The sequence below is a fragment of the Salvia miltiorrhiza genome, chromosome 2, assembly GCF_028751815.1.
Source record: "Salvia miltiorrhiza cultivar Shanhuang (shh) chromosome 2, IMPLAD_Smil_shh, whole genome shotgun sequence".
NCBI classification, from domain to species: Eukaryota; Viridiplantae; Streptophyta; class Magnoliopsida; order Lamiales; family Lamiaceae; genus Salvia; species Salvia miltiorrhiza.
Window position 1 is genome coordinate 6,979,389 of NC_080388.1, and position 72,089 is coordinate 7,051,477.

Genomic DNA, 72,089 nt, shown 5'->3' on the forward strand with positions numbered 1-72,089 from the left:
GACGGAGAGAGTATAATTTACTATATATTACATGAATGCATACAAGTATGCGAATATAAAGTACGATATACCAACTGAATTTTTTCGATTTTGATAATACCGATTATTTTGGTATACCGTTAAAGTGCGGTATACCGTGAAAGTACGGTATACCGAAATTCGGTAAGGTATACCGAAATAAAGGTACGGTAAAGGTTTTGTATATTCTCCATATCGTACTTAAGGTATACCGAACTAAGGTATACCGTAGGTAAAGGTAAGGTAAAGGTATGAATTTTCTCCATACCGGAGGTAAAGGTAAGGTATAAGGTATGATCGATTTAATAAGGTATACCGTACCGTGCCACCCCTAAGTTGGGGTGAGATTTGAATCATATATCTTACTAGTTTACATACTAAAGTCCGCACTTTTGCATACACTAAAAAAAGTGTTACAAAAATTTTCGTTGTAATTTAAAAAAATTTGTCATTAAATTATTTCTTGACGGATTAATGATGAGAAATAGATGTCACCATATTAATTGTGGGAAAAAAGATTAACGACCGATTTATTTGAATGATAGAGTTCACGATAATGTGAATATGAACACGTGGTATAAGATTTTTGGAAAGTAATCTGATTTTATTTTGAGGGAAGAAAAGAAAAGCAGATATTTTAAAATTGACTCTGTTATTTTCAAAAAAAAAATAAAAAATAAAATTAACTCTCTATTAATAATAGGTAAGGTTGATAGTGTTTGAAATGATTAATTACGGCGATCTTGAACCATTAATTAAGGTTGATAGTGCTTGAAATTATTAATCTTGACTGGCTGTATTTTCTTGACGGTTTTGTAGTTTTGTTAAATCTTGTTTTCGCTTCCTTGCTAAAGAATGTGAGAGATTTGAGTTCATTAAAATGAAAGAGGTTTCAGAATATGGACTACTGGTTTGTATGATTTATTTTATTTTATTATTATTAACCAATAAAATGAAGGGTTTATGTTTGTATGTATATTCATGCAAGGGAAAACTGTGATTTTAACGTCATTTTGAAAAGCTTATAATTAAATATACAATATATTTGCAATTAGAACTTGATGGTGAGTTTGACATGTAGGGGCGTGGCCTTTCTGCTACTGACTTCTCATTTTTAAATAAGAGGAGGAAAATAATTGTCGAACTTCGTCGCTCCTTCTGCAGAAAAAAGAAGAGGCTTTTGACATGCTGGTGAATTCGAAGACATATGATTGTGTTTTAAAAAAAAAATTCTTGTCAAAATAGAATATGATTAATGCAATTAATTTATGGATTTTGATATTCTTGACAAAAACAAAAGCATCCCGCGAACTTGAGCAGTATTTCTTTTTGAATTGTTTCGCTAAACTTGAGCACTTTCCTTATACAGCAACTTTTTTTTCTTTATTCACTTTTTCACATGCCACACTTAATACATAAAATATTAACTCCTTAAAATTCGTGCAAAAAAAAAAGTGCTCAAACTTCGCGGGACAGAGGATGTACGATTTTATTGATTTTGATTGAATGATGGAAAATATCATAAGAGAATATGATTTTATAGTTTCAATGAGAACTAACTCAAGTAGCAAAAACTGAGGCATCCAAAAACTCTTATTTATAAGATGTCTTGGGTTCAATCCCGCCTGTGTGCAATGTACTATTTTTTCACGTTTGTGTGGTTAGTGGTCCCGCTTGCATGCGATTATTTTTTCACCTTCGTGTAAATGTAGCTTTCTCATTTTTGTGTGGGTAGTGGTCCCACCTACGTGCGGTTATTTTTCCCCCTTTATGTGGACCTGAGCTTTTAAAATAATTTATTTAATTATTTAACTAAATAATGGGCTTTAAAATCAGTGAACTTTGGCTAAACAATAAAATGTCCTTTCAATTATTTAATTATTTTAATTTTCAATTTTCTTAATTACTTTAATTTTAATAATTTAAATTAATTACTCTACTACCAACTTCATCCACATTTTATTAAAACTCGTGCCGAGAGTAAAGTGACATATCTTTGGTGGACGAAGTGAGTATTATTAAATTACGGTTTTATAAAAAAAAAGAAAATCTAAGAATCCTTGAAAGCACAAAAAAACATACTAAAGGCCGAGTCTCATTAAAACCTCTTTAACGAAAACTCCACGAGCAAAACCTTAAAGAGGAAAAAGAGTACTCATCTAAAGACGATAAATAAACCGAAAAAGGAAGAGAGCGGAAGTGAGACTACTTCCAGAGCTTCGACCTAACCATCGCCCTGAAATAGCCCCGGCTCTAATCCCCAAACAAACAATCCAACAAGAACAATGATCGAAAAAATATGGAAAAAAAGAACAAGCTAAAAATAAACACATAAAAACGAAAAAACCGTCAAAGCCAAAGGAAAACCACGGCGACAATCCCTCTGTCCCAACATAAATGTCCCATAATTTTTAGGCACGGAGATTAAAAATGTGTAGAAAGTAGTTAAAGTGAGTTGGTGGAAATTATTTAAATATTATGTATAGAGAGATAATATATTGCCCAAGAAGAAATGAAACATTTATATTTGGGACGTCTCATTATGAAAAGTGAGACATTTATATTGGGACGGAGGGAGTAATAGGTATAGATATATATCTACTTATATTTTTTAAAATTATAAATTACAAAAAAATCTCAATATTTGGGAGCCCCCTTCCCAGTGGCGGATCCAATGTGGTGCATGGGGGTGCAACTGCATCCCCCCCAAAATAAAAATTAATAGTATTAATATTCATATATAAATTATTTTAAATTTAAGGTTTGCACCCCCAAATAAAAGTTTTAACCCAAAGTAAAACAGAAATCCAATTTTTAAAATCCTAAATTCCATTGGCCTAACTTAAAAGAGAGCCCATCATCTCTTTCTTTTTCATTCTTTTGATCGAGCCCATCATTTAATCAATCCATTGCCTCAATTTTTAATTAAACAAAAAAATTGCAAGTACACATTTGCATTTGGAATGCAAGTTATTACTATTACATTTGTATTTTAGTAAAAAAAAATGTCTAAAATGTATTGAAGACTAAAAAAAAAAAAATCCGAACCCCATAGAAGTTCAACCTCCTCCAAAATTTTTCTGGCTCCACCAGTATTTATGAGATTATTTTTTGCACTCCAATTTAAAAATTCTGGATCCACCACTGCTCGCTCCATAACTCCGTCCTTGGATATGAATTAGTTGGATGAGCCACTCTACTATGTGACATTGACTCATACCTGATTTCATCTGTGAATGAACTTTCAATTGATTCAATGAATATGGATGTTGTTACAAAAATTAAATAGCACGTCTTCGCTACAAAGACAAGTAGTGGAGCTTAAATTAAATGAAACTACGTACTAAATAGAGATAACTATGTATTTAATCGAGATGGTCCACAAAAAATACATATAAAAGTTTAACTAATACTGTAATAAACTAATTTTTAAGTATGCATATCTATTTAATTTGCTCAGTCCAATGTTTGCTCAAGCTAAGATAAATAAAGAACAAATAAATAGTTACTAGTCAAATTCAACTAGATTGATAATTATCAAATTAACAAGTCTACCTATAAATTTTAATTTATAGCTTCCTAAACTTAACTTCTCGTATTAAATAAATTAGTTGAAAGTCACGCTCATGTCCATACTAACATATAGATCAGTCGAATCTCAAATCTACTTATTAAAAAAAAAAAAGTATTTATAGATCAGTCGAATCTCAAATCTACTAATTAAAAAAAAAGTATTTTCCCATTATATTATATTTCATGGCTTTTAAAAAAAAAAAAAAAACACCCCAAGGAGGTTAGGGGTTAGACAGACCCCCATCCTATAAAATAAACAACAACCAAAATCTCATACATGACGCTGCCAAAAAGTGATAATGTCCAACAGAGACCAAAGACGAAAGCAAGAACCAAACAAAACAGAATCATACATAGATGTAGCCCAAGTGACTACACCCAGAAGACAAAATCAAATGGGAACAAAGCAAAAAAAGACTAACTATCAACATGATATCTGAATCTGAAATTAGGATAACCAAGCTGGTCCATCCTAACTAGAGCAAGAAAATAGCGAGGAGCAGACTCTGAATCGAACGTAGTCAATGTCGGGGCCTGATGTTCATGCTTAGCCATAAAATCCGCAGGTCGATTTCCCTCTCGGTGGATGTGAGTGAAACGAACCTGTCGGTGTCGAATAAGCTATCGAATCCAGGCAACAGAATGTCGAATACTAGTATGACCATGGTGCCCAGCAGACATGAGCAATACGACGTCGCAGCATCCAGCTCAACCCATATATAAGCAGGGAACGTGACAACAAGCTTAAGTCCCTCAAGCAACTCAACAAGCTCAGCCTCAAAACTAGAGGAAGCTACACACGGAGTGCAGAAAGAAGCAGAAGAGTGCCACTGTGATCACGGACCACTCCTCCACCCGCACCTATTTAACTTTTTTTGTATGTTCTTCGTTTTATTTAGGATGAGGATTTCTCAATTTTTTTTATGAATTGTATATTCCTTTTGTCTCAATTATTTTGAGACATTTTTCTTTTTGAGCATCTCATCTATATTGAGACATTTCTTTATTTGGTAAAAGTTTTACTTTTTATTTATTTTTTTATTTTTTTCACCTATATATAAAATACTATTTTTCATAATTTTCGTGCTAAAAAAAAGTCTCAAAATGATCGGGACGGAGAGAGTACATAATCAGACTGAAAAATTAAGTAGTATTTAGAAATTCGTCGGCTTAGGCTAGCAATTAGTGATGAAATTGGAGAGAGCTGACCTCAATAGCACGCACGCCTAAACTTTGATTGTCAACTATTTCAATGTTAATAAAATATTGAGAAATAATTTGTACCACGAATTATTTATAGAGTAGTGATTTTCGGACACTGCAGTGTCCGGACACTGCATGAAAAACCGGTTTTTTTAAGGTTTTTTGATTGAGCCGGTTTTTTGCTAATTTATGGTTTTACTAAAATATCCTTTCCTTAAATTTCTCAACTATCTTTAATCTTTTCCTAAATATATTTTATTTACATTTTTATTTTCTGTAAATTTCATTTTTTTTTGCCAGTTTTTTTTTCGAAAAATATTTTTTATTTTTAAATTGTTTTTTTTATTTTTTTATTGTTTTTTATTTTTCTTTTAAAATATTCTTTCCTTAAATTTCTCAACTACTTTTAATCTTTTCCTAAATATATTTTATTTACATTTTTATTTTCTGTAAATTTCGTTTTTTTTTGCCAGTTTTTTTTTCGAAAAATATTTTTTATTTTTAAATTGTTTTTTTAGTTTTTTTATCATTTTTTTATTTTTCTTTTAAAATATTCTTTCCTTAAATTTCTCAACTACTTTTAATCTTTTCCTAAATATATTTTATTTACATTTTTATTCTCTGTAAATTTCGTTTTTTTTTGCCAGTTTTTTTTTTCGAATTTTTTTTTATTTTTAAATTGTTTTTTTATTTTTTTATCGTTTTTTTATTTTTCTTTTAAAATATTCTTTCCTTAAATTTCTCAACTACTTTTAATCTTTTCCTAAATATATTTTATTTACATTTTTATTTTACCTAAATTTTGTATTTTTTTGCCATTTTTTTTCGAAAAATATATTTTATTTTTAAATTGTTTTTTTTTATCGTTTTATTATTTTTCTTTTAAAATATTCTTCCTTAAATTTCTCAACTACTTTTAATCTTTTCCTAAATATATTTTATTTACATTTTTATTTTACCTAAATTTTGTTTTTTTTTTTGCCATTTTTTTCGAAAAATATATTTTATTTTTAAATTGTTTTTTTATTTTTTTATCGTTTTATTATTTTTCTTTTAAAATATTATTTCCTTAAATTTCTCAACTACTTTTAAAATTTATATTTTTTTCGAAATTAATATTTTAGTTGTTTTAAGAGTAAATTTTTATTTTTTTCCAAAATTATGTTTTATTAATTTGTTTCCAGATACTTATTCGCGGACCCGCCCGTGCGAATAATACGAGTAAATAGCTGAAAATTTTCAGCCTTTAGATTGTGATTTGCGGCTCGCATGTTCTTGTACAGAGTTTCGTACGGATCATCACCAATAACAATGACATTGGGGGAAGATTTCATTGACGGGGATGGTGTGGTTGGAAATAGATTTTTCGAAGAACCGGTTTTTGGAAGTTTTGGGCTATGGTTGGTGTGTTTCGGTGACTTCCCTTTCGATGATTTCTTCTTCTGTTTTTCCAGCGTTTGCTTTTTTTCGATGGCCATGATACTACAAGTAAAAAACGAGAGGAATTATAATGGAAAATAGGAAGAAAGATGAATAGCAAATAAGCAATGAGAAGAATGCGTATAACATGTTAATCAACACAAACAAAGGAGTATATATAGTGAGGAAACCCTATCATGAGGAAGTAATCCAAAATAAAAGGCCACTCTGATTTGTTTAGGAAGATATCAATATTTCCTATAAAAACTAGGGTTTGTTAGTAGAAATAATGAAATATAAAATCCCACGCTGATTTGTTTAGGCTAAAATAAAGGGAAAAAAAATCAAAAGGCTGATTTGTTTAGCCATAAAAAAAAATCGCCCCCTCTAAGGGACAAGGGGGAATCGCTCTAAGGGACAAGGGGGAATCGAGCCTTTGACCTTCGTCTAATGTACATGATACTTTGCCACCTTGCCCAGCGATGGCAGCCACAATAAGTCATGGTTGGAAATTAACTTACCTTCTAATGTCGTGTACTTATGTTTATTTTAGCTCAGTTTAGCTTTTTCATACATTCAATTTAATTCTTATGTTGATTATAAAAATATTGGAGTAGTTGTTAATATAATTTAACTATATTATTGATTAGTGTTTTAAGTGTGTAATTAATAAAGTATAAAATTGATAAAATAAGAGAGAAAATGTAATAAAAGTGATAAAGTAGGAGAGAGAATGCAATAGTTATTACCCAAAAAGGAAACGTGTCAAGATTCGTGAGACAGCCCAAAAAGAAAAACGTGTCAAAATTCGTGGGACGGAGGGAGTATATGTTAAATGGTCTTGCAAGCGAAATCCAATCGTATAATTTTTTTTATTTTTTCCAAATTCAATAATTAATTTCAATACATTGCAAAATGACATCGTATAATGCATTCTTTCTCATCCAAAAATATGTTAAATAGTGTCGCGGCCGAAATCCAATTGTATGAATCATTTCACTTTATTTCATTTATTTATATATTATATTCACAAATTTAACTTAAATTAATTAATAAGTCATAATTTTATAACAAATAGTTATATCGACTTCGTTAAACCATAGTATAGCAGTTCATTGTTTTATTGGCATATCACATTTAATTGTTTTCAATAAAGCATTGTATTTCCCTCAAGTATATGTTAAATAGTTTTATATGTTAATTTTATTTCCAAATTCACTAATTAATTTTAAATAATTTATTAACTTTATTTCATTGAATATAATCTTTTCGACTTCACAAGGTATATGGTACATAGTTTTCCAAACAAAATCCATTCGTTTGATTCATTTATTTTAATTTTCTTATCGTCACTCACACAGTAGTAGTTCATTTTCTTATTATTACATCACCTTTAATAAAGTATATGTTATTTATTTTTTCGATCTATTTCCCATCATATGATTCATTTTATTTTTAAAAATGTAACTAATTTAGTTTAATCAATTACTTCAACTTTATTTCATTGAGTATAATTATTTCGGCATCATTATTTAAACTATAGTAGTTCATTTTCTTATTATCAAATTGACATCAATACTATATTATGATACATTTTTTTCAAGTATATGTTATATAGTTTCCCGAGCATATATATTATATATGTCTTCATTTAATTGGCCAACATATATATATTCTTTCATTTTTAATAAAATTTCCTTCATTACATATATATCTTATACAATTCAATTTATTTCATTTTTTTCTTATCATCCATGCAAATAATTCAACTTTATTTCATTGAATACACTTATTTCGACTTCATTAATCACACAATAGTGATTTATTTAGTTATTGTCATATCTATTACAATACTTTATTATAATATAATCAAATAAAGTATATGTTATATACTTTTCCGATCAAAATCCCATCGTATGATTAATTGTTTTATTTTTTATTTTTATCAACTTCACTAATTTATTTGAATTAATAAATTCAAATTGATGAACGTTGAGTATAATTATTTCTTATAATTATATCGCGTTTAATAGTAAAATATAATACATTGTCTTCATATATATGTCATATAGTTATTGACTTCACTAATTTAATTCAATCAATTAGTTCAACATTATTTCATTTAGTATAATTATTTCGACATCATTATTTACACTATAGTAGTTCATTATGTTATTATCAAATCGACATCAATACTATATTACAATGCATTATCTTCAATGATATGTACTTTTCCGACCAATATCCCAACGTATTCACAATTTCTTTTTTTCAAGTTCATTAATTTATTTCAATTAATTAAGTAAACTTTATTCGTATTATTCCAACTATTATAATATATTTAATCTAAGTATATATTATTTAATTTTTCAATCGATGCCCCATAGTATGATTCATTTTATGTTTATTTCTAACGCATAACTAATGCGTTTGTCACTACCGGACAAAGTGACAAAGTATTACTCACATATTATTGAGGTCTCAGGTTAAAATCCCGCAAACACACCTTTTTCTTTTTATTTCGGTTTTTTTTTAAAAAAAAAATCTTCTTCCAAATGTTTCTTCTTCCAAATGTTCTTTTTTTATTATTATATTTCATTTTTTTAAAAAAATAATCTTCCATATGTTCTTTTTTAAAAAAAAATTCGAAAACAATATATAAATGAAAACAAATATAGGATTATTTTGAAGGGAGTCTTTAAAATTAGTAATAATAAAAATAATTAACATAAATTTCGTAACTTTTGCTTTTATTTCATTTTTTTTAAAAAAAACTTCTTCCAATTTTATTTTTTTTTGTTATTGTATTTCGTTTTTTTTAAAAAAATCATCTTCAATATGTTATTTTTTTTAAAAATATCCGAATAAAATATATAAATGAAAACAAATCTAGAATTATTTTGAAAGGAATATCTAAATTAGTAAAAATAAAAAAATTAACATAACATTCGCAAAATAAATTATATGTGGAAATAAATCTAGGATTATTTTAGGAGAATATCTAAATTACTAGAATCAAATATAGGATTAATCTTTGGAGAATGAAAATCTCTAAATTAGTGGAATCAAATCTAGGATTATTTTAGTATAATCTCTAAATATGTGGAAACAAATTAATAAAACATAATTTTGGAAAAAAAAAACAATTTACTCTTAACACAACTAAAATATTAATTTCAAAAAAAAAAATCGAAAAAAAATGTAATTTCGAAAAATAAATAATAATAATAATAAAAATATCTGGAAACAAATCTATGATTATTTTTAAGAGAATCCCTAAATATCTGGAAATAAATTAATAAAACATAATTTTGGAAAAAAAATAATTTACTCTTAAAACAACTAAAATACTAAATTCCCAAAAAAATAAATTTTGAAAAAAATATTTAATTTCGAAAAAATAATAATAATAATAATAATAAATCTGGAAACAAATTAATAAAACATAATTTTGGAAAAAAATAAAAATTTACTCTTAAAACAACTAAAATATTAATTTCGAAAAAAATATAAATTTTAAAAGTAGTTGAGAAATTTAAGGAAATAATATTTTAAAAGAAAAATAATAAAACGATAAAAAAATAAAAAAACAATTTAAAAATAAAATATATTTTTCGAAAAAAAATGGCAAAAAAAAAACAAAATTTAGGTAAAATAAAAATGTAAATAAAATATATTTAGGAAAAGATTAAAAGTAGTTGAGAAATTTAAGGAAAGAATATTTTAAAAGAAAAATAAAAAAAATGATAAAAAAAATAAAAAAACAATTTAAAAATAAAAAATATTTTTCGAAAAAAAAACTGGCAAAAAAAAAACGAAATTTACAGAAAATAAAAATGTAAATAAAATATATTTAGGAAAACATTAAAAGTAGTTGAGAAATTTAAGGAAAGAATATTTTAAAAGAAAAATAAAAAAACGATAAAAAAATAAAAAAAACAATTTAAAAATAAAAAATATTTTTCGAAAAAAAAACTGGCAAAAAAAAAACGAAATTTACAGAGAATAAAAATGTAAATAAAATATATTTAGGAAAAGATTAAAAGTAGTTGAGAAATTTAAGGAAAGAATATTTTAAAAGAAAAATAAAAAAACGATAAAAAAATAAAAAAACAAATTAAAAATAAAAAATATTTTTCGAAAAAAAAACTGGCAAAAAAAAAAACGAAATTTACAGAAAATAAAAATGTAAATAAAATATATTTAGGAAAAGATTAAAAGTAGTTGAGAAATTTAAGAAAAGAATATTTTAAAAGAAAAATAAAAAAAACGATAAAAAAATTAAAAAACAATTTAAAAATAAAAAATATTTTTCAAAAAAAAAAACTGGCAAAAAAAAACGAAATTTACAGAAAATAAAAATGTAAATAAAATATATTTAGGAAAAGATTAAAAATAGTTGAGAAATTTAAGGAAAGGATATTTTAGTAAAACCATAAATTAGCAAAAAACCGGCTCAATCAAAAAACCTTAAAAAACTGGTTTTTCATGCAGTGTCCGGACACTGCAGTGTCCGAAAATCTTTATTGTTATTTATAATACTCCATATTTTAGTACCATAGAACAAAGTTTTACTTGGCCCAAACGTTAATGCAAAGGCCACGGTTTGTTTATAATTCTTTTAAATTTACCTTTTTATTAAATCTACTTAAGAAAAATTGACAGGACGAAGCATTCGTTCAAATCTTTATATAATTAATTATTCAGTTCATGTTGACTCGATTAAAATTTCGAACATCATTTTTGTTTCTCATTGAACATTCCTGTAAATAATGGGCTTAAATAACATGAATACTAAAAAAATAATGAAATTAAATAGTATAAATTCATGCTTTGGTCCATCAGAACTTCAAAATTAAATAAAATCATCAATACAAGGCTATGTTTTGCTTGAATTAGACTTCCTCAAATCTGAAGACTAGGAATATATATTAATTATGAAAATAATGTCGTGTGGTTAAGCTATTCATTTGAGGAGGAGCACCAGCAAATAGTCCCCCTATTATATAATTTTTAAATATATTTATCTTTTCATCTTTTAATTTTGGGCTATTATATAACCCTTTAATATATTTATCTTTTCATCATTTAATTTTGAGCTGCTAGTCCCTCAAAATCTGATATGGAGTGCAAAATCTCCCTTATTCTTAATTCTGTTAAATTATATTTTTCATTTTTTAAAATTATTTTCAAAATTTTAAAGTAGATCCCACTCTATTTTTTAATGTATTAGAAAGAACAAACTTTCTTTATTTGATATTTTTAATGAATTTTCAATTTTTTATATAATCTCAAAAATATTGTCTCAAGCTTTGTAGAAGCAGACAAGTTTCGTGCCGCCGTTTTTTTATTGCTTCATTTAGTTCTATTTTTTTTCATTGAGTTTCATTGAATTTTGTTATGTTTGAAGAAGAATTTTTATTTTTATTTTCTTTTCTTTAATTTATTTTTTGTGTTTGATTAATATGGATGCTAAAAATTGAGCAATTGATATTTTCAAGATTGAAGTGTGTTATTTTTGTAGGTTCAATCATGAGTTATGAAATGTTTGCTTATATAATGACTGTCAGTAAGAATATAATCCATCAATTGAAATTTTAAGAACTAGGGATCTTATGTGTATGTTGCTCTTCGTTTCCCCAATTGATAATTTATATCCATAGAATGGAACCCAATTAAGAAATTAAAAATTAAAAATTAAAAATATTGAACGGAGTTAAGTGTCGATAAAAAATAGGGAGAATTTTGCAGTTCTTATGAGATGTTGAGGGGCTAAAAGCCTAAAATAAAAAAATAAAGAGATAAATATGTTAGGGAGTTACTATGATAGGGGCGATTTGCTACTTGTCCCTTTGCAAAAATATTCATTTATATTTTGCTGCATCGAACTTTTATTCTAATTGTTTTAATTGGAGTTTCTTCTTCATTAGGTTTGGTCCCGTGCTATGTATTGCAATAATAATAACTTTTATAGTTATTATAAAATAAATAAGTATAAAATACTACTCCCTCCGTCCACGAAATAAACTCCCAGTTGGGGTTCGGCACGGAGACTAAGAAAGCTGAAAAAGGTGGTGTAAAGGTGGTGTAAAAGACTAAAAGGGTAGTGTTTATGTATTTGATTACTTTTACTAATCTTTAACTAGCAATTTAATAATAATAATAATAATAATAATAATAATAATAATAATAATAATAATAATAATAATAACAACAACAACAATAACAATAAAAAAAAAAATAATAATAATAATAATAATAATAATAACAACAACAATAACAATAACAATAACAATAACAATAACAATAACAATAATAATAATAACAATAATAACAACAATAACAATAAAAACAATAATAATAATAATAACGGTAATAATAATAATAATAATAATAATAATAATAATAATAATAATAATAATAATAACGGTAATAATAATAATAATAAGAATAATAAGGATAATAATAATAATAAGGATAATAATAATAATAATAATAAGGATAATAATAATAATAATAATAATATGAATAAGAATAATAACGATAATAACAATAATAATAATAATAATAATAATAATAATAATAATAATAATAACAATAATGATAATAATAATAATAATAATAATAATAATAATAATAATAATAATAATAATAATAATAATAATAATAATAATAATGATAATAATAATAATAAGTAATGGTGGAATAAAGTGGGCCCAATAGATAAAAGTGTAGTAAATTTAAAAGCAATAGAGGGTATAATTGTCTAAAAAGCAGAGTAGGAGTTTATTTCGTGGACAAATATTTAAGGGCAAGTAGGAGTTTATTTCGTGGACGGAGGGAGCACAAATTTGTGAGAGCTATGAACTTTCTAACAAGTTGCCAGTTGATTAATTAAAGTGAATTTATCATTCTCATATTAAATTCGACTGCGACCGTAAAGTCAATTTATAATTTTATAAGTAGAGAATCTAATGCAATTGGTGCTACCAGACATACATATATAATTAAGTACTAATTTTAGGTATATATAAATATTATTTCATCATCAGCTTTTTGCAAATTCATAACCTTATCGAAAAATCTATCTCCATAGATTTTACTATATTATCTTTGGCTGCTTGCTTTAGTTTCTCCTTCGCCAATAATTATATTATTATTTTTTACGAACAATAATTACAGTATTATTTAATAAGTTCATTCCGTCAATCAATATGTACAGTATTATTTATGGAAAACAGTGCGTGGACCAATCATTGACTGTTATAATAAAAAAAATGTATATTTGGCGATTGTAAATTGAATTTCTTGTAATTGACATAATGACCTGAAATTTTTGAAAGCTCAATAATAGTGACACATTTTGTGATTTATTTAATATATAATCTCAAAAAATGAGATAGCTGAAATAGAGCTTTATTTATTTATTTATTTATTTTTTTGAGGAAAAAAGAGAGATACTCTTATTGAACACAAGAACATGTGATGTGGAGATAACCCGCCACAGAAATCAGGGGTTCATTCCAAACATGATGTGTTAAAATATCTCGCGCAGTCTTCGCTAAAACATGAGCGACGACGTTTCGTTCACGCCTAACATAATGAACACAAAAATCTGGTAACTGCAGCAGCTCTCTTCGGCAAAAGGAGGCAATGATGCCCAACTTTGACATATTTCTCTCGTTCGAACGCATTGCATCACAAGCTCTTTTACTATCAGTTTCCACCACACCTTTCATGTAGCCAAGGCCTTTGATTCAAGAAAGCGCTTCCTTAATCCCAAACAACTCACCCTCCTCCACACTAGGACAACCCGACATCTTGATAGACTTTCCAATCACATAAGCACCATCGTGGCTGCGAATAACAATGCCAATACCCATCGAGTGATCCGCTTCAAAGAAGGCCGCATCAACATTGCATTTAATCGAGCCATTAGGAATAGAGTGCCAACCAGTGCAAACCGCAGCAGATGGCGCTCGAGGGGGCCAAGCCTTAGAAACAGAACGCGCAGCTCTCCAGTCCGACTACACTGTAGCTGCTGCCACCACCGAATGAGTCGAAATCGGGGAACAATCTTTCTAGACAACCGCGTTCCGATCTTTCCAGATTTGCCAAAGAAGCATGCACACCTTTGCCTTAACAACCCCAATTTGCACTATCACCAATCTAGAAAAGAGCATGCTCAAACGACTCACTTGTAGCTGCAATACGGTTGATGAAGTCACAGTTATAGCTAAGTCTCCAGCAGTATTCCGCGAAAGGGCAATGAATGAAAATGTGCCACAAGTTCTCAAACCCTCTCTTACACGTAGGACACTCTCCACCCACCGCAACACCACGAGACAATAACTTCTCTTTAGAGGGGAGATTATTACGAGCCGCCCTCCAAAGAAAATTCTTAGCTTTCGACGGAATATCCATCTTCCAAAGGCTGCTCCAATTTCCCTCAACATTATGAGTAACATCAAGCGTAAGAGAGCTAGTGAGCTTATATGCGGACTTGACATAATACCGGCCATTAGGAGAGAAATGCCATATCGGTCTATCAGGGCCTGGATTAGGAAAAATTGGAATGCTAATGATCTTACGGAACTCATCCACACTAACCAAATTCTGGAGCAAATCCGTATCCCAAGTGTGAGTCTTCGGATGTAAGAATTCGTGTACCGTAATGTCCAAAAGCTCAGGTGGACAGTGGCTCGATGACACTCGAAAAGTATCACTCGGACGCAGCCAAGGATCATCAAAGAACTGGACTTGTGAACCATCCCCTATCCGCCATCGAGTGCCTCTTCAGACCAGGTCCTGCGCCGAAATAATACTCCGCCAGGCAAAGCTCGGATTGTGACCAACTTTAGCTGTCAGAAAATCACCATTTGGAAAATATTTTGCTTTAAGAACCCTACAAACCAAAGCTTCCGGCTCATCAATGAGTCACCATCCAGTTTTCCCAAGTAAAGCAATATTTAGTAATTGGAGACTATGAAAACCAAACCGCCGAGTTTTTTTATCAACGCATAGTTTCTCCCACTTAATCCAATTAATACCCTTTCCCGAAGCACCCTTATTACCTCACCAAAACGAATTAAGCATACGCTCCATCTCATTAGTCAAACCCACAAGTAAAGAGAAAATAGCCATGCAATAAGAAAGGATAGCCTGAGCCACACCTTTAATAAGAATCTCCTTCCCGGCTTTAGAAAGCTTCTTATCGTTCCACCCTTGAATTCGATTCCACGTATGTTCAGATACTTGAAAATATCCTTCTTTTTTCGACCCACTAACGAAGGGAGACCAAGGTAGCAGCCTATATTCAGAGGGAGCGAGACACCCATAAGAGTAGAGATATCACCATGAGCTTGTTCACTCACATTTGAACTGAAAAAAATCCCAGATTTTTAAAGATTAATTGCCTGACCCGATGCGGTTTCATAAACCCCTAGCACCCTCTTAAGCACGGCACATTCATCCGCCGCCGCCGCACGACTGAAAAACATGCAGTCATCGGCGAACATGAGATGGGAGATAGCCGGCCCTCCTCTACCAAGTTGGATACCATGAAGAGATCCTCTGTCATTGTCATGGTTAATCAAAGCAGATAACCCTTCGGCACATATAATAAACAGATACGGGGACAGCGGGTCTCACACCCCGGGTTGATAGGCCCTACAGCAACCCTATTCACCAAGACATCATATGTAACAGTTTGTACACATAGACACATCCAATCACGCCATTTATCACAAAAACCAAGACGTCGAAGCACCGCATTAAGATAACTCCAATTGACTCGATCATAAGCTTTACTTATGTCGATTTTGAAAGCAACCGAACCATATTTACCACGTGTTTTCCTCTTCAAGGAGTGAATAGCTTCAAAAGCTATAAGAATATTGCACATTGAGCGCGGTCGGTAAGGCCCAACAGCACATGTTTTAGCCTATTACAGAAAACTTTGGAAACAATCTTGTAAAGCACATTGCAGAGCGCAATAGGATGAAGTTCTTTCATATTAGAGGGAGAATCAACTTTCGGTATAAGAGAAATAGGCGTGTGATTGAGGCCTGGAGGAAAAGAAACTGCAAAAAGCCAATCAGAGCAACTATGGAAAATATCCTCACCCATCACACCCTAGAACTTTTGATAGAACTTGGGGTTTAAGCTATCGGGATCCGATGATTTATCTGGGTGCATCTGCGAAATAACAACTTTTAAACTCATCGATGGTGAAAGCCTTAGTATGCTCCGAATTCTTAGCGTCATCAATACACGGCCGAAGCCTATCAAGAACAAGATGGAAATCAATATGGTCCTGGGGGGGCAAACAGATTCTCAAAATAGTCTCGAGCAACATCTTTAATATCCTCCTCCCCGGAAGTCCAACTCCCATTTTCCCTCTGCAATTTAACAATAGTATTCTTCTTACACCGAGCCAAAGCCATAACATGAAAAAACTTCATGTTAGAGTCCCCCCTCTTTAAGCCAATGTTGTTTGGCGCGCTGCTTCCCGTGAGCTTCTTCACGAAGCAACAAACTCGCAAGTTCTCCCCTGACTGCCTTGAGCTTACGAATAGAATCCCTATCGAACCGTCCTTGAAGAGAGAGATCACATTCTGAAGTTTAGATTTCGTAAGTATCTTAGAAGAATTAAAATGTCTCGCCCAAATGGAGATAGAATCCGACACCGCCATAAGTCTTTCCATAATGTTGATGCCGTAGAGATTTGTCCAACAATCCCGAACCACATGAGGAACATCAGGCTCAAGGCACCATTTGTTCTCGAAATGAAATCGCCGAATAGCAAGAGCGTTCATCGTTCCCTGACACTTCAAAAGGAGAGCAACGTGGTCCGACATAGGAACCGTAAGCGGTGTAAGTGTAGCCTCTGGAAAAAGAGATTTCCAGCTAGAAGTAGCCATGCCTCTATCCAATTTTTCTTCCACAAAACTCTCTGTACCAAGCCCTCTGGACTAAGTGAAAGGATAACCGATAAGAGGAATATTAGTTAGGCCACAGTTGAGAATGGCAGACTGAAAATCAGCAAAGAGCCAATTGGGATGCTCAACGCGACCCCTTTTAGTCTCCCGGATCCAGGAGATCATTGAAATCTCCAAGGATGACCCATGGGTGAGGATCAAAACCAGCAAGACGACAAAGGAGTTGCCAAGAATCAAGCGGTCGACTTTGTTTCGGGAAGTCGTAGAAACTCGTGAGGCGCCACCTGCCTCTACTACCAGTAACATGCATGTCGATGTGGTTATTAGAAAAACCGATCAAATTACAAATAGTGGAAGACTTCCATAACATGCAAAGCCCGCCGCTACGGCCCACACAATCCACGGTAAAACACCATTCAAAATTCAATCTAATGTGAATATCTTCCATACGATTACGAGAAGATATAGTATCAATAAGAAAGAGAAACTGAGGCCTATGAACTCTAACGAGTTCAAGTAACATAGGAATTGCAATAGGTTGGCCCAAACTTCTGCAATTCCAACTTATCGAATTCATTGGACCCCGTTGACCCCGAAGCTGGAGCCTGCCGATTGAGAGATTTGGGCGTTAGAATCATCCTCGAATTTTCCAGCAGGAAAAATATCTAACGCAGAGGTAGTGACAATACCATTCGCAATATCACCCCGACGTCGCTTCCGTTCATCCAACAAAAGAGTCGAAGATCCATCAACCATCATAGAATCAAAGTCATAATTCTCATTACTGATGTCTTGTAGGGTGATCCGATGCGTGTGTTGCGGGATAGGATCTTTGGAAATACCCATCTCAGTGTGAACAAAAGAAATGTGCCGATTTTCTGGAGCCTTCATTTTCGGATCCAAAATAACCATATTTTGAGAAACCCTAGTGCCAGCCGCCACAGCATTAGGGTTAGTGGTTCCATCGTCACCACGAATCCATTTGTCACCAGCCAGAGGTATGCCACGCCTGTCAGCAGCCTTAAGCCAAACTCCCCACTCTAGAGTAGTGTTCTTCGCCTCCGGGTTAAACATCAATTCACAAAAACTTTCGGAGTGCCCCAGACGACCGCAAAGAAAATAAAAAATATTGAGACGTTCATACTTGAAGTTGATAGTGAAAAAAGATCCATCCTTTTGTTTTAATTTCTTGAATCACTTAAGTGGCTCGGTTGCCCGAACTCCAACCCAAACTCTCATATACTGTCTCCAAACCTCAGCAGAGTTTGTACTATCATATTCCATAAAAGATCCAATGAAGTTGCCAAGAAGCCGACCCACTTCCTCAGTCAGAAAACCAGCCGGCAAATCATCAATCTGTACCCAGAAAGGAAGCGATTCCAAAGGAACACTTAGAGGAAATTCACCCCGCTTGAGCCGATGTAAAATGAGGGGGAAGTTTCCAAATGCCCAGGTCCGCCATCATAAACCCGACGAAGATCTATCTCATGGAAAAACTGGAAAATGTATCTGCTAGGTCCCCTGAGGGTTGAAAGGACAGGTGTATGGGAGGGGGAAGGGAATACACCTGTAGGCTATTTTCGAAACAAGATTACTTAAAACCAACACCTTTGTTCTGAAAGACAGTTTGACTTCTTTGAATATGCACACTTCAGTTGACAAGGGGTGGTGACTGATACTGAAATAGAGGTTCAGTGGGTGACTTCAGTTAATTGAGCTGGTCAATTAAATTTCGTCCAAGTAAAGCTTCAGTCATAAGTAAAACAGAATAGAGTTACTCGTTCAACTGACTATCGAAAGATTGATCAGTTAAACCTATAACTCTAGCAGCGGAATATTAAACTTAGTGAAATAACCTTGAAAGATTTTCTTCACAGAGAATCCCTTAGTTACTCTTTTCAGTTAGTCAGTATTAGAGAAACAGAGATATGCGCAAATACTGAATATAAAAAGAAGTAAGAACACAAGGAATTTTTACGTGGTTTGGAAAACAACAACAATTCCAGCACCAACACACTGGGTTGGATTTCTCTTTCTCCTCTTAGTGCGATAACACACACTAAGAACTCTGAGTCAGAACACTGGTCTGAACTCGCTCTAACTTCAAACGCTTAACTATAAATAAAGAGGGGTTTGAACTTATTTTCCAACTAGGATTACTTGAGAACAGGCTCTCGCGTAATCAAATTCTAGGCTTAGGATGTGTATGAAACATATGCCTAGAAATCTAAGAGAGTTTTGGTGATCAAAAGTTTTGATGACTTAAGACTCTCTTCTTCGATTCAATCTTTTGTGAAGGTTAAGCTTGAGTAGCAATTTATGCAGAGCTTTGGCTATGTAATTGAATCGGTGAATATTTGCGGTTGATCCTCGGCGCTATTTATAAGTGGAGTTTCGACTACTTCTGTTGGAGAGAAGGTCTTCGAAATTCCTGCCGTTGTGAGATGTTGTCACTTCATGTGCTGAGGTGGCAATCTTCGCAAGCTCATTTAACTTGAATTTGAATCAGAGTAGTCTTGGAGCTTGTTATTTCTATAGCTTTACACGAAAAGATGAAGTTTGGTCCTTGCAAAGACGGTCATCAAATCTTCCACATTTAATGCTCCGTACATGGCATTTAATGTTGCGTGTCTGATACTCCTTGGTTCAGTCGAGAGTAGAGAGGTTGTTGGCACTCTCATTTTGCTTCAGTTATTCGATGACATGAATCCTTTGAGTAGCTTCTGACTGGTACTTGCATTTAATCTTCAGTCATGGAATGTCTCATGATGCTTCAGTTGGAATGACTTCAGTTGGGCAGTCTTTGTCTATCAGTCAGCAAGCCAGAAACCTATTCTAAGCACTTTGAACTCTAACACTTGAGTTCAACGGAAAAGACTAAGGCTATAGAAAAGATCTAAGGGATTTTGGTATCATCAAAATAAGGGCAAGGATATGTCATTCATTTCCCTACAATTTTCCCCTTTTTGATGATGCCGAAACCTTACAAACACGCCTAACAGAAACAAAGACACAAAGACAGAGGAGCAAGAACTTAAAGCATGGTGAATACTATTTCCCCTTAACAATATAACCTAATATATTGCATCAACTATCAGAGCAACAGAGAGACAGAAAACAGAGTAACACGAGTACAATAAAAACATGATAAAGACAATAAGAATTTGTCTTAATTAGAAGAAAATTCAATTTTTATTTTTATTAAAAGCAATAACTGATAAGTCATCAGTTAGAAGACAGAACATGCTCTGAGCGCGATAGGGAACACGCGATGACATGTTTTGAACGTGATAGGAAACACGTGAATTCATAGGCTATCAAGGCTTCAGACAACCAAATAGTTAAGATTGATGAATAATCTTAGTTTGTAATATGTTACAAACTAAGATTATTCATCGATCTATACGTATAAAAGGCACCGACAAACATAATCACTTAATAGCCTTGATAGCCAACCAAATCTCATAATCACTTAATTTAAATACACATATGAATATTAAGTTTAGTTAGTTAGTTTCTTTCAATTATTTGAACAATAGTATTTAAAACTAGAAATGTGATATGTTGGCCAAGTGGTAAGGGGTTAATGCCTAAGGCTAAAAGTCTTGGGTCCGAGTCCCTTATGACGCGGTCTTATATATATATATATATATATATATATATATATATATATATATATATATAGGGGAGGGCTACCGTGAGAGCACCTCTTAAAATAAGAAATAAGAATTAGAAAAAATGTATGAATTTTATGTAGAACACGTATAATTCGTTATATAAAAGTATGAATTGCGAAAAATAAATTTTTGCTACCTTTGAATTCGAACTCAGGACCATGAACTCATCCAACAGGATGATAAATCAACCGTCGATCTTGATGATCTAAGGGCTGAAAATCATTCTTATTTTATATCTTAAGAAGTGTACTTATTTTTGCCCTTATATATATATATATATATATATATATATATATATATATATATACACATACATATATATATAGGATAGAGTTCTATGGAGACCATAAAAAATTCGAAGAACGAAGACCAAATCTTGTGCGTCGATCTTGGTATATCCAAGGGTGATGATTCATCTTGTGAAGATTTGATATTTTCGTTAATTGTCATAGATATAGGCAATCAAATCTTTTATTTATGGAATATTATTTTGATGAAGAGACTGTTACGTGAATAATGCATCTACATATTATGTTCATTGATATGTTCGTAGAAAATACTAATGAACATACTAATGTTCGTTGATATGTTCGTAAAAAACAAATGAACATACTAATTTTCGTTGATATGTTCGTAAAAAATAAATGAACATACTAATGTCCATCGATATTTTCGTAAAAAAATAAATGAACATACTAATGAACATACTAATGTTCGTCGATATTCTCGTAGGAAAACAAATGAACATAATAATGTTCACATATTATGTTCATTGACGGATCAGGTCCCAGAACAGGAAGTTTCAGAATTTCTGGGATTTATTCAACGTGATCCCAGATTTCAGTGGATTTAATCAACCAATATTTAATTACATGAAAAATCAAATCAGGAAATGATATGAACCGTTAAGATTAAGCAAGATCGACACATAGGATTTGGTCTTTGTTCTCTATGTAGGGGAGCGGTCTCCATAAAAGCTAACCATATATATATATATATATATATATATATATATATATATATAGGGGGCGGTTATACATTGAACTCCCCTTAGCATATAACTTAAGAACTAAAACTGACCTTAGATCTAGTTCAATTTAACGGCTTAGATTAAATATTAGGTGTATCAACTGATTCGTTTATTTTCTTAAATAATTCGCGCTGGTTTCAAGCATGAGGGTAATTTTGAGATTATTCTTTGACTTTCCATATAGCAAATAATATCTTTTCGGAGTCTATGAATCATTTATTTTGGCAGAAAATTTGACATTTGAGTAAAAAAAGGGGGGGCTGAGCGAAGAACTAGAGGCGGCGAAGCAAAGGGGTCCGAATCAAAGGCTGAAATCCTTGTATTTCAACAACTTTCCGGCGACGTTCACGGCGCAATGGCGAGAACAAGATCTAATCGACAGGGTTAGATTTAATATGCAAAATTTTATGAAATTTCAATTTTATTTGTTGGTGGTGTTCTTATTTTACATCAGAGTGGAAGTTCTTTCACCTATATTAATCTTGGCATAACTAATTAAAATTTGGGGGGTGATATTATGTGTAATATTGTAGGAAAATATCGATTCATGAATTTCCTATTAATTATTCGCACATAGTATTTTAGAATTTCATTTGAATAAATATGTAATTGATGTGTGAAGAACCGTTTATGCTATGTTGGGTTATGAATTGAGACTAGTGTTGTTGTAAGCTTTATTGAATGTAATGGCTGTGGAGCAGAACACGGGATCTGGACACCGTAGCCAAATACGAGATCTGGACATTCGGGGCTAGCCACGGGTTATGAGGTGTGTTACTTAAATTTTTATTTGTTTTTTTTATTTGGTCTTTATGTGATATTACTACGCTTAATTTTCTAATGATTCGATGGCAACAATGAATATATAGGTTCAGGAGCCGCAAATTCTAGCACCAACAGCGAATGTTGGGGTTGAGGGAGATGTTATGGTTGACGTAAGTGTTTAATTACTAATTTAGTTAAATGTTGTTTTGATGCGTTAAAATTATGCATACATTCGTGACTTATATCCTATTTAAGGAGGATTATGATTTAAATATGAATATTGGCATCATAGTTAGAATTCAATTGGGTATATTAATATGCGAATTGTTAGGTCCTGAAGGTCTCGAATAGGTGTATGGTGGGGGGGGGGAAATACACCTATGGGCTATTTTTTAACACTCCTCAATTAGAGGGATCTCAGACAGAGATCTTAAATGAAACTTTACACGCAAATAAAGACACCTGTTCAACTGAAAACAGTTTTGACCAAACAGGGTTGACGACTGATACTGAAAACTCTTCAGTAGGGAGTTATCAGTTAAGTTGCTGGAACTTAACTGATGCACGTAAGGGCTTCAGTCGAGTTTACTAAAACAGAGATGATAACACTCTTCCTGACTATCACAAGATAGATCAGTCAGACTGATATCATACGCAGCGGAAATTAAACTTAGTTTCGCAATAGTCTCGGTGGAGCACGTTGTTGGTCTTTAGGTTTCTCTTTGCAGTTAATCAGTGTTCAGTTTATCAATTGAAATAACACAAGTAAGAATATAAAACTGAAAGCTGTAAACAACACAGAGACTTTTACGTGGTTCGGAAAAACCCTTTCCTACATCCACGGTCGGTTGATCAGACCAACAATCCACTCCGCAAGTGCTTAACAGGTGCACTGCAAACCAAACCGTGTGCTTGCCGGGTGCACACAACCGTACCACTGAAGAAAACCCTTCTTCAGTACCCACGCTTCACTCGTGTCGGATTTCTCTTGCTCAGCACAACCCGTGCTAAGACTTCTCACTCAGAGTCAGAGTACCTTCCTGAACTCCGAATCACTCAAACACTCTTTTGGGGGGAGGTTTGAACGAGTGCCAACTATACTACAAAGAACAATTTCTTTGAAGCAAGTTTGACCTTTGGCTTCTGGGTAAACAGAGGTTTGCCTAAGGTCTAAGAGAATATGTGTAATCAGCAGTGACTGATTTTGGCTTTGGAATTCTTTTCTTCGATTCAAGCTTTGGGGAGGTTAAGCTTTAGGCTGAGTAGCAATTTCGGCAGAGCTTCAGCTTATGTCGTTGAATCGGTGAAGGTTGAAGTGATCCTCGAGCGCTATTTGTAGGAGAACTCTTGAATAGATCCGTTGGCGTAGAACGTCATCAAGATTTCTTCCGTTGGAGAGCAATTCGAATTTGGGCTGAGGCTTCAATCTTCGAGGTTCCTTGTCTGGGTGGAAACGGCTCTCTTGATGGAAAGGAGATGTGACGTCTCTGAAAAGTAACCACCAGATAGGAATGACCTCTGCAGAGATAAGAACCTGAGATCTCTGCATTTAATGCGGCTGTACTTTATGAGTACGTGGCTTCCTCTGAATGTTGGAAGATCAGTCCGAGGAGGAATGTTCAACTGATACTTGACTTTAGTATCAGTCCATTGCGCGCATTAAGTAATCAGTTCCTAACTGATTCTTCAACTGATACTTCAGTTGGTATCTGCAGTCTTCGGTCTTCAGTCCTTCGTTCTTCAGTCTTCAATCTTCAACACCGCAAGCTAAACTAGAACCGAACTCTAACACTTGAGTTCAAAACAATTCTAGTCTATTACAAATACGACCTATGAATTTTGGTATCATCAAAACAAGGATTTGGATATTCCACAAGGTTCCCAACAATTTCCCCCTTTTTGATGATGCCAAAACCACACAGCAGTTCTAGACAACAAAAAGACTGAACTCACAGTACAAGTTCTAAAACTGGGGTGAAACAGTTCCCCCTTAACAATAGAACCTAAAAACTTGTACTTAGAGTTAAGAACGCAACAGTTCTAAAACAGAACAAGGAGAAGACAAAAAAATATAATAAGAGCCTGGACAAAGAGTCATTGTCTTCAGGTTGAGATCAAAAAGAAGTTCTTTTCATTAATAAAAGACTGATAAGCCACCAGTCGAGGTACAGAGCAAGACTTACATTGGAGTAAAAAAGAAAAACAAAAACAACATGGGAAACCCATGGACTCCAGCAGTCTGTTTGGCTGTGCCTTGAACTTCTTGATCTTCATCTTCTGTCTTCGTGTCTTCATGTTCCTAAGCTTGTTCCACTCTCACTTGTTTTCCATTGATTTGAGGTCTTTACTGGAACGTCGTCCTTACAACTTCTGGTGATCCTTTGTAGTCTCATCTTCAGTCAAGAAAGAAGATGAGGAAAAACCTTTGAGAAGGTTTTTCTCTGTCTTCCAATTATTCCCCCTTTTTGGCAACATAAAAAGGAGAGCTGATGATGAAGACAATGATCAGACGGTACCCAACTCCTAGTCTCAGAAGCTCTTGAGAAGATTCGAGAATAGGGTGAGTCCAGATATGCAGAAGAGGAGAACGCCAGTGATGAGGTGAGGAGATGAGAGAGACGGAGAAGTGGAGGAGGACAATAGAACGTAGAAGATGGAAGATAGAAGAAGGCTGCCTTGGAAAGAGGAGAAGGCTGCCTTATGAGGAGAAAGAAGAGTTGGTGAATTGGAAAGAAGGAGAGAAGAAATGATGGGCGTGAGAAAGAAGAATCGAACTGGTGGCAGCTGAGAAAACTAACACCGTCGATTCGCCAGCACCTGGTCTTTGAAGAATAGACCTGGTGCGGCTGAAGATGCCGGCCAACAACGAGAGAAGTCTCGTTGTTTGTTGCAAGCCAGGGAGGAGTGCAATATCTGCGATAAGGAAAATCTCCTCCAGAAGCTGTGAAGCTTCTTGGCGCCAGGCATGAGGATGGAAGTGTAACACCCCGTGTTTTGAGAAGCTATTTGTGCCCTAGCTCGAATTTAAATTGAGTTTTAAATAGTAGCTAGAGGAATTATGCACGTGGGCGAATAAATGAGATAAGAAATTTTTAGAGTTTAATAGGAGGCGATATTATTTTCTCGAGTCTTATAAATTCTCTTATTGAGAAACCTATCTTCGCCCTATATTTTTATTAAAATGTCTATGTGATATAAATATTTTACTTGGTAGAATATTCACATATGATTTATTGATGCATTGTTATTATGATATTAGATATATCATAATAGAGATAATTTTTCCTCACATGAATAAATATATTTTCATGAGATATATTTTTCCCACATACTAAATAAGAGTTATAATTATTCAAGTATATATATATATATATAGATATATATATATATATATATATACACACCTATCTCTCTTTCTCTCTCACTCTCTCTATCTCTCTCAATCTCTCTCACTCTTTCTCTCTCACTCTCTCACCCTTACGCAGCACTAGCTCCCTCCCCACTCTCCCACATTATTCTTCTCTTTCCCATCAATGGAAATCACATGCACCATTAAAGAGCCCCTAAAAGGCTAATCTAACTAGCCAACTCATTCCTCCACACTTTAAGCTCACAAGCACATGCACACCTCTCTCTCATCTCCCTCCCTCTCTTATTCTTCTTTATTTTCAGCAGCCCTCCTCCTCCTCCTCACTCCACCACACTTCTTTTTCTTGTTCCACCAAATATAGTAAGAACTAAGGTTTCTTAAAGTGTTCATCTTCAAGCTCAAGCTCCAAGCATACTACGCATCATGTTCTACTCCACCTCCATTGATCTTGTTGGTAGCAACCTCAATCCTCCTCTTATGTTATATATATATTTTCTTGTGGTATAAGCATGTATATTGATGCATAATTGAAGCATGATGAGTTATTAGTGTGAAAATGCATGAGAATGGTGATGAAAGTATAGATCTATGATGATATGTGTATATGTTGTTGTTTCAACCATTTTGAGAAGTTTTCTTACGTTCTGGACTGATCAGTCGACGAGGTTTCCCTCGTCCAAAACTCTTCAAAATTTTACAGTGTGTCGATATATGTGTCTTGAGGACGCTGGTAAAATTTCAAGTCATTTGGACTTCTTTTACTACCTTTTTAAAATGCAAAACGTTTACTGCGCATGTCCACCGGAAATTTAGAAAGGCAGTCCCTAGAGTCACACTTTTCAGTAACTTTCAAAAACATTCAGCCTCCCAAATTTTTATGGTAGAAAGATACATGTATTATACTGATTTACACCAAATTTCAAACCATTTGGCCAACGTTTACTATTTTTCAAAAATCATAGCTTCCAGTCGTGCAAAACTGCCGAATCTGGTAGACTGTGGGAAAACACCCATATCTCGTAAACCACTTGGAGTTTTTCACTCTACTTTTTTTTAAATAAAACTAGACGCAGAACGGTTTTCAACAGTGTAAGTCTCGAATCTAGGAGATTTCTGAGTCAAAACAGTTTATTCGTTAAAGTTGAGGCAGAGCAGAATGATAAACTGTAGGAGTCTGAAAATTTCTACTTTGTAATTGTTTTGAGGATTTTAAAGTTTTGGTGGATTAATACACCATGTTATGTCATGAAAATACTACTAGAAAATTTTATATTTATTTCCAAGCTTACGTGAATATTTGGGAATTTACTTACAAGGAAAAAGATTTCGAGTTCATAGGATTTTTTTTTTTAAGTCATTTGACTATTGTGATAAATCGTGAAAATGTATTATGTGGAAATTGATTATTGCAAAGTATGAATGACTATTTGATGTTTATGAATGCTATTTACCTAGGATTGAGAGTCTTTTAATTGGATAAGATATCTAATTAAATTGAGAGGTCCAATTGGGTAAATAGTAGATAGGTTATAAGATGAGATTAAGCATATGATGAAAGCATAAGTATTGAGATATTAGTTAGATGAAATTCTAACTAGAGTTTATTTTGTCACATGACAATCTAAACCACGTGCGCCACCAAAGGTTCGAGTGACGGCCGGCGTTAGTACGACTCTGAGCATTACGTCATCGACCCCTGAGACAGGTGGGCTTTATTCTAACTCTATTATGGCTAGCTACCATGATAATGAGTACAAATGCAAATTCTTATGAAAATGAAGCATGTTGAAGCATTATTGATGAATCTTATGAAAATGAAGCATGTTGAAGCATTATTGATAAGTATTATGAAAATTGTCAACTTGCCATATTTATTATTGATGAGAATGAGATATGGTATGTTGCCTCTATGAAAGACATGATTATGATCATGATGCAAGATATCGGCCTTTGACTGATTTATATGACAGTAAAGGTTTTGTGCGCAGAGGTGATCGTGAGCCGTCTCTAGTCGGCCGGTCACGGTGATTTGAAGGAGGCCTCCTTCTCTTCACCTTATATATATATTATATGAGTTCTCATAGTTGGCACATACCGTGAATATATAATGTCTGCAGACTAATGATATTATTATGATGATGCAAATGAGTTTATGACAGAAAAACATGAACAGGTATTTTTAATCTCAGTTAAATCCTGTTGATGCATTGAAAAGGGCAAGATTGACATATAGCTCTAAGAGCAACATTTCAATTATTTCCGGCATGAGTCCACTGAGTGCTTTTTGGTACTCAGCCCTGCATGTATTTCTAAATATGCAGGTCTGGCTTGGCGCGAGGATGGGTGAAAGCTGTTGGAATTGTCAGTTGGATGTGTCTTTCCTATGTCTCATATTTATCTTTATAAGCTTTGACTCTATAAGAATTTGAACTCCCTGCTATATGTCTTCACACATATAGTAACGCATCTCGCTGCATAACTCTGATGAAACTCTTTATTTAATTTGCTTATGTCTGTAATATCCCTTAAGGGAAATACTTCTCAGACCCTTGCTAAGTTTCAATGGCTTAATCATGTTTACCCAAGCTAGTAATTATTTTGGTCTTGAAATCCTTCTTTAAAATGAGTAAAGTTTGCAATTGCTTCCGCTAAAATAAGATGTATTCCTATTTCTTTCACTATTTCTTTTATTAGTCGTACGATACTTGGTATACGCTATCACTGGCTATATCGGGCTGCGACAGAGTGGTATCAGAGCAGCTCGTCTGCTCTGAGTATAATCTCTTATAGAGTTTTTTTTTTTTTTTGATTGAGTCTAAGCTAGAGTCTTAGACTAAAAGAGCTATGTCACTGACAAGAGCCAACACCCCATCTCCGCCAGCTTGACGAGGTATGCAAGTTAAAGTTTAAAGTTACTTATGAGCATGAGATATGCAATTGATAAGTTGATGATATTTATAAGTTGAGAAAGAAGCATGATTAGTACATGATGCAATATTATTGATATCTGGTTTTGATTGACTGGATAAGTAAGATGGTGGAAAATTTTTATTGGAATCAATATTGATACCGATGCACTACGAGAATCCTAGAGGAACACCGACAAACGAGTATGTTATTGAGTAATAAACGAGTAAGTCATTCTTGACTTAGTAACACGAGTTGTTATTCTAGCATGGCAGACGGATTCGACATAGTACAGGCTTTCTATGACTGTACTTTGGAGCACCACGAGACTATTGGAGAGTTCTTAGCACGCTTCCACCACAGGTGGATTGACGCCGTAGAGCATGGAGTCACGGCCCAGCAGGCCATGCAGATACTACCACATAGGATGCCACCCCACTGGCAGGCTTGGTGTCATTTTATCGCCCCAGACTTCTATAGCCCGTTGGCACCGGGAGGATTTGAGGTGCGATTCCCGGAGTACCTAACCATTCTGTTGAGCCGATTCGTGATGTATGCGAACCCACCCTACTTTTACCTGACGGAGAGTGACACCCGAGAGGGTGAGGCAGAGAGTCAGCCTCAGGGTCTTTCTGAGACTGAGGATCCTTTTATGGCATTGGGACTAGACCTCCTTAGCTCCCAGCCGATTGATGACCCTATTCCTTCACTTTCTCAGGGCACTCTGCCCGAGGAGGAGATTTCTCCTATTGATATCTTGGTTACCCCTATGACCATAGACACCACTGAGGCCATCGATACCATCGAGCAGCTGATGAGCCCCATCCGTGAGACCCTCCCTGTTCCTCCCCTCCCTACGGTTGGAGAGGGCGAGATTGCTATGGCTGATGTTGATCCATTCGCACCAGGACCTTCACGACCCCAGGGGACAGCTAGAGACATGGAGGACGACACAGGATCAGTCCCGGTTGTTGGGACTCTCATCTCACAGCCCTTGGATCTTCCTAACATGGGCCAGGCCTTCGAGACGGACGTCCCTCGAGGAGATCCGATTCGAGAGAGAGCCGCCTTCGACCCTTTTCACCGTGCCGACTCTGACAGTGAGGATGGTGTGCCGTATGTGCCCCGATTGAGTGACGCTCGAGCAGATGTCGGTGCTGATGCTACGGAGGATGGGAGTGACGATAGTAGCCGGGGTGATGGTAGAGGTCATGGGTGGATATGGTTTTGATATGATGGTATTTGAGTAGAGATGTATATATATGGTAGCTTTGTCTAGATAGCCCTAGATTTGGCTAACAATGGATAGTTCCATCCCAGACCAGGGCTTGTACTTATTTTAGGCCCCTATAGTACACGGGTAACGGATAGTATCTGTACCCAGTTGTAGGGCTGCTTGTACATAGAGGCAATATTGATGCAGTAGCTAGGTCTTTAGCAGAGTAGTACTTTGTACTGACCTATAGCAGTTTATAGATCATAGTATACATTTTGTACAAAAGAAGTCCTCGCTGAGGCAATTTTCACGGTATATACATGATGGGCCAAAGTGGCCATTTTTGACTAAATGAGAAATGTGATTACTTGTTTTGATGCATTGTTATGATGTAGTTGTCAATTTGTATACATTGATTGAGAACCGAGTACTTGATGCATTGAGTATACTCTATGTGATAATGTATGTATATACATATATATATATATATAAGACGCATGGTATGTTGTGAATTACTCAGCCATAAGACTAGAGTAAGATGATCCTTGTCACATAGAGGAACTTATCTTTTGACCCAAACTTGTAGATTGTCATAATGCCTCCACGAAGAGTGAACAGAGATACACCCGAGAATGAGGAAGAACCCAGAGAACCTACGCCGCCGCCTCCACCTCAAGATAGGAGAGTGGAAGAACTTTTCTTAAGACAGAACCCACCGACTTTCGCAGGCACGGGAGACCCTGCTGAAACGGAAGAATGGATTCGTGCTATGGAACGAATCTTTCGATTTTTGAGATGCAACGACGCACAACGTCTTATGTGCGTGTCTTACCAGCTGAAAGGAACCGCCGACTATTGGTGGGAAGCAAAGCAGAAAACTATGACCCCGGAGCAGTTAGATGAACTCACTTGGGAGCTTTTTAAGACTGCTCTGTGTGAGAAGTTCATACCCAGAAGCTATAGGAAAAAGAAGGAGATGGAGTTTACCACCTTAAAGCAAGGGAATAAAACTGTAGTGGAGTACGATCGACTATTCTGCGATCTGGCCCGATATGCACCGTATAGAGTGGATACGGATGAGAAGATGTCCGAGTTGTTTTGCGCTGGACTGCGACAAGAGATAAGAGTTGTATTGGCAAGTCAAACGGCACTTTCCTACGCCGAGGCCTTGAACAGAGCTCTAGATATGGAGCTAGCAATGCAACCAGAGAAAACAACACACACACCAACGCCTCCATCAGCTCAATATACGCAAGTATCAAACACTCCCTACTCTAACCAAGGACAGAAAGGAAAACGCAAATGGGAAAATCGTGGAAATGAGGGTAAAAAGCCATGGCAAGGTCAGAATGTCCAGGCTCCATTCGTGAAAGGCGATAAATTATTTTATGGTGGACCAGCGACCTCACACCCCGGACACCAAGGGATACCCCCTTGTCCTAAGTGCAACAAGTTACACACAGGAGTGTGCAGAGCTGGAAACCCAAATTGTTTCACTTGTGGGAAACCAGGGCATTACTCGAGCCAGTGCCCCAACCGACAGCAAGGGATGAGTGGAGGAAGACCCAATCAGTTTCCAACCCCACAACTCAGAGCAATGGAGGGAATTCTTCCTCTACCTCAACCACTACAGCAACAACCTTTTCGCCGTCCAAACCAGCCTCATAAGCAGCTACCTGCACCGCAAGCAGGAATACCACCGCAATATCAAAGGATGTATGCTATCAATAAGAAGAATCAGGATAAGAACCAAGGAAACTTAACAGGTATTGGGGAACTGAAAGGTGTACCCATTGTTATTCTCTTTGATACTGGAGCATCACATTCTTTCATCTCATATACTTGTGTGGATACGTTAGAGCTGAATGTAGAACCAGCCCAGCTACACTTAAGGGTAGCCACTCCCTTAGGGAAGATCACCACCGTGACACATGTGTGTCCTAACTTAGAATTTGAATTAGGACCTCTTAAGCTTAAGGCTAAGACGTTGAGACTTCTGCGCATGTGGACCACAGACATCATTTTGGGAATGGACTGGTTAGCAGAACACCATGCGGTGATACAATGCGAGCAGAGATGGATATCATTCCAGCCACCTGGCCTGGAACCTACATGTTTTTATGCCATCAATAGGAAATGGAAGAAGACACCTATCATCTCTGCAGTGCAAGCGAACAAGATACTAAAAGAAAAGGGCGCGACAGCATATTTAGTATACTTGAGCCAAGAAGAGGAAGCACAAATAAAGATTGAAGATGTACCTATAGTGCGGGAGTATCAAGACGTTTTCCCTGATATTCTACCAGGTCTACCCCCGAACCGACAATTGGAATTCACAATCGACTTGGAACCTGGAGCAGCACCAATATCCAAAGCACCATATAGGATGGCACCAGCAGAATTGCAAGAACTGAAGTTGCAACTACAAGAATTGTTGGACATGGGATTCATTCGACCCAGTGTTTAGCCTTGGGGAGCACCGGTCCTGTTTGTCAAAAAGAAAGACGGAAGTTTAAGATTGTGTATCGATTACCGGGAATTAAACAAGGTGACCCTAAAGAATAAGTATCCTTTGCCACGTATAGACGATTTGTTTGATCAACTTCGAGGAGCACGCGCTTTCTCAAAGATAGATTTAAGGACAGGGTATCACCAATTGAGGATACGACCTGAGGATATTCCAAAGACAGCATTCCGCACGAGATACGGACACTATGAGTTCATAGTGATGCCTTTTGGATTAACAAATGCCCCCGCCGTATTCATGGATCTCATGAATCGAGTGTTTCACGAATATTTGGATCAATTCGTGTTGGTATTCATAGACGACATCTTGATTTACTCGAAGAATGAGAAGGATCATGAAGAGCACCTTAGAACTGTGCTAGAGAAGCTAAGAGCTGAAAAGCTTTATGCTAAGTATAGCAAATGTGAGTTTTGGCTACGAGAAGTCAATTTCTTAGGCCACATCATTTCAGCTGCAGGAATCAAAGTGGACCCTGCCAAGGTTCAAGCAGTGCAAGAATGGAGATCACCAACGACACCTCACGAGATTCGTAGCTTCCTAGGATTAGCAGGCTACTACCGTCGTTTTATACAAGATTTCTCCAAAATAGCCAAGCCTATAACTCATCTGCTTAAGAAAGAAGTCAAATTCTTGTGGACAGACGAATGCGAACAAAGCTTTCAAGAATTGAAGAAGAGGTTGACCACCGCCCCAGTACTAGCCGTTCCAGAAGCAAACAAGGAATACACTATCTATACGGACGCATCAAAGAAAGGACTAGGTTGTGTACTGATGCAAGAGGGAAAGGTAATAGCTTATGCCTCGCGACAGCTTAGGCCACACGAAGCAAATTACCCGACACATGACCTAGAGCTAGCAGCAGTAGTGCACGCATTGAAAATTTGGAGACATCACCTTTATGGAGTAAGGTGTGAAATTTACACCGACCATAAGAGTCTCAAATATTTCTTTGAACAGAAGGATCTGAATATGAGACAAAGAAGATGGCTAGAATTGGTCAAGGACTACGATTGTGGAATCAATTATCATCCAGGCAAAGCCAACGTCGTGGCAGATGCCTTGAGCAGAATGGAACGAGCCAAGTTAGGATGTATCCTAACCAAGGAGAATGACTTGGTCAGAGAATTTGAAAGGTTAAGGTTGGAAGTGGTATTTCCACCGCAAACCACAGATTTGATCATGGCGACACTCAGTGTTACCCCCGACCTAAGATCAAGTATTGTTAGTATGCAAAGAGAGGATGAGAAATTGGAAAGATTGCGAGTGAAAATCCGTACCGAGAAGCTTGAGTCATACCAAGAAGCAGCAGATAATGCATTGATGTTTGAGGGAAGAATCTGTGTACCCAATGATGAGAAATTAAGAAATGAAATCATGAGCGAAGCTCATGACACGCCTTACGCAGCACATCCGGGAGGTACGAAGATGTACCAAGATTTAAAAGCAAGATTTTGGTGGGAAGGCATGAAGCGAGACATAGCTTCGTTTGTAGAACGATGTTTAGCTTGTCAGCAAGTGAAGGCATTACACCAACGACCTTATGGCAAATTACAACCGTTAGAAATCTCAGAGTGGAAATGGGACCACATTGCCATGGACTTTGTCACTGCCTTGCCAAAGTCGAATAGAGGGAATACCGCCGTTTGGGTGATCATAGATAGATTGACGAAAAGTGCTCACTTCATACCGATTCCTGTCACAAGTGGTTCTGAAAAGTTAGCTCAAATATACATTCGTGAGATAGTACGTTTACACGGAGTTCCAATGACGATTACCTCCGATAGAGATACAAAATTCACCTCACGTTTTTGGATGAGCTTACACAGGGAATTGGGTACTAAGTTGAATTTTAGCACAGCTTTTCATCCACAGACGGATGGACAGTCTGAAAGAACTATACAAGTTTTGGAAGATATGATTCGGACTGTAGTGTTAGATAGAGGAGCTCAATGGGAACAAGTGTTACCCCTGATTGAATTTGCCTACAATAATAGTTTCCAAACGACTATTAACATGGCACCATATGAAGCCCTCTATGGAAGAAAATGTAGATCTCCGCTTTATTGGGATGAAGTAGGAGAAAGAAAAGTGTTAGGTCCTGACGCAGTGGAAGAAATGATCACAACTGTGAGACAAATTCGGCAACGAATTAAAGAAGCTCAAGATCGCCAAAAATCTTATGCCGACACTAGACGCACAGAGATTCAGTTTGAAGTGGGAAGTAAAGTCTTTTTGAAAGTTTCCCCTTCTCGAGGGATTCACCGATTTGGTATAAAAGGAAAGCTCAAGCCTAGATTTATAGGCCCATACGACATATTGGAAAAAGTAGGCCCTGTTGCCTATAGACTCGCGTTACCTCCAAATTTCGCGAATGTTCACAATGTCTTTCACGTGTCGCAGTTGAGAAAATACGTGTTTGACCCGAAGCATGTTATTCATCGAGAGGATATATCTCTTGAACCAGACCTGAAATATGAAGAAAGACCCGAAGCTGTGTTGGATAGAAAGATCCAACAATTGAGAAATAAGTCACTTGCCTTAGTCAAAATACAATGGAGACATCACGGGCAAGAAGAAGCAACTTGGGAATTGGAGGATAAAATGAAGGAAAAATATCCAGAATTGTTTCCCGAAGGTGAGATTTCAAATTTCGGGACGAAATTTTTTTTAAGGGGGTAAGGATGTAACACCCCGTGTTTTGAGAAGCTATTTGTGCCCTAGCTCGAATTTAAATTGAGTTTTAAATAGTAGCTAGAGGAATTATGCACGTGGGCGAATAAATGAGATAAGAAATTTTTAGAGTTTAATAGGAGGCGATATTATTTTCTCGAGTCTTATAAATTCTCTTATTGAGAAACCTATCTTCGCCCTATATTTTTATTAAAATGTCTATGTGATATAAATATTTTACTTGGTAGAATATTCACATATGATTTATTGATGCATTGTTATTATGATATTAGATATATCATAATAGAGATAATTTTTCCTCACATGAATAAATATATTTTCATGAGATATATTTTTCCCACATACTAAATAAGAGTTATAATTATTCAAGTATATATATATATATAGATATATATATATATATATATATATATATACACACCTATCTCTCTTTCTCTCTCACTCTCTCTATCTCTCTCAATCTCTCTCACTCTTTCTCTCTCACTCTCTCACCCTTACGCAGCACTAGCTCCCTCCCCACTCTCCCACATTATTCTTCTCTTTCCCATCAATGGAAATCACATGCACCATTAAAGAGCCCCTAAAAGGCTAATCTAACTAGCCAACTCATTCCTCCACACTTTAAGCTCACAAGCACATGCACACCTCTCTCTCATCTCCCTCCCTCTCTTATTCTTCTTTATTTTCAGCAGCCCTCCTCCTCCTCCTCACTCCACCACACTTCTTTTTCTTGTTCCACCAAATATAGTAAGAACTAAGGTTTCTTAAAGTGTTCATCTTCAAGCTCAAGCTCCAAGCATACTACGCATCATGTTCTACTCCACCTCCATTGATCTTGTTGGTAGCAACCTCAATCCTCCTCTTATGTTATATATATATTTTCTTGTGGTATAAGCATGTATATTGATGCATAATTGAAGCATGATGAGTTATTAGTGTGAAAATGCATGAGAATGGTGATGAAAGTATAGATCTATGATGATATGTGTATATGTTGTTGTTTCAACCATTTTGAGAAGTTTTCTTACGTTCTGGACTGATCAGTCGACGAGGTTTCCCTCGTCCAAAACTCTTCAAAATTTTACAGTGTGTCGATATATGTGTCTTGAGGACGCTGGTAAAATTTCAAGTCATTTGGACTTCTTTTACTACCTTTTTAAAATGCAAAACGTTTACTGCGCATGTCCACCGGAAATTTAGAAAGGCAGTCCCTAGAGTCACACTTTTCAGTAACTTTCAAAAACATTCAGCCTCCCAAATTTTTATGGTAGAAAGATACATGTATTATACTGATTTACACCAAATTTCAAACCATTTGGCCAACGTTTACTATTTTTCAAAAATCATAGCTTCCAGTCGTGCAAAACTGCCGAATCTGGTAGACTGTGGGAAAACACCCATATCTCGTAAACCACTTGGAGTTTTTCACTCTACTTTTTTTTAAATAAAACTAGACGCAGAACGGTTTTCAACAGTGTAAGTCTCGAATCTAGGAGATTTCTGAGTCAAAACAGTTTATTCGTTAAAGTTGAGGCAGAGCAGAATGATAAACTGTAGGAGTCTGAAAATTTCTACTTTGTAATTGTTTTGAGGATTTTAAAGTTTTGGTGGATTAATACACCATGTTATGTCATGAAAATACTACTAGAAAATTTTATATTTATTTCCAAGCTTACGTGAATATTTGGGAATTTACTTACAAGGAAAAAGATTTCGAGTTCATAGGATTTTTTTTTTTAAGTCATTTGACTATTGTGATAAATCGTGAAAATGTATTATGTGGAAATTGATTATTGCAAAGTATGAATGACTATTTGATGTTTATGAATGCTATTTACCTAGGATTGAGAGTCTTTTAATTGGATAAGATATCTAATTAAATTGAGAGGTCCAATTGGGTAAATAGTAGATAGGTTATAAGATGAGATTAAGCATATGATGAAAGCATAAGTATTGAGATATTAGTTAGATGAAATTCTAACTAGAGTTTATTTTGTCACATGACAATCTAAACCACGTGCGCCACCAAAGGTTCGAGTGACGGCCGGCGTTAGTACGACTCTGAGCATTACGTCATCGACCCCTGAGACAGGTGGGCTTTATTCTAACTCTATTATGGCTAGCTACCATGATAATGAGTACAAATGCAAATTCTTATGAAAATGAAGCATGTTGAAGCATTATTGATGAATCTTATGAAAATGAAGCATGTTGAAGCATTATTGATAAGTATTATGAAAATTGTCAACTTGCCATATTTATTATTGATGAGAATGAGATATGGTATGTTGCCTCTATGAAAGACATGATTATGATCATGATGCAAGATATCGGCCTTTGACTGATTTATATGACAGTAAAGGTTTTGTGCGCAGAGGTGATCGTGAGCCGTCTCTAGTCGGCCGGTCACGGTGATTTGAAGGAGGCCTCCTTCTCTTCACCTTATATATATATTATATGAGTTCTCATAGTTGGCACATACCGTGAATATATAATGTCTGCAGACTAATGATATTATTATGATGATGCAAATGAGTTTATGACAGAAAAACATGAACAGGTATTTTTAATCTCAGTTAAATCCTGTTGATGCATTGAAAAGGGCAAGATTGACATATAGCTCTAAGAGCAACATTTCAATTATTTCCGGCATGAGTCCACTGAGTGCTTTTTGGTACTCAGCCCTGCATGTATTTCTAAATATGCAGGTCTGGCTTGGCGCGAGGATGGGTGAAAGCTGTTGGAATTGTCAGTTGGATGTGTCTTTCCTATGTCTCATATTTATCTTTATAAGCTTTGACTCTATAAGAATTTGAACTCCCTGCTATATGTCTTCACACATATAGTAACGCATCTCGCTGCATAACTCTGATGAAACTCTTTATTTAATTTGCTTATGTCTGTAATATCCCTTAAGGGAAATACTTCTCAGACCCTTGCTAAGTTTCAATGGCTTAATCATGTTTACCCAAGCTAGTAATTATTTTGGTCTTGAAATCCTTCTTTAAAATGAGTAAAGTTTGCAATTGCTTCCGCTAAAATAAGATGTATTCCTATTTCTTTCACTATTTCTTTTATTAGTCGTACGATACTTGGTATACGCTATCACTGGCTATATCGGGCTGCGACAGGAAGACACTCGCTTCGCTGGATACAAGTGAGGGTAGAGCAAACTTTGACGTCGGAGAGACGTTGAGATCCAGTGGAAGGGTCTGGTGAAGACCAAGTATGTCTGCGTCATTCACCCACTCCATGACTTTGCAGTCATAGATTTCTCCTTTAGTCGGAACAAAATTTCTCTGCAACTTTGAAGGTTTGAAAATATTCTCATAGTGAAGGCTGTGGATAGTTGTTAGTAGATGCAGAAAAAGAGTGAAGACAACATGGTATAAATAGACAAGATGTGTACCACGTAAGAAGATGAAAAGTTTTTCGAAGACTGTGCTTAATATGTTTTTGAAGAAAAATTCACGTCCGCCGTCACTGCAGGGGACTGAGACTTCAAAAAGGTGAGAGGCATCATTGCATTCTGTCATGTCAATGAGGTTCTCAAGAAATTTTTATCACAGAGGCAAAAGGGGTTGGAAAGATTTTTGGCAAAAGATCAGGACAAGTTCAATCAAAATAGATTTTCCCTTTTTAAAACACTTGTCCTTCTCGGAATTTCCATTTTCCAACAATCAGTTAAAGTTTTTGAAAGAAACTGATCAGTTAGAGAAAGATTTTGAACTAAAACTCATAACTCTTAACTGAAATAACTGATTTAAAAAGTAAGCTTTTAAAATACTTACTGATCGACTGAACATTGTAGTCAGTCGATACCACTTGATCCTGGTTGAGTCATCAGGATAACTTCTTCTTCAGATGAGCGTTCTGACTTCATCGCTTTCTACATCGGCGATCGTAAACTCAGCAGTTGGTTGACCACCAGTCAGCATGGCTGTTTGAGAAAGTCTTCAAACACAGCATCACTCTTCAGGGTTGATGAGGCTGATCTTTCCGCACAGATCATTGAACCTCTCTTCTGGAAGAGCCTTGGTCAGCAGTTCCGCTCTCTGAACAGCAGTGGGAATCCATTCTACAGAGATGTTCTACTTTTCGACATGATCACGGATGAAGTGATGTCGAATAGCAATATGTTTGACTCTGGTGTGATGAACTGGATTCTGGGAGATTGCAATAGCACTAGAGCTGTCGCAATAGATTGGGACTTTCTTTTCGTCGATCCCATAGTCCTTCAACTGTTGGACTAACCACAGGAGTTGTGAGCAGCAGCTTCCGGCAGCAACATATTCAGCTTCAGTTGTGGAGGTGGCGACTGAAGTCTGCTTCTTTGAAAACCATGAGATGAGCTTGTTGCCTAGGAATTGACATGTTCCGGAGGTTGATTTGCGATCAAGCTTGCATCCACCGAAGTCTGAGTCTGAGTATCCGGTGAGCTTGATGTCGTCGTCTGCTGGATACCACAATCCTAAATTGGGTGTGCCTTTGAGATATCGAAGTATACGCTTTGCTGCATCCAAATGAGCTTCCTTTGGATCTGATTGATATCTTGCACATACCCCGACTGCAAATGAGATGTTTGGTCTGCTCGCAGTCAAATACAGCAAAGATCCAATGATTTCTCTGTACTTCGTCGAAGAGACAGATTTTCCTTCTGAACCTGGATCAACCTTCCAGTTTGTGTTCATTGGGATCTTGACTGATTTCATGTGCTGATTACCGAACTTGGCTATCTGTTCCTTGGCATACTTGGACTGACTGATCAGTATTCATTCGTTGGTCTGCTTGACTTGCAATTCGAGAAAGAAATTCATTTCTCCCATCATGGACATTTGGAACTTGTTGGTCATGATGTCAGCAAACTTCTTGCACATGCGTTCGGATTTGGATCCGAAAATTATGTCATCGACATAAATCTGAACAAGCAAGAGATCTTCTCCTTCTTTGAGAGGGAACAGAGTTCTGTCCACAGATCCTTTCTTGAAACCTTGTTCAACAAGATACTCCGAGAGAGTATCATACCACGCTCTTGGTGCTTGCTTCAATCCATAGAGCGCTTTCTTCAGCTTGTACACCTTTTCTGGTCCTGCAACCTCAAAACCTGGAGGTTGTTCCACATAGACTTCATCTGTGAGCACTCCATTGAGAAATGCACACTTGACATCCATTTGGTGTACCTTGAAACCTTTGTGAGCTGCGAAGGCTAAGGAGAGTCTGACTGCTTCCAATCTGGCAACTGGAGCGAACGTCTCATCGTAGTCGATTCCTTCTTCTTGACTGTATCCTTTTGCTACAAGCCTTGCTCTGTTTCTCACAACGTTTCCTTCTTCGTCTTTCTTGTTTTTGAAAATTCATTTCAAACCAATCACCTTTGCATCGTCTGGTCGATCCACAAGCTCCCAAACTGAATTCCGGTTGAATTCATTGAGTTCTTCTTGCATTGCGATGACCCATTGAGTAGACTTCGGAGCTTCTTCAACATCCTTGGGCTCTGTAGATGATAAGAAACAGCTGAAAATCTTATCTTCGTTGATGCAGTTCTGATTGATGTCAAAGACGAGGTTGCACATTGATCTCCGAGTCTTGACGCCATCTGATGGTTCTCCAATGATGTTCTCCTTTGAGTGGAGTTCAAACTATCTTCGATACTTCTTGATCTCTTCTGGAGATGGTGGGGCTTCTTCGGTCAGAATGGTTCTGAAGTGTTGAGCACCTTCTGGAGAAGGGGAGAGTTGAGCTGGAGCTGCTTCTGCACGTTCAACTCAATCTTCAGCAACTGGAGTTCCCCATTGACTGATGCCATCTGCATTGGCTCCAGTCTGAACTTCAGACCTTTGGCTGATCTTTTGATACTGAAGCTTCTCAGTATCTTCATCTTTGCCTAGTCCCCACACCAAGACAATAGAGGGCTCGGTGTTGTGGATTTCAGCTTTGGAACCTTCAGTGTGCTGGACACACTTTTTAGTTTCATGTTCCCTGAAATCATCTGTAGACTCATCAAAGACCACATGAGGTGTTTCTTCAACACAAAGAGTTTGAGAATTAAACACTCGATAGGCTTTGCTTGAACGTTCTGTTCCAGAGTATCCAAGAAAGACTCCTGGATTAGCCTTGCTATCAAAAGTGTTTAACCTCTTCTTTTCATTGTTGTGGATGAAACACTTAGAACCGAAAGTATGAAAATAGGCAATTGATGGCTTTCTGTTCTTCCATAGCTCGTATGGAGTTTTTCCATGTCTCTGAGTGAGGAATGAGCGATTCTGCGTGTAGCATGCGTTGTTGACTGCTTCGGCCCAAAACTTCAAGGGGAGTTTTGATTCGGCTAGCATCGTCCTTGCTGCTTCCTTCAAAGACCGGTTTCTTCTTTCTGCAACTCCGTTCTGCTGTGGAGTTCTTGCTGCAGAAGTTTGATGACTGATTCCTTGTTCATCACAATATTCATGAATGACAGTATTGAGGAACTCAGTCCTACGATCTGATCTGATGCTGATGATGTTGACTTCCTTTTCAACGCTCAATCTTCTCAGCAGCTTTGGCAGTTCCTCCAGTGTCTCATTCTTCTTCAAGAGAAATATAACCCAAGTGTATCGTGAATAATCATCCACAACAACTAAGGTATACTTCCTACCTTTGTAGCTTCTTGGAGAGATAGGGCCAAACAGATCCATGTGAAGTAGTTGAAGAATTCTTCCAGAGGAGTGTCCTGACTTTGACTTGAATGACATCCGTGTCTGCTTTCCTCTTTGACATGCTTCACATTCTTGCTTCTTCTTGTTCGCTAATTATTTTCACCACGCCGCAAGTATACGGTGTAGTTGCAACATAGGGAAGCAAGGTCGTATTCCACAAGGATTAGTAGTCAAATTCTAGTGATTACCTTAAGTCATTATGCTAGAGCTATTTAGACTAAACAATGAGGTGAGGTTTGGTTATCTAAACAATTCAAAGACAAAATAAGAACAATCAAACAAAGTGGATTAATTAAGTGATGAAGGTGGTTTAGGGATTAGGCATCGATGGATTAGCAATGGACTTCAAATTAGCTCAATATTAGTCTTGATATTCCTATTTATCTAGAGTGATCTCCCAACTAGTTCTAGCCCCCTCCCGGACGACTAAAACGGTAGATTACGGGTCATAGTTGCCGTCCCCGGTCAACTTCTAACCTATAACTCCCAAAAGCACAATAAGATCGATAAACTCTCACCCAACTCTCAACCTCCCGGTCTATTGAGTCAATATGTTTCAAGCTCCTAATCTATTATGATTATCCTCTCCCGATTCAAATCACAAATTAAAAATGCATAGAAAGTGGCCAACAATCCATACAAGAATTAAAGCTAGGACTTGAAAAGATAATAACAAGGAAATAATCAAGACATATATTAAGCATAATAATCAATCCATTACATAATCTACTAGCCTAACCCCCAAACCAATGGGGGATTTAGCCTATCATGCTTACAATCAAAATACTTAATTCAAGGAAATTCATATATGAAAGAGAGAGAGAGAGTAAGAGGTGACAAATCCTATTTAATTAGCTTCCTTCAATCTTCTCTCTTCTTCAATGTCCTTCCAATCTTGGTGGTTGAGTGTAGTTATGGAGGCTAGGGCTTGGGTATGGAGGTAGGAGAGTGTGTTTAATGTTGGGGGAAGATGAAAGATATGAGAAAAAGGGGAAAAAGGGGGTTTTGGGGCAAAAATCGCGTCTGGGCCCACCAAAGGGAGCAATCTCGCCTTTTTCCCGCGACCACGGCATGAACCGCGGTCAAGAACGCGGCCAAAATGAGAGGAGACCGCGGCCGCGGCTCGGACCGCGGGTGATTGCCAAAAACGTTCTGGACTGCTTTGGAGCAGAGGCCCGCGGTCGGGCCCGCGGCCGCGTCCCGGACCGCGGCTTACTGGGCAATTTTGGAGCAGAGGCCCGCGGTCCGGCCCGTGGCCGCGGCCCGGACCGCGGGGTCCTGGGCTTTATGCGCAGTCCGCTTGTTCGGCTCCGTTCTCCCTCGTCCGAACTCGGATTTGGTCGCCGTTTGCGCTCACGGATTCCTCTCGAGACGTACTTCAATCTCATGTCTTCAAAATCCTCCAATTAATCCTTGATTTTTCCTGAAATCACTCCAAAACTACATGAATGAATCAAAACTTCATAAAACTCAACATTAGGGTACAAACACGCTTTGGCAAGCAAAATATGAAGGGAAATGGCAACAAATCATGTGGAATTGAGGTACGAAAACGATGTTTGTCACTTCTGGAACACAATAGAGGGCAGACCTTCTACCAGTTGATGTTTAGCAAGCTTGTTGATCGTCTTGAAGTTGAGATGGTTGAGTCTCTTGTGCCACAGCCAGTTGAGCTCCGAGCTTCTTTTGCTGATGAGGCATGTTTCTGGTGGACTGTCTTCCCATGAAACAACGTAGAGACTCCCTTGTCTGAATCCTTTCAGAACCACCTTCTTTTGATTGTTTCTAACAGTGAATTCATCCTTCTTGATCTTCACTGTGAAACCGCTGTCACAAAATTGACTCACAGACAACAGATTATGTTTAAGATAAAAAACAAAGCTAATGTTACTGATACTGGCGTTACCCATGTTGAGCACATCGTAGCCTTTTGTTTCTCCGATTGAGTTGTCTCCGAATGCAACTTTGGGTTCAGCTTTCTCAACATACTGAGATAGATATTCTTTGTAGCCCGTCATGTGCTTCGAGTAGCCACTATCCAGATACCATGTTCTGATTGAATCTTTAACTTCTTCCTTCTTTTTGTATTTCCTGACGTTGACCTGCAAGGAAGAGTTGCTTCAGGCACCCAATCAAGATTTGGGTCCTTCGATGTTAGCTCGAGTTCCCTTTGAAACCCATATCTGTTTCAGAATTGGTCTGGCTGATCTCTTGTGCTTTGTTGATCGTCTGATTGACGTTGTTGGCGCTTCAGTTGGCACACGAGCATTCTTCTGTTGAGAATTTCCTTTGAAGGCCTCACTCTTGTAGCAGTTCTGTCTGATGAGTGGTTGAAGTCTTCTTTGCTCGGCGAAGTATCTTCCTTGAGATACTCGAGTCTTTGCAGACTGATGGAGACTTGACTGATGTCGTGTGACATGAGTCATTTGATGTCCAGTTGCTTGTCGTTGTGGATATCGCTTGGCTCGACTGGACTCATCATTGTTTTGTCTCCATGGATGTTGTTCCTTCTGAAACTGAACTGATGTCAGTCTCTGACTGATGTGGCCTTTCTTCCCCCTGGACTGGTGAGGAAGATTCTTCTTGATTCCTGATGTTCCTTCCCCGATCTTTGACTGAAATATGCTTTCCAGTCTTCTCAGAAGAGTGATCTGGTTGGGGGCCTCCTTTGCTCGTTTGTAGCTCCATGGAGGTGGAACATTTGATCTAGCCATCAGTTTGCGTTTGCGAACTTCATCCATATCATGATCTCTTGATTCTTCTGATGTTGTGACTTCAGAAGTATCGTCCTTTGAAGTGGTCATGATCTTCTTTCCTTTGTCAACTACAACCTTTCCTCCAATGCTTTTAACAAGGCCTTTTGATGGAAAGTTGCTCATCATGGGAGACTGCATCATGCAGTTTTTGACTGTTTCTTCCAGCTTGTGATTGAGCCTCTTGATCTCATGAGATGCTCTATCACATTCTGAGTTGGAGATTCTGAGCTTTTCTTCCAGTCGACTGTTCTCCGTGATTAGCTGATCAAGACAAGTTACATCCGGAAAGTAGATGATTGTCTGATTTCTAGCTCATTCATCATTGATCTCCTTGTCCATTTTCTGATTCTGCTTGAGGAGATCTTCGAACATTTTCCTCAACTGACAGTGATCAGTCATGAGTTGATCAAACTCGTCAGTTTCATCGGATGATCTTTCTCCAGATTCTGAGTGGTCTCCTAAAAGCATCAGGAAGTTATCAGTATAAGGAGTTTTTGAATGAGATATTACCTCTGAGCCATTCATTCCATTGCCGTAGCTGTTGTCAGCCACGCTTTCAGATTCATTGGCCATCAGGGCTCGGCTCTCATCGTCTGAGCTGGAACTGTCGAAGTTGGATGATTCTGATGTGTCTTTGGAAGAATCAGCATCGTCAGCAACCATCGCTTTCTTCTTCGAAAAGCTGCGATCTTTCTTAGCTTTCAGCTCTCTGCGCTCAGCTTGAGTCAGATCAGGGCATTCATTTCGAAAGTGCCCTTTCTTTCTACATCCAAAGCATTCCATGTCTTTGATGTCGTAAGCGGCTGACTTCCTTTCTCCGCTTCGATCCGTGGAATGTCTGGAGTTGCTTTCTCTTTCTTTTCCTTTGTAGTGCTGCTTGTGGAACCTTCTGTACTTCTGGAACTTGGACTCCATTTTGTTGAATCTTTCAGTCAACAAAGCATATTGACTGAAGAAGTCCTCAGGGTTGAGTTCCGTTGGTTCCTTGATCTGCTTCTTACCTTCTCTTGTTGAGGCTTTCAGTGCTGCTCCTCTTGAGGTTGATGGACCATCTTCGTCTGATCCTCCAGCCTTCTTGATTCCAAGATTTCTCAGAAGGTCGAACTCATTTGCCATGAGATCAGAGAAAAGCTTGTTTGTCGGGAGCTGACTGAATCTTGGCTTATGCTGATGAGCGACTGAGTAGATCTGTCATTCTCCTCGTGGCAGTGCTCGAAGGACCTTCAGGTTGATTTCTCGTTGAGTGTATTTATCTTTAGAAATTGATTGAACTTCATTCAAGATTTGATTGAATCTAAGTTCCATTTCCTCGACAGATTCATTCTTGAGCATGAGAAAGGAGTCGAACTTCTGGCAAGCTATGGATAGCTTGTTCTCCTTGATTTCCTCGGAACCTACGCACATTCTTTCTAGAATGTCCCACATCTCCTTTGCAGTTCCGCACTTGATGATCTTCATGACATGCTTGTCGGGAACGGTGCCGGAGATGATGCTTTTGGCGAGGTTGTCAAGCTCATCTTGCTTCCTTTCTTCGGTGGTGAAGTCTGCCTTTTGCTTGGGCTGGACCTCATCGTAAGGATCTTGTTGTGGATCAACAGGAATCCGCTTGACGGTTTCGGTGATGATGATTGGTCCGCTGGTGATGACTTCCCACATTCGGCAATGTTGGGCGGTGAAGGAAGCTTTCAAGCCGAAACTTCCATATGCGTATTTTTCAATACTAAACATAGGTAGAGAAGATAATCTACTGTGGTTAGTCTCCATCAAAAAAGAGAGAACAAATAACAACAAATAGAACAGATAGCAAGCACAAAAAGAAAGAGAGAACTTTTTCGAGACCTTTGAGAAAAAGGATCTAGTTCAATTAGAATCTAATCAGATACAGAGTGTTCTTGCGAACAACCTGCTCTGATACCAATTGTTAGGTCCTGAGGGTCACGTATAGGTGTATGGGGGGAGGGGAATACACTTATGGGCTATTTTTTAACACTCCTCAATCAGAGGGATCTCAGACAGAGATCTTAAACGAAACTTTACACGCAAACAAAGACACCTGTTCAACTGAAAACAGTTTTGCCCAAATAGGGTTGACGACTGATACTGAAAACTCTTCAGTAGGGAGTTATCAGTTAAGTTGCTGGAACTTAACTGATGCACGTAAGGGCTTCAGTCGAGTTTGCTAAAACAGAGATGATAACACTCTTCCTGACTATCAGAAGATAGATCAGTCAGACTGATATCATACGCAGCGGAAATTAAACTTAGTTTTGCAATAGCCTCGGTGGAGCACGTTGTTGGTCTTTAGGTTTCTCTTTGCAGTTAATCAGTGTTCAGTTTATCAATTGAAATAACACAAGTAAGAATATAAAACTGAAAGCTGTAAACAACACAGAGACTTTTACGTGGTTCGGAAAAACCCTTTCCTACATCCACGGTCGGTTGATCAGACCAACAATCCACTCCGCAAGTGCTTAACAGGTGCACTGCAAACCAAACCGTGTGCTTGCCGGGTGCACACAACCGTACCACTGAAGAAAACCCTTCTTCAGTACCCACGCTTCACTCGTGTCGGATTTCTCTTGCTCAGCACAACCCGTGCTAAGACTTCTCACTCAGAGTCAGAGTACCTTCCTGAACTCCGAATCACTCAAACACTCTTTTGGGGGTAGGTTTGAACGAGTGCCAACTATACTACAAAGAACAATTTCTTTGAAACAAGTTTGACCTTTGGCTTCTGGGTAAACAGAGGTTTGCCTAAGGTCTAAGAGAATATGTGTAATCAGCAGTGACTGATTTTGGCTTTGGAATTCTTTTCTTCGATTCAAGCTTTGGGGAGGTTAAGCTTTAGGCTGAGTAGCAATTTCGACAGAGCTTCAGCTTATGTCGTTGAATCGGTGAAGGTTGAAGTGATCCTCGAGCGCTATTTGTAGGAGAACTCTTGAATAGATCCGTTGGCGTAGAACGTCATCAAGATTTTTTCCGTTGGAGAGCAATTCGAATTTGGGCTGAGGCTTCAATCTTCGAGGTTCCTTGTCTGGGTGGAAACGGCTCTCTTGATGGACAGGAGATGTGACATCTCTGAAAAGTAACCACCAGATAGGAATGACCTCTGCAGAGATAAGAACCTGAGATCTCTGCATTTAATGCGGCTGTACTTTGTGAGTACGTGGCTTCCTCTGAACGTTGGAAGATCAGTCCGAGGATGAATGTTCAACTGATACTTGACTTTAGTATCAGTCCATTGCGCGCATTAAATAATCAGTTCCTAACTGATTCTTCAACTGATACTTCAGTTGGTATCTGCAGTCTTCAGTCTTCAGTCCTTCGTTCTTCAGTCTTCAGTCTTCAACACTGCAAGCTAAACTAGAACCGAACTTTAACACTTGAGTTCAAAATAATTCTAGTCTATTACAAATACGACCTATGAATTTTGGTATCATCAAAACAAGGATTTGGATATTCCACAAGGTTCCCAACAATTATGCATGGTGGTGTACGAATTATGATGCGTGAGGTGTGAATATAGTAAAATGGCTTTTATCTGTTGGCTTGTCTACATTTGTGAAAAAAAGTAGGTTTAGATGTGAATTATTTTGATGTAGTATGCGAATTATCAGGACTAGTGTGTGAATCGATTGACATGGCTTTATTCCATATACTTGTGTGTTTATATGAAATATGGTAGATTACGTGTGAATTTTTATGATTAATGTGCGAATTGTCATCAGTAGCGTGCGAATTAGGTTGCATGGCCTAATTCCATATACTTGTGTATGTAGTTGTAATTGATCTCTCAGTTGTGAATTATGATGATTTATGTGCGAATTACGATGAATGAAGTGTGAATCGACTGATGGGTGATAAATTATTTATTTGAGTTATTGTGTGTTGTGTACATTTCACATGTATCATCATAATTCACATGATTAGTGATAAAATTCACATCTTTATTAGTCCCAACATGCAAATTATGATGAATGAAGTGCGACTCGAGTGAGGGTGATAAATTATATATTTGAGTCCTGGTGTGTTGTGAAAAACCAGATCAAATAATTATTTATACATCATTAGATTATGCACACGAGTTTTTTTTACTTGAAGAATTAATTATATTTTCTAATCATGTGCAGATCGGGTGCACCGCATGGGTTACTGTAGCTGAAGAACTACATAACATGCCTCGTGTCAGTACAAACATTGCAAGGTGTGGAAAGGAAAATTTGGGAATTACAGTATATCGGATAAGAACAGTATTCACAACGCAATGGAGACAAGTGCAAAGCTTAGTTTTGAATCTGGTGTGGAGGCTACGAATTCCAGCGTTGACTTCATGTTGCTTGGAAAGTGATATCTTAATTATTATTTTTCGACAATGAGCATGAAACTTTTAGTTATGTTTTGCGTGTGAAGAATAATTTTTTTTAGATGAGTTTGGCGTAAACATTATACAAGATGGATTTTTGTGATCTCTTGTTATTATCCGAAATAATAAATTTCATGATTAACATGATGCTGGTTTATTAAATTATTGGTTCATGTTTTAGCCTGAAAATTGGTTTATTAAATTGTTGGATTTTGTGATCTATTGTTATTATCTAAAATAATAATTTTCATGTTTAGCCTGATATTGATGTATGAATATTTAATTGATGTAAATGTATGATTTTTGTTTATAATCTGCACTAATAAAATGTAAAAGATTTGTGCATACAATCCAACAATATGAATTTACAACTTAGAAATTAAATATTATGACAACTATGTAGTCATTCATTTATATATCAAGAAGGCGAAACTATACCTATTAATCTGGGTATCAATTTGAAACCACAATTAAAGTACCAAATTTTTTAATCGTTAATTTAATTTTATACCAAAGTTTTATGTTCACTATAATCATGTAATCGGTACTGACTCATTCAGCAAGTGCGTGAATATGATGCAATAATACATGAATAATTCAGTTTGTAGGTAATAGTATGATGCTTCGTTATACGAATATTTCAGTGTATGCGCATGAATAAGATGAATTAGTATGTGAATAATTATTATATACGTGTGAATAGGCAAAACAAGTTGCTGCTGCGTGAAGTTATATATTATCTTTTTTTTTTTTGTAATCGTGTGTGAATCAATATGTTTATGTGCATGAATTTTTTAATAAACATATATAATTATGATATAATTCAATACAGGAGCGGGTGCGTGGTTTGTAAATTTTGGCAAGAACATCGCATGAATTGTTATTAAAAAATGCATGAATTTGTTTACGACCAAATTCAAATGTAATAAAATTAATTTAATGATATAACAATAATATTACTTCTGATCATACATCCTGATTGGACAAAGACATGATACATCCAAATAACATAATGAAATAATATGATTCATACACTAGTTCACATGAGGCATAACAATTATCCATATAATTTTTAAATAAAATATAGACTGAACTCCAAAGCATATTATTAGTGTGTTTAACTTAATGAATAAATGAAGAATCAAAGATTATTTAAAGCATGAATCTTTTTCTCAGTTTGCATGAATAAATGAATCAAAGATTGTTTTTATGTGTTGCATGAATTATTTTTTATTTATGTTTTCATATGCTTTTTAGCTTGAAAATTAATGAATATTCTATAAATTAAATCTGAATAATATTTAATGGATGGTTCTGGTATGAATTTCTCGTCTATTCATATTAATGAGTATGTAAGTTGTTTGATAATGCATGAACTGTAATCACCAATCTTATGAATATTTGTTTATCAATGCATGATTTTCGATAGCATTTGAGATTGTTTTAATACAACTTAATAAATTCTATATGAATAATGTGAATTTTTTTTACTCTCCTTGAACAAATCAATTTTTTTATTCTAATTTGCCTGTATCAATATATTAAAGAATTTATGAGAATTTTCCATGAACTTTTTTTTTCCTTTATCATACAAATTATGTCCATAATTTATATATTGTTTTAAATTATTGGAAATTGTTGATTTATCCTTGGTCGTTTTCAGCGCCTGTCATCAAAATTTAGATTATCTGATAATTTCAGGTGTTGCTCATGCATTCGTATGATGTATAAATATAACAGAGCAGCTGTTGGATCATATGTCAATACACAGTTTAAATTAGACAATACAACACATATAGTTAGGAGCGTTGTAAATAATGAAAATAAAAATTAATAAGCAGCAATATGATATTAATCTACACAGTAACAAACTCATTAATCGTCTATTTCGAAAAGGAATATCTTCTCAGTTGGCAGATAAATATATGAATTTATCGTTCATGCGTCCGTTCGACAATGACATAATGAATTTTATGATGAAACAATAATATTAAGTTTGTGCCTACATCCAAACATGGAAAAATACATGTTACAACCATTTAATTTAATGAGAGAACATGATTCATACGTCAATTCATATGATTATTCAAATATAATTAAAAATTCATGTGTCCATCAAAAAATTATGAGCATGTTCATAAAAATTGGACGAATAAATAAGAATTACTGTATGAATCGTAATGCAACTATGTATGAATAAAAAAGTATGTGTACTTCGGCATAATAGTAGCAACAAAACAATGAATTGTTCATCTTAATTTATGAATATGTTTATGCGATTTGAATTAATATCAACGTATTCTTGCGTGAATCATTATGTAATTGTGGGTGAATAAAAAATAAGTAAAATTCAGTATTCCTGGTCTGCATGTTATCGTGTTCTACAGATATAATGGGATAAAACCTTTAATTGTGATTGAATAATACAATCCCCTTAATTAAGGAAAGGATAATAACCGAAATTAAGAAATTACATTTCTATCCTATTAGTGTAATAAGCGAAATATACAGCCTAAATCTTGGGATCAAATCTAACCGTTGATTGTTATTGATCCATTGGTTAATAATGGTTCTTAATTTATATCCTAAATCTAGTTCTTATTTTAGCCTAACCATATATATATATATATATATATATATATATATATATATATATATATACACACACACACACACATATAAAATACGAACTAGTTAAAATATATGAATTTTATGTAGAACACGTATGAATTCGCTGTGTAAATGTATGAATTGCAAAATATAATTTTTTTTGCTACATATGAGATTCGAACTTGGGACGATGAATTCATCCAACAAGGTGATGAATCAACCGTAGATCTTAATGATCTAAGGGCTAAAAATGGTTCCTATTTTATATTCTAAAAGGTGTTTTTATTTTAGTCCATATATGTCACGGCCGCGCTTGCTAAGGATAGCAAACTCGGGGAACCCGCGACTAGGGGAGGGAATTTAGGAGCGGGATTAGAAAAGGGGCATACTTGACTTCTTGATGACTCGACTTTGTATAAGGGAAACACTTGAAATAACTAGATATTATCGAAGGCCACAAGGGGACCGTGCATAAAATATGATCCAAAATGGGTACCCAAGGAGTTCGAATACATTGTTGGAATAATACATATTGTTTGACAAATGACATAACATCTTAGCAAAATCAGTGTTCGCAGCGGAAAAGCAACAACTCGAGCATATGTATGAAGACATATACTCTGCTCTGAAGTTCTCGTCCTAGATTGACAAAAGCTCCGCTTGCACACCACATCCCCGATCACAGCTCAACCTGCACATTTAGAAATACATGCAGGGCTAAGTACGAGAGTACTTAGTGGACACTTGCCGAAATGTACATACATGCATAATATTTTATTGTCAAGCCTTTCATCGGTAGTAAGATACGAAAGTTTTCCTTTAAAGACTCGTATTTACTGCAAAAATATCATTTCTTTCATAAATATCCCGCGCAGGCATTTTAACATCATTAATCACCATATCAGTAACTCGTGCCGAGAGGTAGGCCTCCCTCTACAGACACTATGATCGGCCAACCCGCTAGATGACTCACGATCACAAGGGTGTACACTAGCCCTGGCAGGATAGCTATCAACTGCTCAGGACCCGAATTCGATTAACATCAGATAGGCAATTCATAACAAAACATAAAGCATTTAGGCATTGACAATATCATTCAAAATCATAAGTATAAAGTTGTAACAATTCTATAATATGGTTTTAGTTTATACGTAAGAAAGCCCACCTGGTAGTGGTGACTCACGACTAAGCCTTAAACTCTTGCGTTCAACCTTGATTCGGAAAAGAATAACGTAAGGTCTTAGTCCGCGGAAATTCTAAAATAAATGAGGATGCGTAATGCAATTATGCATGGCTCATATTCCATTTTATTAAACAATTAACCCAACTAGGTTCCGTCCCGTGAAGTTAAGTGATTAACTACATTGATTCGGTCTCATTAGGGTGTTCTCTCCCGTCTCTCTCTCTCTCGGTCTGCTCTGCTTCTTCGCTTTCTGCTCTGGAGGTCCGCTCTGGCCTCCAAGTTAGCTCTGGCCGAGTTAGCTCTGTGGCGAAGTGATTCCTCTGGCGAGGAACGATTCCTTTGGTGAAAGTGATTCTTCTGGCGAAGTGATTCCTCTGGCCCTTCCTCTGGCGAGGTGATTCCTCTGGCCATTCCTCTGGCGAGGTGATTCCTCTGGCGAGGCGATTCCTCTGGCGAGACAATTCCTCTGGCGAGGCGATTCCTCTGGCAAGGCGACTCGGCCCTGCTGGCCTCGGCCCCGCTGGCCTCGTCCCCGCTGGACTGGCCATTCCTCCGCTCTAGGAAGAGCGACGGGGACTCCAGTTTCCAAAACCAGAATTCTCCGTCCTTATCTCGCCTCAATTCTCACTCGTATACAGACCCTAATATCTACTTATGTGAGCATGCTGTGATTATTCACGTTCGTCTACGTTTAAAGCTAAAGTTCTCGTCGTTCATCAAGGTTTCAAGTCGTAGGTTCCATAAAACGTGACTTATCATGCTTTTTGTTCATTCGTTTTCAGCCCATAAAACATGATTTCTGCGAGTGTGATGCATGCCGATTGGAGTAGTAACAGAGGTCGAAGGTTACCTTGATACCTCGCGTGCTTTGGTTTGGTAAAGAACGATGGTTTCTCTCTCGCTTTTTCGAGCGTCGAGGTGCAAACTGAAAAATGCAATGGCTGCTGTTCTTAGGCCGAAAATAGGTGGAAAGAAACATGGCGAAGGGTGGAAAATTAAGCCGAGTTTTTACCTTGTTCAAGGCGGTAGCAAGAATCTTGCTCTACTCCCCTTCATGAGCAAGGCGTCGAGAGAGATGAAACTTCTTGCTGTTGTCGCTGAAGATTCTAAGTGTTGGAAGGTGAAAGGGGTGGCTCAAGGGTTGAAGAGTGAATTTATACTGGGAGCTCGGCTGGTGTGCACTTGAGTGCCGAAAGGAGGGCATTGGACGTAGTTCTGCATGGCGTGAGGCCTTTCGATTGCCCGGCCAATGGGAAGAGCTGCTGCTGTAGTCTTAACGTGAGGCCTTTCGGCTGCCCAGCCAATGGGAGGAGAGCTGTTGCTGCAATCTTGTTGTGGGAGGCCTTTCGGCTGCCCAGCCAATGGCTATTGCTGCAGCACCTTATCCACCTTTTCTTTTCTCCCTTTTTCTTTCTTTTCCTTACTTGTGGCGTTGGCAGATGGCGGATAGGGTGGCGTGGGCGGTGATGTGATCTATCTAATTAAAAATCCTTCAGTGTTGCTCTCTCTCGGTATTAGAAATACTGGTTTCGTATTTCTGATAAAATCGATACTTGCTAAATTAAATCCGTAGATTTAATTCGTTCGTCATCCTAATACTCAAATTAAATCCGTAGATTTAATTAGCTTCAAAGTCAGAAATAATTCACGACTTAGTAACATCATGAAATAAACTCCATCTTGATAAATAACACAACTTTGCTAAGTTGGTTATAACTGAGTACTAATAGTTCATCGACTCAAAGATTCTCGTCGCGGTCTTAAACACGCGAAGGTAATTAGACATGCATACTACTAGTGTAGTGACTCTGTCTCCAAAATACGTAATTCAGATACATAGCTGAAAACATAAGGTGCTTCATTTACTGGTAGATAGATAACTAAACACGAAATACTGGAATTATATACCACTAAAAGAGCGGGTTGTCACATACTACCCCTCTTAACAAAAATTTCGTCCCGAAATTTGCATATCTATGTGAAAAGTTCTGGGTTAAGAGTTATTTCCCCTTGGTGAATCACGTGTTCGGGGTCAAATACGTACCGTCTCAACTGTGACACGTGGAACACATTGTGGACGTTTCCAAAGCTAGGTGGCAGTGCCAACCTATGTGCTGCGGGACCTATTCTTTCGAGGATCTCATAAGGTCCTGCAAAACGGGGTCTCAACTTACCCTTAACACCGAATCTAACGATCCCTTTCGAGGGTGATACTTTAAGGAAAACCTTGTCTCCAATCTGAAATTGTGGTTTGGTCCTTTTCCAGGTGGTCGAAGAGAAATCTTTCGTTCATTACAAAGGATGATGGCGTAATTCTCGGCTAACCGGTCCATTCCAAAGATCATATCTACGTCCCACATGAGCAGAATATTAAGATTGTTCGCTACCATCTTAAGTTCTCCCATTTCAAATTCTACGTTCGAGCAAACATGAGTGGTAGTAGATCTTCCTCCTGAGGGTGTAGTGATTCTTAATGCGCACTTAGCTCGTTCTGATTCGATTTCTAAGGTATCTACGCAAGGGGCAGGAATAAAAGAATGCGAGGCACCAGTATCGAATAGGATCATAAAGGAAAAACCTTTAAGCTTGCCCATACTTGCCAGGTTTCCCTGGTTTTCCTCGGGCTGGTTTTGGGTGATAGCAAAGGCTCTTGCCTGCTGCGGCAGTTGTTGCGGCTGTCCCTGTTGCTGTCGGCGCTGTTGGTGCTGGTGTTGGTGTTGCTCTTGAACTGCTCGCAGGGGCTGGGCATAAGTGGCCCTAATTGCCGCGCCCTGCTGTTTGTTGGGGCACTGACAGGAGTAGTGGCCCTTCTGGCCACACGTGTAGCAACTGTCAGTTCCAGCCCTACAGACACCACGATGTGGTTTGTTGCAATTTAGACAAAGGGGAACTTCGTTTTGTCTTTGGTTGCCCCCGGCCGGGGCAGGGCCTTGTTGCTTCCATTGTCCTTGTTGCTGGTATTGTCCAAACGGCGCACTTCCTTGCCATGGCCTCTTGTTAGTCTGGTTTTCACTCCCTCCCTGGTCGTTCCAGTTGCGCTTCCCTTTAAAGTTCTGAGGGCGTGCAGGTGGGTTGGCTGGTGCTGAGGTCTGTGACAGAGCCAACCTTTCTACTGGCATCGCAGCTTCGATGTCCAGTGCCCTGTTCAAAGACTCAGTGTACGAGAGTCCACCATGACTAGCTAGAGTCATCCTAATCTCGTGCCTCAGACCGGCACAAAACTTCTCCGCCATTTTCTCATCAAGATCCACCTGCTGTGGAGCATAACGCGATAGATCACAGAATTCTCTGTCATATTCTGCCACTGTCTTCTTTCCCTGTTCCAGGCTATAGAACTCAGCCTCCTTCTTCTTCCTGTAACTCTTGGGAATATACTTATCGTATAACCCAGTCTTAAAGTCTTCCCAAGTATAGGCTGCCCATTGCTCGGGCGTCAGGGTCTTTCGGCGGGCTTCCCACCAAAAGTCAGCCGATCCGGCTAGTTGGAAAGACAAGCACGAGAGTCGCTCCTCTTCCGTGCAGCATAGAAAGGTGAAAATGCGCTCCAAGGCGCGTACCCAAGCCTCAGCTTCGGCTGGGTCGCCTATTCCATTAAACGTGGGCGGATTTTGTCGAAGAAAGAGTTCCTCGATCCTCCTTGCAGGGGGTGGAGGGGGTGGGGTTGGTTCCCTATCGTTTCGTGGTTCCTCGGGTATATCATCTCGATTTCTATCGTTGTTAGCATTTCTCCTAGCGGTGCGACCTCGTCTAGGCGGCATTCTGTGAAATACGAAACACCCCTTTTTAACATATTCTATACGGGAGTCTCTAAGGCAATTAATAAAGAGCTGCTTGTCAAAATAACTCATCAACTCCAAGAATTTCAATCATCTAAGCAATTAAAGCTCAACAACTTAGTAAATGACCACTTTGATCACTTCGTATCATGGGAAAATTTGCCTCATCGAGGACTTTCACATCATTAATCAAAACGTCTCCGTACTATCGTTAGCTAACGACATCAACACAAAAAAAATGGTCATAGGGCTACAAAAACATCGAAACGAATCATCGTTTCCGGAATACATCCATGAGCTAAAACTATCAAATCCGCGAACCCTAAGTCACGGTACGGCTGCTCCTCGGTGACGCCAAGAGGTAAATAATCGGGTCTTCCTCGGGATCCTCCTCCTCCTCCTCGCTGGGCGATGGGGTTTCTCCCTGACCTTCACCCGTCTCCCGCATGATCTGGGCTGTGCGGAAGATGTTGTCCGCAATCTCACGGATCGGATCGTCCCTGGTGCGGATCCTGGCCGTGGCACGAGAGGGGCCTGCCTCGTCATCGTGCCTACCACGGTGCCCTAGAACTGAGGTACGTGGCGAAAGGTCTTGTGGCGAGGCTATCGGGGGCTCGGGTGCAGCGGCGGGTGTCTCAGCGGGCAGAGGCATCCCTACTTGCACGTAGTCTCCTGGGAGGATGTAGGGCCCTAGAGGGGCGCTGCCCCACAAGGTGAAACAGGCCTGAAGCTCCGTAATGAAACTAGGGAAGTCTCCCACGAGGTCGTGGTAATCCTCCCGGCGAAAGATGTAGTGGGCAGAGATCTGCTTAGCCCATCCCTGCCACTCAGAAGGTAACAGCAAGATCAACCTCAGGATGCCGTCATACCCTGACACTCCATGTGCACTCGCCTCGACCCAGTGTCGGTAAAATCCTGCGGGGAACTGTCCGAGGTTATCCCCGTGACATGGGGCATAAGTGCGGTAGGATCGCTCGACCTCCTATGGACTAGCCCACGGGGGCAATGGTCGTCGTCGAGTAAAGACAGTCCTCGCCATCTAACGAAAGAAGTTCTATCGTCGACTCAAATTAAAACGTGACAAGTAACTTAAAACGATACGGTTCCAAACGTCTATGCTCGGCAATCAAGAATCGGCTCGAAAATCGTAACTTGTAACATTTAGACATTACAACATCATCTAAATCTAGCTTTCAAGCACATGTCATAACTTGTATTAAGGTCCCCCTTAATACTTAATCACAGATTAAGAATTCGGCAATCATAAAGTTCTAGTGTTATTGTCTACCGATCTTACGGCTTGTCAAGCGATGATGATGTATTCTTCTATGTTCCATCGTGAGAGTAAGTATCTAACTTAATAGTTCTAAGTTCTTGCGATCCAAACAATAATCATACTCATTCATACTTCAAGCATTTCAAGAAATTAACTTAATAAAACTTGAAAGCGCTTACCATAACCTTCGTTGAGCGTGACGAGATGTAGTGCCAAGCTTTTGTCAACTAGTTCAAAAGTATATCGACTTACTTAATCTAGACTCAACTTAGAAGGAATGATTAGTATTCAGAGCAGAAGAAATCGCTCTGATACCATTTCTGTCACGGCCGCGCTTGCTAAGGATAGCAAAATCGGGGAACCCGCGACTAGGGGAGGGAATTTAGGAGCGGGATTAGAAAAGGGGCATACTTGACTTCTTGATGACTCGACTTCGTATAAGGGAAACACTTGAAATAACTAGATATTATCGAAGGCCACAAGGGGACCGTGCATAAAATATGTTCCAAAATGGGTACCCAAGGAGTTCAAATACATTGTTGGAATAATACATATTGTTTGACAAATGACATAACATCTTAGCAAAATCAGTGTTTGCAGCGGAAAAGCAACAACTCGAGCATATGTATGAAGACATATACTCTGCTCTGAAGTTCTCGTCCTAGATTGACAAAAGCTCCGCTTGCACACCACATCCCCGATCACAGCTCAACCTGCACATTTAGCAATACATGCAGGGCTAAGTACGGGAGTACTTAGTGGACACTTGCCGAAATGTACATATATGCATAATATTTTATTGTCAAGCCTTTCATCGGTAGTAAGATACGAGGGTTTTCCTTTAAAGACTCGTATTTACTACAAAAATATAATTTCTTTCATAAATATCCCGCGCAGACATTTTAACATCATTAATCACCATATCAGTAACTCGTGCCGAGAGGTAGGCCTCCCTCTACGGACACTATGATCGGCCAACCCGCTAGATGACTCACGATCACAAGGGTGTACACTAGCCCTGGCAGGATAGCTATCAACTGCTCAGGACCCGAATTCGATTAACATCAGATAGGCAATTAATAACAAAACATAAAGCATTTAGGCATTGACAATATCATTCAAAATCATAAGTATAAAGTTGTAACAATTCTATAATATGGTTTTAGTTTATACGTAAGAAAGCCCACTTGGTAGTGGTGACTCACGACTAAGCCTTAAACTCTTGCGTTCAACCTTGATTCGGAAAAGAATAACGTAAGGTCATAGTCCGCGGAAATTCTAAAATAAATGAGGATGCGTAATGCAATTATGCATGGCTCATATTCCATTTTATTAAACAATTAACCCAACTAGCTTCCGTCCCGTGAAGTCAAGTGATTAACTACATTGATTCGTTCTCATTAGGGTGTTCTCTCCTCTCTCTCTCTCTCTCTCTCTCTCTCTCTCTCTCTCGGTCTGCTCTGCTTCTTCGCTTTCTGCTTTGGAGGTCCGCTCTGGCGTCCAAGTCAGCTCTGGCTGAGTTAGCCCTGTGGCGAATTGATTCCTCTGGCGAGGAACGATTCCTTTGGTGAAAGTGATTCTTCTGGCGAAGTGATTCCTCTGGCCATTCCTCTGGCGAGGTGATTCCTCTGGCCATTCCTCTGGCGAGGTGATTCCTCTGGCGAGGCGATTCCTCTGGCGAGACAATTCCGCTGGCGAGGCGACTTGGCCCCGTTGGCCTCGGCCCCGCTGGCCTCGTCCCTGCTGGACTCGTCCCCGCTGGACTGGCCATTCCTCCGCTCTAGGAAGAGCGACGGGGACTCCAGTTTCCAAAACCAGAATTCTCCGTCCTTATCTCGCCTCAATTCTCACTCGTATACAGACCCTAATATCTACTTATGTGAGCATGCTGTGATTATTCACGTTCATCTACGTTTAAAGCTAAAGTTCTCGTCGTTCATCAAGGTTTCAAGTCGTAGGTTCCATAAAACGTGACTTATCATGCTTTTTGTTCGTTCGTTTACAGCCCATAAAACATGATTTCTGCGAGTGTGATGCATGCCGATTGGAGTAGTAACAGAGGTCGAAGGTTACCTTGATACCTCGCGTGCTTTGGTTTGGTAAAGAACGATGGTTTCACTCTCGCTTTTTCGAGCGTCGAGGTGCAAACTGAAAAATGCAATGGCTGCTGTTCTTAGGTCGAAAATAGGTGGAAAGAAACATGGCGAAGGGTGGAAAATTAAGCCGAGTTTTTACCTTGTTCAAGGCGGTAGCAAGAATCTCGCTCTACTCCCCTTCGTGAGCAAGGCGTCGAGAGAGATGAAACTTCTTGCTGTTGTCGCTGAAGATTCTAAGTGTTGGAAGGTGAAAGGGGTGGCTCAAGGGTTGAAGAGTGAATTTATACTGGGAGCTCGGCTGGTGTGCACTTGAGTGCCGAAGGGAGGGCATTGGTCGTAGTTCTGCATGGCGTGAGGCCTTTCGATTGCCCGGCCAATGGGAAGAGCTGCTGCTGCAGTCTTAACGTGAGGCCTTTCGGCTGCCCAGCCAATGGGAGGAGAGCTGTTGCTGCAGTCTTGACGTGGGAGGCCTTTCGGCTGCCCAGCCAATGGCTGTTGCTGCAGCACCTTATCCACCTTTTCTTTTCTCCCTTTTTCTTTCTTTTCCTTACTTGTGGCGTTGGCAGATGGCGGATAGGGTGGCGTGGGCGGTGATGTGATCTATCTAATTAAAAATCCTTCAGTGTTGCTCTCTCTCGGTATTAGAAATACTGGTTTCGCGTTTCTGATAAAATCGATACTTGCTAAATTAAATCCGTAGATTTAATTCGTTCGTCATCCTAATACTCAAATTAAATTCGTAGATTTAATTAGCTTCAAAGTCGGAAATAATTCACGACTTAGTAACATCATGAAATAAACTCCATCTTGATAAATAACACAACTTTGCTAAGTTGGTTATAACTGAGTACTAATAGTTCATCGACTCAAAGATTCTCGTCGCGGTCTTAAACACGCGAAGGTAATTAGACATGCATACTGCTAGTGTAGTGACTCTGTCTCCAAAATACGTAATTCTGATACATAGCTGAAAACATAAGGTGCTTCATTTACTGGTAGATAGATAACTAAACACGAAATACTGGAATTATATACCATTAAAAGAGCGGGTTGTCACAATATATATATATATATATAGGGTTAGGTTCAATGAAAAAGACGTAAATGTAAGAAAGAAGAGAGAAGTAATCTCATTCATTGATCTTATCAATCTAACGGACATGATTTATTCACACCATGTTCAACGGATTTTTTCGTTGAATATTCGTGAACATATACTATATTTTTGGGGGTTCTAGGTTTCGACCCCCCATATGTTCAACGAAAAAATCCGTTGAACTTGACGTGAATAAATCATGTCGTTAGATTAGATAAGATCAACGGATGAGATTATTTCTCTATTCTTTCTTACATTTAGGCCTTTTTCATTGAACGTTGGCCTATATATATATATATATATATATATATATATATATATATAGGGAAGAGTTCAATGGAGAACACTAAATATTCAAATAACAGAGAACATTGAACATGTTAGTAATTCCCCTTGAACGTTAAACGTTCGTAATAGTCATTTCGTTGAACATGACATGAATATATAAATGCTGAATTTATGGGGGTTATGGGATTCGACCCCCTATATGTTCAACGAAATAACTGTTACGAATGTTTAACGTTCAAGGAGACTTATTGACATGTTCAATGTTCTCTGTTCTTTGAATATTTGGCGCTAGGAGCGCGCCACATGGCAGCAGCCTCCCAAGGGCTTCCAAAGCCTTTCAAGGCCAAAAACACGGAGGGGTAAAATGGTTATTTTAATTTTTTTTAAATACCTAAAATCCATTTTTTTTCCCGCGGCCGTTGTCAAAATTATGCATATGATTGTACATCAATATGCATAAAGATAAATCAAGATATGCATGACGTTGGATAGAAATATGCACGGGAAAGTATCAGTATGCAAACCATCTGGTGTCTCTCGCTGTCGAAAGATGTTATGCATATTTGTGTGTAATGTTATGCATATTTATGTTTTTCTTTATGCATATTCGTGTTGAACTATATGCATAATACTATGCGACACTATCAGGTAGCTCTCGCTGTTGGTCACTTGACGGGTCACACACTGATACTTTCCTATGTATATTTCTATCCAACGTTATGCATATTTGTGTTTACCTTTATGCATATATATATATATCACTACCAAAAAACGCCGGAATACCGGCGGCGAACTTCCTGCCGGTAATTACCGGCGGCCCAACCACAGCAAAACAAGGCGGGTCGTTATTTTTTTTTACCTGCGGCATTGTTGCCGCCGCTAATTACCGGCGGCTCGCCGCCGGTATTTATAAAATAATTTAATTTAACTTTAAGTTTATATACAATGCAGATTACCGGCGGCATTGCCGTCGGTAATTAGTGGCGGCATTTTGCCGCCGGTAATTGTGAAATTAAATAATCGTCCAGATCCCCTTTTCACGCAGACTTCCCCTCAAACCCCCCCCACCTCCCTGCCGCCCCCCCCCCTCCCCCCCCAGTCGCCGCCGAGCCTCCCCCCAGCCGCCGCCGCCGAGCCACCGCCGCCGTCAGTCCACCGCCGCCGGCCAGCCACCCCTGCAGGTATTATTTCTCTCTCTTTCTCTTTATCTCTCACTTTCACATCTCATTTTATTTCTTTAACATTTCAGTTGAACGGCGCCACGCCGCTGCCGACACCGCCATCGCCACCGCTCCGCCGCCGACCACTACCGTACGCTTTCGTTCTCGTTATTTGATTTATTTATTAATTATTTTGTTAGATTAAAATTAATATTAATTAGATTAATTTTAATTAATTTATAATATTTGAAGTATGATTAATTATTAATGTTAATTTGATGAATTTTAATTAATTTATAATATGTGAAGTATGATTAATTTTAATTAGTTAAATTAATTTTAAATTTGTTTTTACAATCTAATTAATAATTTGTTGGAGTTTGATTAATTTTAAATTAAAGTTTGATTAATTATAAAGCATGATTAATTTTAAGTATGAATTTGTTAGAGATTTATTTATGTTAAATAATTTTGTTAAATGAAGTATGATTAATTGAATTTTAAGTATGCTAGTATGTGTTTATCATGAAATGATATGATATTATATATTGTGGGATAGATTTAATCAATTTCTTAAGGATCTTCTCCCTTTGGGATAGAAATTGATTATTTCTTAAGGATCTTCTCCCAACAAATGATTGTTTTAAATTTTATTACTTTATTTTTTATTGCTTTATATGTATTGTATTATTGCTTCGACATTGAGGGGCCGGGTAGACTATAGGCTTAGTAAATTAGGACCACTATGGTCACTATAGCTGCTGGTAGAGTCGAGCACTTGGTAGTTAGGATAGTGGGGTTATGCTGTCGAAATTTCGTTTGATTCAAGTAATTTATGATATTTTATTTATTTTTTTCAATTAGAATTTGCAAGAATGAGTGATAATCGCATGTGGATGTATGCGAGATACAATGATCGTTCTGCATTTGAAACGGGGCTGGAGAGTTTCCTTGATTATGCGATAAATCAAACGGCGTATACAGATGGAGTAGGTAACATTAGGTGTCCGTGTAAGAAGTGTAACAATGAAGCATTTTTATCTGTACCTACAGTCAGAAAGCATGTTACTAGGCGTGGATTTCTCCACAATTACACAACTTGGGTTTATCACGGGGAAGCACCGATGTGTATGGCGACAGAACATGCTGGACCTAGTAATTATCAAGTAATGGATGAGGATGATGGGTCATACAATAACTACGAAAGGATGGTGCATGATCATGCTGGATCTAGTAATTATTAAGATGTTTCAAATTTGGAGGAGCCGCCCAATCCTGACGCTCAACAGATTTACGACATGTTGAACGCGGCCGATAATCCATTGTACCCATCCTGTGACACTTACTCACAGTTATCCTGGATGACTCAATTCATGAGCATAAAGATTGAAAGTCACATGTCAGAGAGAACTTACAATCAGTTGTCTTCGATGTTTCGAAATACTTTACCGAAGGATAACAACTGTCCAAAAGACTTCTATAGTACGAAGAGAAATCTGCGCGGTTTGGGTTTGCCCGTGGAAAAGATCGATTGTTGTGTTAATAATTGCATGATGTATTGGGGGGATGATAGTGATTTGCATAGATGTAACTTCTGTGGTGAGTCACGATATAAGGAGACACGACGTGCATCTGGACGTTTGCGAAAGAAACCTGCACCCGCTAAATAGATGCACTACTTTCCTTTGACGCCCCGACTGCAGAGGTAGTTTGCATCTGTAGCAACAGCCGAGAATATGCGTTGGCATGCGACTTCAACAGACGATGGGGTTATGCGCCACCCGGCAGACTCTCCGGCTTGGAAACACTTGAATTCAGTTTATCCTGAATTTGCTCAGGAGACCAGAAATGTGAGATTAGGTCTATCTACAGATGGTTTTGCCCCCTTTGCACAATCAGGACGTCAATATTCTTCTCGGCCGGGCATTGTCACACCATATAACTTGCCTCCCTGGTTGTGCATGAAAGAACAATTCATGTTCCTCACAGTTCTCGTACCTGGGCCATCTAATCCAAAGATGAAGTTGGACGTATTCTTGCAGCCACTGATACAAGAGTTGAAATATTTGTGGGACGTAGGTGCGAACACTTACGACGTATCTGTGAAGCAAAATTTTCACATGCGGGCAGCTCTTATTTGGACTATCAGTGATTTTCCACCGTACGCTATGTTGTCTGGGTGGGGTACAGCTGGGAGATTGGCATGTCCACATTGTATGGAGAATACAGAAGCTTTCACTCTAACGAAGAGTGGAAAACAATCGTGGTTTGACAATCATCGGAAGTTCTTACCTCGTAACCATGTGTTTAGAAGAAATAGAACATCATTCTTGAAGAATAAGACTTGCAATGTGGATGCACCAGAACAGAGATCAGGAACAGAAATCTTGAATCAAATAGAGCAGTTGGGCTTCGTGAAGGTTACAGAAGACTTTGATGGGAGAAACGCTCAACTCGCAAAACATCAAAATATAGGGTGGAAGAAGAAAAGCATATTTTGGGATCTTCCCTATTGGAAGGATCTTTTGATTCGACATAATTTGGATGTCATGCACATTGAAAAAAATGTGTTTGATAATGTGTTCAATACTGTCCTCAATGTGAAGGGGAAGACGAAAGATACAGAAAAGTCGAGAGAAGAATTGAACATCTTCTGTCGACGGCCTGAATTGAAGAAACTGGATGGAGCCCGACAGTATCCAAAAGCATGTTACACGCTTGAAAGGGATGAGAAGAAGATTTTACTACAATGGATACAGAGTCTTAAGTTTCCCGATGGGTACGTGTCAAATATTAGCAGATGTGTTGATTTGAACAACCTGAAGATGCACAACATGCAAAGTCACGACTGTCACGTGTTCATGCAAATACTGCTACTTGTTGCCTTTAAAGAACTTATTCCTAAGAACGTTTGGGAGGCACTTACAGAGTTAAGTTTCTTCTTCAGAGAATTAACATCTCGCAACATCTCAATAGATGATATGGGAATACTGAGTGAGAAGATAGTTGTTACTCTATGCAAACTTGAGCGTATCTTCCCACCGAGTTTTTTTGAATGGAGCACCTACTTGTTCATTTGGCAGATGAAGCACGGCTTGCCGGTCCAGTGCAGTATCGATGGATGTATCATTTTGAACGATATTTGAGGACATTGAAAAATCATATAAAAAACAAAGCCAAGGTTGAGGGATCCATCAGCAATGCACATATACTAGAAGAAATGTCAACCTTCTCTTCGTATTACTTTGAGGATCATGTGACTACAAAGTGGAGAAATTTGCCACGCAATATTGAAGAACCTATTGCCGAGAATGATGATCCCAATGTACTCGCAATATTCAAATCAGTTGGACGTCCGATTGGTCGAACGACAAAGAGATACATGGAGCCAAAAGAATACATTGCTGCACACATGTATATTTTGAGCAACTGTACGGAGGTTGCAGACACATATATCAAGTGAGTATTCTCGTTCAATTTATGTATATTTTCATCATCGTACATAGGTAATAACATATAACTTTTTCTTTGTATCCAAGGATCTTCGAGGGGGAAATGTGATATGCAAATTCTTCAATCACCGGAGCGGACTTAGAGGTTGCATATGATAACAATTTTCTTGTGTGGTTTAGCCATTATGTAAGATGCGACCTCCTTATGTCTAATATACATTTACTTGACTAAAATTGGCTTGCAAACTAAAATCAATGCGTGTAACAGGTGAGTCGTCCTTTTAACGATGATTTGAACCCGTATATTAAGTCGCTTGCAGTCGGGCCCTTAAATGAGATTGAAACGTACTCCGGCTATTTTGTGAATGGCTATAGATTTCACATTACTGATCGTGATAGGGACAGTGCGACTGTGAACAGTGGAGTTTGCATTAAAGGCTCGATCTATGACAGAGATGTGCTAGACTTTTATGGGCGTCTGCAAGAGGTTTGCGTGCTGGTGTATCCAGGGTATCCAATTAAGAAGACAGTCTTGTTCAAATGTGAATGGTTTGACTTGTCGGCTCAGGAAACTTCTATTGATACAGACTTCAAGTTGGTTTCAGTGAACCATACAAGAAGATATAAGAAGTATGATCCCTTTGTTTTAGCGAGTCAGGCAGTTCAAGTGTTTTACTGCCCCTATCCCAGTATGAACCAATCAAAGAAAAACTGGTGGTCAGCATGCAAGGTCAATGCAAGATCAAAGGTTCAGGTCTTTACTGACGCATCTAATTCAACATTAGATCAACCATTCCAAGAAGAGGTTGTTACTATTATGTCTACCTACACAACTGTAGACATTGACCAGCCACTTCTTCTTCATCCCCTCGGTGGAATCGTCGACATTGAAGATGACGATGAACCAGAAGACGATGATCAAACGTAGACATCTGATGACGACGATAGTGATGATGACAGTAGTGATGGTTAGGGAACATATTGATGATAGACATAATTATATTTGTTTGGTTATTTGATAATGTATTTGTTTGTACCCAGTATTTGACAATGTATTTGTTTGGTTATTTGATATTGTATTTGTTTGGTTATTTGATAATATATTTGTTTGTACCTAGTATTTGACAATGTATTTGTTTGTTTGGTTGATGGATAGTGGGGGTTATGCTGTCGAAATTTCGTTAGATTCAAGTAATTCATGATATTTTATGTGTGTCAATACTTATCTAAATCAATTTGAAACAGGTAACATGTCTCATCGTAGAAGTTTATTTTCGTTTGGTCGATCTGGTCGGTCAGATCGGGATGAGCAACCGACTGATGACATATCTGATGGGTTCGGTACAGGGATTTCTGCGACTCTTGAGACTCCCCAGGCCTCTAGTAGTTCACGGGCTAGAAGGCCCAGAGGCCCTACAGCTGCCCACATCAGGGCCAACTTGACTAGGGAAGCACATGGGAGGATTGTCTTTCAGAAGTTGCCTAATGGGTAAGTATTTTAATTTAAATCATTATTTTTCGTATAGCAAACAAATCCTTAAATTAGTTTTACACAGTACTTTGATGGAGCCAGTGGGCCTGGCCAAAGCCTGCACTAAAGCATTTAAGAGGGCGGATAACCCAGGCAGGTACACTTGGAGGTTGACTCCCCTGGCTGTGAAGGATTCGTACTTTGACGAATTACAGGTATGATTGAATTTATAGTGCATATAAATTTATCATTATCTATTGTAAAATATTATATATTAAATTAACTATTTCTTTCAACAAAAAGAGTTTGCTTGGTCGCCTGAGGACGAGCTTCTGGTCAGGGCGATGTGGGAACAGAAAGCCAGCAAGAGGTACAGTGACATGATGAGTGACTACAAGAGGAAGCTCAGGGCTAGTACCGATGAAGGTCGGGAGATGGATAGACCCCTCTGGATGTCTGCCGAACTCTGGATAGGACTCCAGGCATACTGGAGTCAGGAGGCTGTTCAGGCCGTTTCCCAGCGAGCACGTGCGAACCGGATGTCTGAGCCCGATGGACCCGGTACATGGATCAGCAGGCACGTGGGAGGGTCTCAGTCCACTCGTATCCTGCAGCAGAGTCTGGTTAGTAATTATCAAATAAATTCATAAGTAATATATATATATATATACACACACACACACACACATATATATATATATATATATATATATAATATCGCAAATAATAACTTATTTATCTTATATGCATGCATGAACAGAGCTTGGAGACTGGACTCCCCCCAGCTGCACAGAACTATAGCACCTTCCTCCGCCTCCACATGCACGAGGATGGAACTTTTCTGTCACCGAGGGATGAGAGACTAGATGTAAGCGTTTAAGTTTAATCAAATATTAGTAATTCATAGTGAAATGTATTTATTTTAATACAATTTTCAATTGTTATGTCTGAATTAGGCGAAGATTCGTCGCATTGTTGTTGAGACTGGGCGAGAGGACCGGCTGCCTGAGATCTACTTGGAGGTCGTACGGCCCGACAGGTCCCGGCTCTACGACACTGGAAGTGCCGGTAGGAACCAGGTTAGTAGGGGGTCTACTCAAAGCACATGCACTTCCATGATGTCTCAGCAGCTGTATGAGATACGGATCTCCACGCTGGAAGAACGCCTTCAGGCCGAACAAGCAGCACGTGAGGCCGAACGAGAGGCTTCTCGAGCAGAACGTGAGGCCCTCGAGCAGCGTATGGCTCAATTCGAGGAGTTCATGAGGCAGTCGGGTCAGCTACCTTGAGCAGCACTTCATCTTTTGGAACTATTAATTTCATGTTTTGGACTATTTAATTCATGTTTTGGAACTATTTGTTTGAACTATGTTTAGGAACCAAATTACACTTGCACTTTCTGTTTACATTTATGTTATGTTGAGAAACTATTAATTTCATGTTTTCAAACAATATTAAACTTACTTCGTAACAAAGTAATAAATTCAAAATAACGACGAATGGAAATAAATTCAAATTACTCATCTTATAACAAATTATCTCCCTTGTTTTTTATAAAAATAAGGACGTATGGAAATAAATTCAAAATACAATTATCAAATTAAAATACTTATGGTGCATAAACTAGATTGATAAAAAAAAATTAATAATAATAATAAATTAATAAATAAATACTTTTGCGACATAAAAATTAAGACAAAAACGAGTTCGATCCGTAATTAACAGCATCTCATGGATACCATCTCGATATATTATAAGGTTATGAATATATGATTTTGTATATTGAATTAGACTTTAAATGAATTAATATGTACTATATATATCAATAATACAAGTGTTCTGTACTGGTGACCATTCGAAAGGAACTTCAAAGTTAAGCGTGCTTAACTTAGAGCACAACTAAGATGGGTGACCGACTGGGAAGTTCGTCTAACTTATGAAATAAATAAATAAATAAATAAATAAAATTAATTAATTAATTAATTAATTAAATTTCAAAAAAAATTACCGGCGGCAAAATGCCGCCGGTAATATGCCGGCAGGTCTCCGCCGTTCACCGACGAATTATAACGGCGGGATCTACCGCCGGTAATTACCGGCGGCGTGTTTTGCCGCCGGTAATTGTGTTACCGACGAGAAATTTACCGGCGGCGTCTCGCCGCCGGTAGTTTATTTTTCGGCGGCCGCCTCGCCATTACCGACGGCAAACGCCGCCGGTAATCCTTTGTTTTTTTGTAGTGTATATACTTGCAATCACAAAATTATCGTTTAATTTTATAATTTATTTGAAAATATGTAATCATATGGCCATTTTGAACAAGCAACACAAATTTTGGGCACTGATTTGAAAATCACAAAATCTGACCATATTTTATGCTTTCTGTCCAAACTACCCTTTTACCCGTCGTTCACACCTATCTGTGTTGCACAAATGGTACTAGCGACCATATTAGTGCCAATAATGCCATATAGTTGTGTTGATATATAGATGGATGCAATTATATGGCCATTTTGAACATTTCCCCGTAGGGTTTAGATTTTTCATTTAGGGTTTACATTCTCTATTTAGGGTTTAGATTCTTCATTTAGGGTTTAATCATCGAATGATATTTTTGGCACTAATATTACTATTTGTATCAAAAGTGCTAATTTACTTAGTTTTATTATTATTATTTTTATTGATACTTTTGGCACTAATAGTGTAAAGTGCACCTAACCCACGCGCAAACTCGAATCCGATTCGCCCTAATTAAAGGCACAACAGTTCTAAAACGTAAAAAATGACCAAAATTTATATTTTTTAAGTGGATAGTTAAATATTAAATTTTATTACTCAATATGAGTATCTCACAAGTTGACTCAAAAATTAAACCACTGTCATATATATTTTCAACTATTTTCTCGATCGACTCACGTCTATTTTACACTTCCAATAATATTATTATGTAATGCCGTTTATCATAAAAAAGTTGACCAAACAAGTAATTGGACTAAAAAGACGAGATTATATTTTTCTTTATCTTTATCTTCTTTTTTTTCGCTTTGATCTATACATTTAAAAAAAGAATTGTTTTTTGTAAAATTTGATTTGCTTGGCGAGTATTTAATTTGAGGGTGATTTTGCAGTACGATTCCCTTATTTTTATTTCCAAAGATATAATAATAATAATAATAATAATAATAATAATAATAATAATAATAATAATAATAATAATAATAATAATAATAATAATAATAATAATAATTTGTATCTAAAGTTCTTCAAGTTGTGATAAGATTGATCTATTTTTAATATAAATTTATTATGTATACATCATTACATGTATCATTCAGCTAGCTAGTATATATAAATTGGAGCGATTATATAACTTTTTGTGAGAATATTAATAAATGTTCCATAAAAGACCCTAGATGAGAAATGTTTAAATTAAAAATTCTAGCTTAATCAAGAAACAACCTTTGTTGTATAATCACATAATGGTTGGACTTCAGCCATTTGGTATATGGACCATATGGTAATTTCCGATAGATATTAGCTTCTAATCTAACTATAATGATGTGTCGTTTTAATTGCGTGACCTGTTATTGGATAAAGTAAAAGATTGAATGAAGCGTCTACCCACAATTGGTATATGAATGTACAAACCACATCACTTTACACACTTTACACGCAAATGCATAAACATAAACAACATAACGTTCAATTCAATTCAACCAAAAAAAAAAAAAAACATTACGTCCAGAAAAACATTTCGTAAAGGTTAGATAATAAATGTAATAATTAATGCACTATATATATATATATATATATATATATATATATATATATATATATATATACATGTGGGAATGGGATCATATAGATCCCAATGCTTATAATAGATCCCTAGATCCAAATCTTGACCACACATTTATGACATGTGGCGCATCAAGATGGTGACACGTGGCAAGGATTCCAAGGCAAAATCTGGAGGGGTAAAATTGGAATGTAATTTTCGGATTTAATAATTAAAAAAAATATTTTTTTTTTAGATTTTCTCAAAATAGATATATTTTAAATGCATATAGTTTCACACAAAGATGCATAAAGTTTTCACATGAAATGCATAACTTTGAACAGAAAAATGCATTTAATTTTTTCAGTTTTGGTATTTTCACCACCCCACCCCATACCACCCCCCAATCCAGCCCACACCACCCCCCCCAACCCTCCCCATTACCACCCCCCAAAAATATGCATGTTTCACATGCATATAAAATCAAACAAAAATGCATAAAGTTTTCACATAAAAATGCATTAAATTATACAAAAAATGCATTTCATTTTAATAAATCTGGTAGTTTCGCCACCCCACCCCTGCCCCTGCCCCCTGCCCCCCCACCCTACCCACCCCCCACCCCCACCCCCCACCCCAAAAAAAAAAATTTTTTTTTTTCAAAAACTGATTTTCTAATTGCTGGCCCACCCCCACCCCCACCCCCCACCGACCCACCCCCCACCCCCCCACCCCCCCCAAAAAAAAAAATTTATTTT

The 72,089-nt window shown here is 37.4% G+C and overlaps 3 protein-coding genes across 3 annotated transcripts; 2 read left to right on the forward strand and 1 right to left on the reverse strand.

Annotated features, from left to right (window-relative positions):
- Positions 1-16,517: 16,517 nt before the first annotated feature.
- LOC131007918 (uncharacterized) lies at positions 16,518-17,135 on the reverse strand. Its single transcript, XM_057934830.1, has one exon. It carries the CDS (start codon positions 17,133-17,135, stop codon positions 16,518-16,520), a length of 618 nt encoding a protein of 205 aa, XP_057790813.1.
- Positions 17,136-31,094: 13,959 nt separating this feature from the next.
- LOC131007919 (uncharacterized) lies at positions 31,095-49,132 on the forward strand. Its single transcript, XM_057934831.1, has 4 exons — positions 31,095-32,012; positions 32,097-32,507; positions 32,619-33,410; positions 48,974-49,132. The coding sequence occupies exons 1-4, from the start codon at positions 31,095-31,097 to the stop codon at positions 49,130-49,132; spliced, it is 2,280 nt and encodes a 759-aa protein (XP_057790814.1).
- Positions 49,133-67,856: 18,724 nt separating this feature from the next.
- LOC131007920 (uncharacterized) lies at positions 67,857-68,844 on the forward strand. Its single transcript, XM_057934832.1, has 3 exons — positions 67,857-68,178; positions 68,316-68,423; positions 68,512-68,844. The coding sequence occupies exons 1-3, from the start codon at positions 67,900-67,902 to the stop codon at positions 68,842-68,844; spliced, it is 720 nt and encodes a 239-aa protein (XP_057790815.1). The 5' UTR covers positions 67,857-67,899.
- The last annotated feature ends 3,245 nt before the right edge of the window (positions 68,845-72,089 follow it).

What these genes read in the sequence shown, in the direction of transcription:
- LOC131007918 (XM_057934830.1), bottom strand. Translation starts at nt 17,135, where the DNA reads ATGGCTACTTCTAGCTGGAAATCTCTTTTTCCAGAGGCTACACTTACA.
- LOC131007920 (XM_057934832.1), top strand. Translation starts at nt 67,900, where the DNA reads ATGTGGGAACAGAAAGCCAGCAAGAGGTACAGTGACATGATGAGTGAC. An exon ending in GTATCCTGCAGCAGAGTCTG is followed by an intron (nt 68,179 to 68,315) that starts GTTAGTAATTAT and finishes ATGCATGAACAG; the next exon opens with AGCTTGGAGACTGGACTCCC. An exon ending in CGAGGGATGAGAGACTAGAT is followed by an intron (nt 68,424 to 68,511) that starts GTAAGCGTTTAA and finishes TGTCTGAATTAG; the next exon opens with GCGAAGATTCGTCGCATTGT.
- LOC131007919 (XM_057934831.1), top strand. Translation starts at nt 31,095, where the DNA reads ATGGAGTTTACCACCTTAAAGCAAGGGAATAAAACTGTAGTGGAGTAC. An exon ending in CAGCCCAGCTACACTTAAGG is followed by an intron (nt 32,013 to 32,096) that starts GTAGCCACTCCC and finishes CTTAAGCTTAAG; the next exon opens with GCTAAGACGTTGAGACTTCT. An exon ending in CAAAGAAAGGACTAGGTTGT is followed by an intron (nt 33,411 to 48,973) that starts GTACTGATGCAA and finishes GCCTCGTGTCAG; the next exon opens with TACAAACATTGCAAGGTGTG.